The 58,979-nt window shown below is 46.2% G+C and overlaps 1 protein-coding gene across 1 annotated transcript; it reads left to right on the forward strand.

Moving 5' to 3' along the window:
• The first annotated feature begins 8,928 nt into the window (after positions 1-8,928).
• LOC311149314 (protein PRRC2C-like) lies at positions 8,929-53,939 on the forward strand. The gene is made up of 32 exons (XM_084186454.1): positions 8,929-9,262; positions 21,381-21,550; positions 21,703-21,877; positions 22,046-22,290; positions 32,886-33,229; positions 33,397-33,476; positions 33,629-33,756; positions 33,864-33,951; positions 34,121-34,274; positions 34,423-35,101; positions 35,257-35,432; positions 35,624-35,918; positions 36,103-36,310; positions 36,475-39,027; positions 41,220-41,377; positions 41,575-41,729; positions 41,900-42,290; positions 42,392-42,477; positions 42,612-42,806; positions 42,937-43,194; positions 45,424-45,612; positions 47,263-47,434; positions 47,587-47,787; positions 49,325-49,431; positions 49,561-49,727; positions 49,913-50,156; positions 50,321-50,428; positions 50,532-50,720; positions 50,888-50,991; positions 51,097-51,223; positions 51,325-51,603; positions 51,893-53,939. The coding sequence occupies exons 2-32, from the start codon at positions 21,436-21,438 to the stop codon at positions 52,148-52,150; spliced, it is 8,628 nt and encodes a 2,875-aa protein (XP_084042580.1). The 5' UTR covers positions 8,929-9,262; positions 21,381-21,435; the 3' UTR covers positions 52,151-53,939.
• The last annotated feature ends 5,040 nt before the right edge of the window (positions 53,940-58,979 follow it).

Here is a 58,979-nt window from a genome sequence, read left to right on the forward strand (position 1 = left end):
TTTATTAAGATATATTTTGAGCACAACAGCGTTTGGGTTTCATCCCGCTTTGATCTATGGTGCTTAAATATATTCAGTAGTTCTAAACCTGCGACTGCGTCCTTTCTACTCCTCTCTACACCAGTGACAGAATGACCGACCCAACAAAACAGGAAGCAGCAGGACATCCCGACCTCTCCGCTGTAGGAGCGAAGCTCCGCCACCACGACTCATGCCTGGAGCGCCTCGGGACTGCCATGGACAAGGTGCTCCAGGCTGTACACCAACTGCAGGCTACACCACCACCTTCCCATCTCCCCGCTGTCGTTCCAGCCACCCCACCACCATCTACATCACCCGGTCTGATCAGCAATGTCCACCTGCCCCTCCCGGAGCGGTTTAACGGCACCCCAGCTCACTGTAGGGGTTTCTCTTGCAGTGTGACCTCCACCTTGCCCGTCATGCCGGGCTGGTCTCCGAGAGGGACACGGTGGTCTTGGTGATCTCGGTGCTGACAGGCCGGGCTCTGGAGTGGGCGCACGCCGAGAAGGATAGTCCAGAAGTGCAGTCCTATGAGCGCTTCACCCAACTCTTCTGTGCCGTCTTCGACCACCCAACATAGGGCCGAGAGGGAGGTGAGCGTCTCCTCTGTCTACGCCGGGGGTCCAGGACAGCGTTGGCATACGCTCTGGATTTCCGGACGGTGGCTGCGTCCACTGGATGGAACGACCAGGCCCTGTTGACGGTTTTCCGCAGCGGGCTACAGGCGGACGTCCAGACCAAGCTGGCCTGTTGCGATGAGGACCTCACACGGGACCAGCTCATCGCCATGGCCATCCGCCTGGATAATCTCCTGTATGCCCGTTGTCGCCCATCCTGGGGGTTCGGGTCTATCCCAGGAACCTCCAGCGAGACTGAGCCCATGGAGGTGGGCACGACACACCTTCCCCCTGCGTAACGTCAACACCGCCGTCAACAGGGTCTCTGCTCCTAGTGTGGAGAGTCGGACCACCCCTGGAATACCTATCCCAGAAGGAGAACCAGGCGAGGAAGCGATAGGCCGAGGAGCGCTCCTGCACCTTCCCAGGTGTAGGCGTGGACGTGCCTTGCTCCTCTCTGTCCACCCAGCCCGTCCTCCTCCCTGTCACCTTCCCTGACTATCCTGGTCCCCCACTGAGTCCTGCCCTAGTGGATTCATGTGCTGCAGGCAATTTCCTAGACCGGTCAGTGGCCTTATCATTACGCATTCCTCTAGTCCCTTTACAACCCCCTATCCCAGTCCATGCCCTAGACAACCGTCCCCTAGGAACAGGACTGGCGCTCCAGACCACGATTCCCATTTCCCTCACAGTTAATCACAACCACCATGAACTCATCACTTTCCTCATCTTAGACTCTCCTGCACACCCCGTAGTTTTAGGTTTCCCCTGGCTACAGTTGCATAACCCCAGTATATCGTGGACAGAGAGGAGGTTGTTGGGTTGGTTTGCAGGAGTGTCAGGGGAGGTGTCTCTCTTTGTCAATCTGTGCCACCTCCGTGGAAAGTCCGGACCAGGCCACCCACGTCCCTATCCCTGAGGAATACCGGGACCTACAGGTGGCCTTTTCGAAGACTCGTGCCACGTGCCTGCCCCCTCATCACTCATGGGACTGCACTATCAACCTACTGCCTGGTTCTACCCTCCCGCGGGGCACGTCTACCCTCTCTCGCATGCAGAGACCGAAGCCATGGAGGCCTATGTCCAGGAGGCACTGGCCAAGGATTCATCCGTCCGTCCACAACTCTGGCCTCCTCCAGCTTCTTTTTGGGAAGAAGAAGGACGGCGGTCTCCGCCCCTGTATCGATTACCAAACACTGAATAAGGCTACTGTTCAGTTCACCTCCCGTGTCTGAAAGACCTTAATGGAACGACTAGGGGTCACGGTCAGCCTCACCTCCGGGTACCGTCCCCAATCTAATGAGCAGGTGGAAAGGGTAAATCAGGAACTGGGTAGGTACCTTTGTAGTTACTGTCAGGACCGGCCGGGGGAGTGGGCAGCGTTTCTGCCTTGGGAAGAATACACACAAAACTCCCTTTGTCACTCCTACACTAACCTCCCACCCTTTCAGTGTGTTCTAGGCTATCAGCTGGCCCTGGTACCCTGGCACCGGAGTCAGATCGAGGCTCCTGTGGTGGACGATTGGTTCCGGCGCGCCGAGGAGGTATGGAACACAGCGCACACCCGTCTCCAGCACGTCGCCCTCCGGCAGAAGGCACAGGCCGATCGTCACCGCAGTGTGGCCCCGGTCTTTCACCCCGGTGACAGGGTCTGGCTTTCTATGAAGGACCTCCCCTCCTCCTGCCCTGCCGGAAGCTGAGCCTGCGGTTTGTGGGGCCATTCAAAGTCCTGAGGAGAGTCAATGAGGTGACATACAGATTACAGCTCTCCGTCAATTACCGTATCTTGTCGTGGATAATTATCACTATACTTGTTAAAAATCAAAAGTTCTTCCAGAGTTTTTGTAGAATGAAAAAAACGTTTATTACACGAAGCAACGAAAAGCCGAGATGATCTGCAGAACATCTGTTTTCCCTGACTCAGAGCTCTAGTCATGCTTATACAACCTACACAGTTACTCCATTATATGTACATGATTAACATCCTTCGGTGTCACATGTTGTTTACTCACGAGGGCTACGTGCGCTTCTCTAAATGGGGCCTCTGTCACTTATCTCATTATATTGGTGGCGTGACTCAAAAAAATATATACATACGTACGTTAAAGAACAATCACACTCTGTATTGACTATATTCACTATCCAGGCATGCATCTGGAGTACAAAGTATTAATCATGTTCATTCTGTTTTACCCTTATCATTTCATAACACATTATAAAACATATCAATTAATACTTAAACATGGTTTACACATGCCATGTCCATAACCCATTCTTAACCACATACATTTAAGCCTTTCCCAACAGCCATCCTCCCTGGACCTTAAGCCACTATGGTTTTTCCTTGTGACTATGTGCATGTGACTATGTGTGTCAGGTCATAAGCACAAACAAGTGACAACACTAGTTCCATTGTTACTTCTATCTCCACACAGCTACAACGAGAAGTTGTATCTACATCACATGTCATTGACATACCCAGACCAGCTGCAGGGAGTTAGAGGGAATCATCCATTATCAGAAGCACAGCGTTTGCACTAAAGAAATGTCTCTGCTCTGTTTTAACCCTTTAATTGGTTCTTAATCCATAAGCATTTAAGGCATATAGGCGTTTCATTCTACAACATATGTACTAGAAAATCATCCATAATCTCACCTTCATTTCATGTATCTCTCCTCAGGCCAGTGGCAGCTGGTCCCTTGGCTAGTGCTGGACCCCACGACGCACCTCCCCATCCCTTGGACGTCGAGGGGGCCCCGGCATACTCCGTTCGCAGCCTGTTGGACTCACAGCGTCGTGGGGGGCTTCTCCAGTACCTGGTCGACTGGGAGGGTTAGGTCCCGAAGAGCGGTGCTGGGTTCCGGTGTTGGATATTCACTTTCTGCTTCACACTTATTAAATGTCCATTATTTTTAAATGAACCTGTAATGCGCCAAATATATAAAATACATCAGCCAATTCTTAAGGGAAAATACACATTTCTGTGAGGACAATACTTGAGCCTCTTTCTGCCCACAACTTCAATTCATTGCTTTTATAGCCTTGTTTTATCATGCAATACTTAATAACCCATGTTCAGTTATCAATTATGATCATGGCCACAGCTCTATCGCAATTGCCAATCCGCTATTATTAGAATGCATTAGATTTAGGTACAGTCCCTTCTGATTAGACTGAAGGTAATAAAACAGACACTTGTTGTTGTTGACAAGCATATATTCAATTCATATCCATATTCAATTCAGTGTTTTAAATTACAACCCCATTCTCAGTAGGTTCCTCCAGTAAACCATTATGCAACACCAAAAGTTACTACCTCGAAATCGCCCCGCTATTCATGTTGAATAAATTAGCCTTTCAATTTGAACCCTGACTGCTATATCTATCTAAGCAAAACATACCAATAGTTGAATTACAATCAGAAACCCATATTTTAGTCAGTAACACAGGCCCTATGCCTATTGAAATGACAAGTAAATCCCGCAAATAACCCAATTACAATGGTTTGTAGTCTTAACATCTGGCACATACAGTGCTATGAAAAAGTATTTGCCCCCTTTCTAATTTTCTCTACTATATTTGTGATACTGAATGTTATCAGATCTTCAACCAAAACCTAATATTAGATAAAGGGAACATAAGTGAACAAATAACACAACAATTACATATTGATTTCATTTATTTCATAAACAAAGTTAAACAAACCCAATTCCCCTGTGTGAAAAAGTATTTGCCCCCTTACACTCAATAACTGGTTGTGCCACCTTTAGCTGCAATGAATCCAACCAAATGCTTCCTGTAGTTGTTGATCAGTCTCTCACGTCGCTGTGTAGGAATTTTGGCCCACTCTTCCATGCAGAACTGCTTTAACTCAGTGACGTGTGGGTTTTCAAGCATGAACTGCTCGTTTCAAGTCCTGCCACAACATCTCAATTGGGATTAGGTCTGGACTTTGACTAGGCCATTCCAAAACTTCCAATTTGTTGCTTTTTAGCAATTTTCATGTAGACTTGATTGTGTGTTTTGGATCATTGTCTTGCATGACCCAGCTGCGCTTCAGCTTCAGCTCACAGACGGATGGTCTGACATTTTCCTGTAGAATTCTCTGATACAGAGCAGAATTCATGGTTCCTTCTATTAAGGCAAGTCGTCCAGGTCCTGAGGCAGCAAAGCATCCCCAAACCATCACACCACCACCACCATGCTTGACCTTTGGTATGATGTTCTTACTGTGGAATGCAGAGTTACGGCAAGCGGTACCAGAGCACCAAGTCTAGGTCCAAGAGGCTTCTAAACAGCTTCTACCCCCCAGCCATGACTCCTGAACATCTAATCAAATGGCTACCCAGACTATTTGCATTGCCCACCCCCCCTAACCGGTGCCCCCGCACATTGACTCGGTACCGGTACCCCCTGTATATAGCCTCGCTATTGTTATTTTTACTGCTGCTCTTTAATTATTTGTTACTTTTATTTTGTATTATTTTATATTGTATATTTGTGTGTTTTTTGGGGGTTATTCTTTCTTAAAACTGCATTGTTGGTTAAGGGCTTGTAAGTAAGCATTTCACTGTAAGGTCTACACCTGTTGTATTCGGCGTATGTGACAAATAACATTTGATTTGATAATGGATTATAAACACATACAATTTCTATTTTTTTCCCATATCTTCACAGAATCCATATATTACGTAGGAATCGTAGGTACTCACATTAATTAACCACTCCATGTGCATTTCCAACAACTCTCCATCGCCACACAGTTTCAGCTGTGCATCCAAACTCTCAGCGGAACCCCGGACACTGCCCGGCTGGTCATGGGAATAATGCTCCACACGTATCCTCAACGGCTCTCTAGCTCCCAGAAACTATAGACTTGCCGCTACTGTCCAAAATAACATCCCGCGCTCAATACCACCCTGTGATATTCTATGATGGGCAGTGATGGACGGAACCCCAAGATAACGCTACATATCCAAATGTATTATCCAAATTTAAATCAGCTTATTATAAACATTTCTATATCTTATTATCCAAACTTCAGATTAACACTTATTTCCACACTCACACAACTCTCATATCACATTCACGCAGTACTGTTCCCAAAACACATTTAATAAATTAGTTGTTTTCTACAATATTTTTAAAAATAACCTGCAGGAATATTTTCTCATTTCTATCTCAGGGTTAGTTCCTGGGAAAACGCAACTCATACATTTACATCTTATAATACTAACCCATGGTATTGCAATGCATCACAGCAATACCATGTAGGACTCCGAATAATTTCTTACTTCAGGATAGTACGATCACGACTTCCTATTTATTATGACAATACCATCAGGATCTCTTAACCTTAAAATGGCAGTAACTTTAGGACTCTGTATCTCTTATTTCTAAAATGGGGTTTGGTTTAAACAATTACAGGTGCACCGAACCAACTTGTACCATCTCATTGTAATGCATTCTCTTACATTTCTATAGCGTTTTTCTAGTCCTCGCAGGCCTTTCTCTTTTAGGCCTTAAGTAGTCCTCATAGGGTCTAGTTATACATCCGATACACACAGCTTTGGATGTTCACGTTAAATGATCTGAACTAGTTCACATAGGTTTGGATGCTAACATTAGTTTTCATCCGGTACACACAGGGGAATGAGACAGACAAGATGAAAAACCGGTTAGCGCTGATTTTAGATTTCAAACCCTGTCTATAAGAACAGGGTAACCCATACCATTATCAGAATATTGCCTAATTAGTGGTCCCACAACGGGGTGTTTTCTCCACACTGGGATATCGCCTACTGTGATTACTGTGGTATAGATTCTCTTATGTCTATCCAAATGTGCAAAACTACTGACAGAGTACCCATGTCTCCTATCTAACTATGTAACATGGTCCCAAAAATCCAATCTTACCTCATATTTTCTAACCTCCACTTCAGGTGAATTGCCAGGAATAACAAAACACACATTTGCTTAACACTTTTTTGGTTACTACATGATTCCATATGTGTTATTTCATAGTTTTGATGTCTTCACAATTATTCTACAATGTAGAAAATAGTACAAAATAAAGAAAAACTTTTGAATGAGTAGGTGTGTCCAACCTTTTGACTGGTAGGCCACACAAGCTCACAGAACGGGACCGCTGAGTACTGAAGCGCGTACAAATAGTCTGTCCTCGGTTGCAACACTCACTAGCGAGTTCCAAACTGCCTCTGGAAGCAACGTCAGCACAATAACTATTAGTCGGTAGCTTCATGAAATTGGTTTCCACGCCCAAGCAGAAGCATACAAGCCTAAAATCAACATGCGCAATGCCAAGTGTCAGCTGGAGTGGTGTAAAGCTTGCCGCCATTGGACTCACGATTCACCATCTGGCAGTCCGACGGACTAATCTGGGTCTGGTGGATGCCAGGAGAACGCTACCTGCCCGAATGCATAGTGGTAACTGTAACATTTGGTGGAGGAGGAATAATGGTCTGGGGCTGTTTTTCATGGTTTGGGCTAGGCCCCTTAGCTCCAGTGTAGGGAAATCTTAACGCTATAGCATACAATGACATTCTAGACGATTCTGTGTGTCCAACTTTGTGGCAACAGTTTGGGGAAGGCCTTTTCCAGTTTCAGCATGACAATGCCCCTGTGCACAAAGCGAGGTTCATACAGAAATGGTTTGTCGAGATCGGTGTGGAAGAACTTAACTGGCCTGCACAGAGCCCTGACCTCAACCCCATCGAACACTTTTGGGATGAAATGGAACGCTGACTGCAAGCCAGGCCTAATCGCCCAACATCAGTGCCCGACCTCACTAATGCTCTTGTGGCTGAATGGAAGCAAGTCCCCGCAGCAATGTTCCAACATCTAGTGGAAAGCCTTCCCAGAATAGTGGAGGCTGTTAAAGCAGCAAAGGGGGGACCAACTCCATATTAATGCCCATGTTTTTGGAATGAGATGTTCGATGAGCAGGTGTCCACATACTTTTGGTCATGTTGTGTAAATACAAATATTTTTGTGTGTCAATTTCGACTAGCCCACCCAACAAAAAAATTGTCCAGCCCATCTGCCATTTGCCAGATGGCCAATCCACCCCTGATTTATCACCTGTGGGGCTAATGATGTAGAGATGAGCTACAGTAGGGTACCAAGCCAAGCCATGCCATGCACTCCAAACATCTAAGATCAGTTTACTCTCCCGACACTGTCCTTAGCCTTAATTTTTAATGAGGAAAAATGACAAACCAACCTTACTGCAGTTGGCTTGTTCGATATTGCAGCCGACAGTGCAGGCAACTGACATACAAAGAACCCTGCATCATAAGAATCTACAGATCATTATTATTTGTACATCACTCAGTCAGTCACAATTTACCCATGATACATTACGGTTTTGATCTTCTCGAACACGGCAAATGTCTGCTCACCTGTGGCTTCATCCTACCACAGAGTTTTCAAACTAAAACCAGAGAGGAAGAGGAAGTGAAAGAGCAAGGCCCAACTCGACGGAATATCTGTCTCTCTCCAGCAGGTGGAGTTTTTTGTTGTTTCGCTCACCAAGCAAGGAGTTTCTTTTATGGAGGTCAATGAGTGTCGAATTTAGACCACACATTTTTTTATGGCTTATTTGCTACGTGAGATTTATTTGATCGAATAGAAGTTTCGTAATGCTAAAGTTGTTAGGAGTGTACTGATGTAAGTACGTGAGATCCCGGAAACTTTGAGAAAAAATACTTTATATCGGAGTTGTCTTGAGATGCCAATTAATATTCATGTATGAGGCTAGTAGCATAGGGTCTCTCACCATTGAATACAGGCGTTTGACGTCAACAACCCTCATCGAAAATTCAAAAAGAGATGATAATAATGAGATGTATCCACCAATCCAAAGAAAGGATAGGCGGAAGCTAGACAGCCCGCCGTTTTGCGGACGACTCCCATAGTTAGGACGGAGAGACATGTATCTTGTTGTCAGTCTATCCATAATCTTTTTCAAAACTGATGCTCCGCAGCCGCCGTCTTCTGTGAGTGATGATGTCAGACACCAGTGTAACTGGGGTTGTCACTAGTTACCACAGTCACAAAGTCAATATTGGCTATATCGTAAAAATGCATGAAAACAAAAATTAGCTTTTAAGTCTTAATTTAAGGTTAGGCATAATGTTAGCAGTGTGGTTAAGGTTAGGTTTAAAATCAGATTTTAAGAAGATAAATTGTAGAAATAGGCGGAGTTTAGCCAGAATGATGACTTTGTGGCTGTGGTAAGTAGTGGGCTGGCGGTCTGCCATCTTTGATTGTGCGACAGGCCGCGGCGCCTTCACTCACTTAACACTGTCTCATACTAGACAACGGGTGTGCAAGAAGACAGGAACACAAGCCGAGAGCATGTTAACGTCCGATTAACGGAGGACTTACCGGGAAAAAAGAACGGGCACCGTGTAGGCACAGCAACAAGCCTGTGCAAGTCGAGAGGAGCTTGTTGGATGCTAGCTTCCACGCTAGCTAGAATCGTTAGCCGAACTAGCAAGCTAGTTTTTGTAATCCGCCGGCCACACACACACTCGCACAAAACAGGCCGAACCCAGACGAGGCATACGAAAGACTAGAAGAAAGGGACCGGCGGTGACGGGTAGGTCGCCATGTCAATGATGTTCTGGCTAAATAGTTCGTGGTGAAAAGCAGGTTTGCGAAACCGAATGTGGAGGTGATAGCAAATTGAGTTCAAAACCGAAACTCAACGTTCTGACTCTTTTCAAGGTAGATAGTTAACCCACCATGCTGCAGTGTGTCTTTTAAATCTGAACGATTGAAGCCCGTTAACAATCCAAATATACTGTAACTAGTGAGGAATCATGTTTGATATCGTGAATTTGTGTTCGATTAGGTTTGGTGTTTTGGTCTAAAAGAGGCCCCCGCGTCGGGCCGATGTGACCCACCCTGCCTCAGCCTAAAATGGTCCATGAAGCCAGGCATCGCACGGCCTGCGGGTGAACTAGTTACCATTTCACCGAGATTGTACTATAATCTCCAAGCCTTAAACAATTGCTGATATTACATATCTGTGTTTGAGGTTTGAAGACGTTGCATAGACATTTCTTTAACTATTGTGTTTTGGACATGACGGTGTCCATGCCCCCCCCCCCCCCCCCCCCCCCCCCCCGCCGCCCTCCTCCAGTTTAGAAATGATGCTCGGACAAGTCCATTAGTAAGTTATATGAACCACAATGTATGTCGATAACCTCAGGTACCATTGATCCCAATGACTGACAATTTAGATGTATTTATTGAGCGCTCTGGTATGTGACTGGTATGCAAATGACCAGGCAGAGATTTCACCTGGCCTTGGGTGTGTGAGGAAGTGAGTGCATCTGTGAATGTGCAGACTGGTGTGTCAGAGGAGATGGTCAAAATAAGTGATTCATCCTCCCTATCTGACCAAGGTTTTTTTGTGTGTGTCTTTCCGAATCCCCAGTCGGTCAGATGAGGCCATTTCATAGGAAAGTAAATTGTTTCAAGCAATAGTCTCTCATTGGAAACCCTAAAAAGTGTGTAAAGTTGTGAATAGTACACCTGTAAGTCAAACTTTGATGTTCATAGTTCAAAAGTAGTTTGAAGTCCAGCTTAGTTCATATTTAATGCCATCTGTTCTGTAATTGATGTTATATGAAGATGACTGCAGGCCTTATTCTCTATTACTGGGAAAGATAGGCACCATCTAATTCCATCTCCCTATGGACTAGGAGATATTGATGTTCCCTCCTTCCAAGAGGCTGCAGCTCAATACTTTTGATGGGCTGTATCTCAATAATAATCCAAAGTGTCTTCCTTGCTACATCTCCTCTCCCTCCTGTCTACTGATCTGAAAACAGGATGGATAAAAGCAAAATGGCGGGAAGCCATTTGTGGGACTGTTTTACTAGCCCAGTTATTTAATATCAGTGTAGGTGTGTAGTGGTTGTCTGTAGCGTGGCTATCTGGTAGGGATGTAATGGCGTATCGGTGGTCCCCTATTCAAATGTTTAAGATACAAGTGCATGGGTCCGTGGACCCCCAAACCGATCCAAATGTAGCATGCATCGGTCAGAAAATCGATTCAAACGTAACGAATCACTGGTTCACTTTTTTTTTTTTTGTGGCTCATTGCGTTCTTTACCTTTAGAAAATATATAATGTTTTGTGACAACTTTCAGTGTCAAACTACATGTAACTGTGTTGACATTCATTGATCTACAAGTCATTTTGCATGCCAAACAACCCCAGGCGATATCAGTAGCCTAGTCAAACTGCGCACTGTGCCCAGCTTCACACGTTGACCAACGCAAGGTAGGCGGCCTGTTCCTGATCTTGCACATCTGCGAGGCACCTTCAGCATTCAAATGCTAAAATGTCTTGAGTGATATTAGGCTTTATTAGTTGAGTGACAACCTGTCATTTGCCTAGGTTATTGTTATAATGTGCTGTTAAATTGTTTTACCGGAATAAAAGTAAGCTACCGGAGACACAACTCTCATCTGGCTGTACTGTATCTGCTGAACGGGGATTACTATAGATTTTATTTTGATTGTTCAGGTTGACCATCAGCAATAGTTTTGGTAGTTTTGCTTTAAACTAGGTATGTGACAAATGGACAACACTTCTTAATGTTTAATCTGCCATTTTTTAATCGGTTTTCTGTTAAAACGATAAGAGAAATTAATAAAATTCCATGTGAATTCACAAGGCAGATGGTCTACATCGCGCTTCCTGTGGAGGGAGAGTAATTTATGCTGCTGGTGCTCTTGCTTTTCACGAGAATGACGCGTGTTGCTTGTTGTCGTCGTCTAATGACAAGTCATCAAACCGGCACTAGGCTACAGTCATAAAACTAGAGCCTCTGTGTGGCAAGTTATTAGGAGATATCTAGGTTAATCAATGGAAGATGGAATAATAATGACAGAAATAAAAGTTAAATGAGAAGGACAGGCTACAACACCAAGAGCCAACAGGTAGGCTGCTACTTAATACAATTAATCGAGTTGTTATTTACTGTAGGACTCGAAAGGGGAGAAAGCGCGCAGTTCACGTTATGTAATCGCAATTAGCATAGCTTTCGCTAGCTTAACTAGCTTCTTTCGGTTTGATGCAGTCAAGACCGGTACTATGTAATCAGATGAGATAATAAATAACTAGCAGTAAGTTAGTCTACTAGTGCGATTCAACTTGGTTGCTATCTCTCTCCCCCTCCCTGCTCCCCGTCACTCACATTTGAGCTACTGCTCTGCTTGGAGCATCTCGTGCTCCCTTCGTGCATTACAGCTCCCGTTAATAAAGTAGCAATTTTCTTCTCCTACTAACGTTACAGCATTGTTGCGTTAGGTATTTGTTAAATTTTTATTTTCCCTTTATGATGATGATGATTGGGATAATGTCGATAAATGTATAACAAGGACAGCAATCACTTTTGCGAGGCGCACTGCGTGGCCGAAGCGAGAGAAGAGATAATTCCGTTAACTTCCAAACAGGTGAAATCCAAAGTTGTGCTATATATTCGTTGGCTATGTCATAGCTAATTTGTAAACAATACATATTGATACATTAGTAGCATAAACACGTAACCTGAATAATGACATGTTAATTAGTGGGTGATGGTGATTTCAGAACCAAAATGGGGGGACAAAAAACAGGCTGCATTCCCCCCTAATCTGATAGTGGAAGTTGGGTGGTAGATGCCTAGTCTCCCTTATGGCTCAGCTCAGGTGCCTACATAGTATATACACCATAGACATACAGTACCAGTCAAAAGTTTGGACACACCTACTCATTCAAGGGTTTTCTTTATGTTTAAATTTTTTTACATTGCAGAATAATAGTGAAGACATCAAAACTATGAAATAACACATGGAATTGTGTAGTAACCAAAAAAGTGTTAAACAAATCAAAATATATTTGAGATTCTTCAAATAGCCACCCTTTGCCTTGATGACAGCTTCGCACACTCTTGGCATTCTCTCAACCAGCTTCACCTGGAATGCTTTTCCAACAGTCTTGAAGGAGTTCCCACATATGCTGAGCACTGTTTTTTCCTTCACTCTGTGGTCCGACTCATCCCAAACCATCTCAATATGGTTGAGGTTGGGGGATTGTGGAGGCCAGGTCATCTGATGCAGCACTCCATCACTCTCCTTCTTGGTCAAATAGCCCTTACACAGCCGGGAGGTGTGTTGGGTCATTGTCCTGTTGAAAAACAAATGATAGTCCCACTAAGCCCAAACCAGTTGGGATGGCGTGTCGCTGCAGAATGCTGTGGTAGCCATGCTGGTTAAGTGTGCCTTGAAATCTAAATAAATCACAGACAGTGTCACCAGCAAAGCACCATAACACCTCATCCTCCATGCTTTACGGTGGGAACTATACATGCAGAGATCATCCGTTCACCCACACCACGTCTCACAAAGACACAGCGGTTTGAACCAAAAATCTCCAATTTGGACTCCAGACCAAAAGACACATTTCCACCGGTCTAATGTCCATCACTCGTGTTTCTTGGCCCAAGCAGGTCTCTTCTTCTTATTGGTGTCCTTTAGTAGTGGTTTCTTTGCAGAAATTCGACCATGAAGGCCTGATTCACACAGTACCCTATGAACAGTTGATGTTGAGATGTCTGTACTTGAACTCTGTGACACATTTATTTGGGCTGCAGTTTATGAGGCTGATAACTCTAATGAACTCTGCAGCAGAGGTAACTCTGGGTCTTCTATTCCTGTGGCGGTCCTCATGAGAGCCAGTTTCATCATAGCGTTTGATGGTTTTTGAGACTGCACTTGAAGAATCTTTCAAAATTCTTGACATTTTCAGTTTTGACTGACCTTCATGTCTTAAAGTAATGATGGACTGTCGTTACAAAGAGTTACCTCTTTGCTTATTTGAGCTGTTCTTGCCATAATATGGACTTGGTCTTTTACCAAATAGGGCTATCTTCTGTATACCCCCCCTACCTTGTCACAACACAACTGATTGGCTCAAACGCATTAAGAAGGAAATCAATTGGGTGTCTATTTGAAGAATCTCAAATATAAAATATATTTAGATTTGTTTAACACTGTTTTGGTTACTGCAAGATTCCATATGGGTTATTTCATAGTTTTGATGTCTTCACTATTATTCTACAGTGTAAAAATTTTTTTAAATAAAGAAAAACCCTTGAATGAGTAGGTGTGTCCAAACTTTTGACTGGTAGTGTACATCATTTACACACACACACACACACACAGAAGTCAGCTCAGACAGATCCAGCTACAAGAGGCCCAGCTCAGCAGCAGATTTTAAATTGGAGTGGAAAATTAATGTGTTTATCAACAAATGTTAGTGTATCGCATCGATTTGGTCTCTAATTAAACCGATTTGTTTCAAACTAAAACGTATCGTTCCTGTATCGGAGCCCATGTATCTAGATGCATATCGAATCGTCTCGAAAGGGAAAGGTGCACATCTCTACTATCTGACTACTGTTGTATCACTGTGAGGCAGTGAGAGGTGACTCAGCTGATATCCACCTCCTCAGCTGGCACAATGCACTGCACACAGTCTTGGGTCCATCTGTAGCTTCATGCCATAGGGCCCATCTCAATAGTCTAAGAAGGTTTCCTTGTTTCCTTTCCATAATTTACAGCAATCTTAAAGTACTTGAAAGCAAATAACAAAGGAACAAATCAGGACACTTATCTGCTTACTGCCTAGAGGTGACATCACATTCCTTCCTTCTGCTCCTCATCTTTCCTCTCCTCTCTCAGCTCTCCCTGGAGGCAAAGGGACAGGGTTACAGTTATAAGGGCTATACACTGAGTGTATGAAACATTAGGAATACCTTCTCGTTCCATGACAGACTGACCAGGTGAATCCAGGTGAAAGCTATGATCCTTTATTGATGTCACATGTTAAATCCACTTCAGTCAGTGTAGATGAAGGGGAGGAGACAGGTTAAAGAAGGATTTTTAAACCTTGAGACAATTGAGACATGGATTGTGTGTGTGCGCCATTGAGGGTGAATGGGCAAGACAAAAGATTTAAGTGCCTTTGAACAAGGTATGGTAGTAGGTGCCAGGCGCACCAGTTTGCGTGTGTAAAGAACTACAACGCTGCTGGGTTTCTTATGCGCAACAGTTTCTCATGTGTATCAAGAATGGTCCACCACCCGAAGGACATCTAACCAACTTGACACAACTGTGGGAAGCATTGGAATCAACATGGGCCAGCATCCCTGTGGAACTGCCCTGATTAATTGAGGCTGGTCTGAGGGCAAAAGGGGGTGCAACTCAATATTAGGAAGCTGTTCCTAATGTTTTGTACACTCAGTGTATGTGTTGTCAATTTGGATCAAAACGTCTTAATCTGAATATAAGGCAAGGTAAGGCTGGAGACTGGGTTGCAGAGAGAAACGACTGGATATGATTTGAACTGAAGCTGGGTTGAGGGTGTGTGGCTGTATTGAGCAGGTGGGCAATGAATTCTGGGGGCATGGCTGGGTTATGTGGGACTTGACAGAATAAGGCAGTGTTTTTATTCATTTAATTTTTTTCTTAGGGGGTAGATCAGCTTTAATATTGCAGATAGCTTCCGTCAATGTAATTGTCTGCATCATTTCCAATGCCCTATGTATTTTTTGGTAAATATAGATACAGTAACAGTCAAATTTTTGATTCTTTAAAGTAGCCACCCTTTGCCTTGACAGCTTTGCACACTCTTGGCATTCTCTCAACCAGCTTCACCTAGAAGGCATTTCCAACAGTCTTGAAGGTGTTCCCACATATGCTGAGCAATATGTCCAACTCATCCCAAACCATCTCAATAGGGTTGAGGTCGGGTGATTGTGGAGGCCAGGTCATCTGATGCAGCACTCCATCACTCTCCTTCTTGGTCAAATAGCCCTTACACAGCCTGGAGGTGTGTTGGGTGATTGTCCTGTTTAAAAACAAATGATAGTCCCACTAAGCGCAAACCAGATGGGATGGCATATCGCTGCAGAATGCTGTAGTAGCCATGCTGGTTAAGTGTGCCTTGAATTCTAAATACATCACAGACATTGTCACCAGCATAGCACCATTACATCTCCTCCTCCATGTTTCATGGTGGGAACCACACATGCGGAGATCATCCGTTCACCTACTCTGCGGCTCACAAAGACACGGCGGTTGGAACCAGAAATCTCAAATTTGGACTCATCCGACCAGTGGACAGATTTCCGCCAGTCTAATGCCCATTGCTCGTGTTTCTTGGCCCAAGCAAGTCTCTTCTTCTTATTGGTGTCCTGTAGTAGTGGTTTCTTTGCAGCAATTCGACCATGAATGCCTGATTCACGCAGTCTCCTCTGAACAGTTGATGTTGAGATGTGTCTGTTACTTGAACTCTGTGAAGCATTTATTTGGGCTGCAATTTGTGAGGCTGGTAACTCTAATGAACTTATCCTCTGCAGCAGAGGTAACTCTGGGTTTTCCTTTCCTGTGGCGGTCCTCATGAGAGCCAGTTTCATCATAGCGTTTGATGGTTTTTGCGATTGCACTTGAAGAAATGTTCAAAGTGCTTGAAATGTTCCGGATTGACTGACCTTCATGTCTTAAACTAAGATGGACTGTCATTTCTCTTTGCTTATTTGAGCTGTTCTTGCCATAATATGGACTTGGTCTTTTATCAAATAGTGCTATCTTCTGTATACCAACCCTACCTTGTCACAACACAACTGATTGGCTCAAATGCATTAAGAAGGAAATAAATTCCACAAATTCACTTTTAACAAGGCACACCTGTTAATTGAAATGCATTCCAGGTGACTGCCTCATGAAGCTGGTTGAGAGAATGCCAAGAGTGTGCAAAGCTGTCAAGGCAAAGGGTGGCAACTTTGAAAAATAAAAAATATATTTTGATTTGTTTTAACACTTTTTTGGTTAATACATGATTCCATATGTTATCAATAAAGAAAAAACCTGGAATGAGTAGGTGTCAACTTTTGACTGGTACTGTGTGTGTGTGTATCATATATATATATATATATATATATATATATATATATATATATATATATATATACACACACACACACACAGTGCCTTCGGGAAGTATTCAGACCCCTTGACTTTTTATAATAATATAATAATAATAATATGCCATTTAGCAGACGCTTTTATCCAAAGCGACTTACAGTCATGCGTGCATACATTTTTTTTTGTGTATGGGTGGTCCCGGGGATCGAACCCACTACCTTGGCGTTACAAGCGCCGTGCTCTACCATTTTGTTACGTTGCAGCCTTATTCTAAAATGGATTAAATAAATAAATCCTCAGCAATCTACACACAATACCCCATAATGACAAAGTGAAAACAGGTTTTTAGACATTTTTGAAAATTAATACCAAGACACTTCCTAGAGCTGGCCGCCAGTCCAAACTGAGCAATCGGGGGAGAAGGGCCTTGGTCAGGGAAGTGAACAAGAACCGGTTAGTCACTCTGACAGAGCTCCAGAGTTCTTCTGTGGAGATGGGAGAACCTTCCAGAAGGACAACCATCTCTGCAGCACTCCACCAATCAGGACTTTATTGTAGAGCGGCCAGACGGAAGCCACTCCTCAGTAAAAGGCAAATGACAGCACGCTTGGAGTTTGCCAAAAGGCACCTAAATACTCAGACCATGAGAAACAAGATTCTCTAGTCTGATGAAACCAAATTTGAACTCTTTGGCCAGAATTCCAAGCGTTACGTCTGTAGGAAACCTGGCACGATCCCTATGGTGAAGCATGGTTGTGGCAGCATCATGCTCTGGGGATGTTTTTCAGCAGCAGGGACTGGGAGACTAGTCTGGATCGAGGGAAAGATGAACAGCGCAAAGTACAGAGAAATCCTTGATGAAAACCTGCTCCAGAGGGCACAGGACCTCAGACTGGGGTGAAGGTTCATCTTCCAACAGGACAACGACCCTAAGCACACAGCCAAAACAACGCAGAAGTGGCTTTGGGACAAGTCTCTGAATGTCCTTGAGTGGCCAGCCAGAGCCCGGACTTGAACCCGATCAAACGTCTCTGGAGAGACCTGAAAATAGCTGTGCCGCAACGCTCCCCATCAAACCTGACAGAGCTTGAGAGGATCGGCAGAGAAGAATGGGAGAAACCCCCCAAATACAGGTGTGCCAAGCTTGTAGCGTCATACCCAAGAAGACTTGAGTCTGTAATCGCTGCCAAAGGTGCTTCAACAAAGTACTGAGTAAAGGGTCTGAATACTTATGTAAATGTTATATTTACTTTTTTTATTTTAAAGAAATTAGCAAACATTTCTTAACCTGTTTTTGCTTTGTCATTATGGGGTATTGTGTATGGATTGAGGGGAGTAAAACAAATAAAATAATCAATTTTAGAATAAGGCTCTAACATAACGTGGAAAAAGTCAAGGGGTCTGAATACTTTCCAAATGCACTGTAAATGTGTCAAGTGCAGATCTGGTTGCTCCTCATTACACACCACAGACCAACAAATATTCTTTACATCAACAACATAGGAATTACTACTAAACTTATTGTATAACCTCTTATACACTATATTAGGCCCAGCCTTTGGAACTCTGGTTTTCCTAGATATGGTTACTATATTGTGATCACTACATCCAATGTATTTGGATACTGCTTTAAAGCAAATGTCTGCAGCATTACTAAAGATGTGATCAATACATGTTGATGACTTCATTCCTGTGCTGTTTAACTACCCTGGTAGGTTGACTGATAACCTGAACAAGGTTGCATGCACTAGTTACAGTTTGAAGCTTTTTCTTGAGTGGGCAGCTTGATGAAAGCCAGCCAATATTTAAAATTCACCCAGAAAATATACCTCTGTTGATATCACATAAATGATCAAGCATTTCACACGTTATCCAGATACTGACTGTTAGTATTTGGTGGTCTATAGCAGCTTCCAACAAGAATGGGCTTTAGGTGAGGCAGATGAACCTGTAGCCATATTACTTCAACAGTATTTAACATGAGATCCTCTCTAAGCTTCACAGGAATTTGGTTCTGAATATAAACGGCAACACCTCTACCATTGGCATTTCTGTCTTTTCTGTAGATGTTATAACCATGTATCGCTAGCACTGTATCATCAAAGGTATTATCTAAGTGAGTTTCATAGATTGTCAGAATATGAATGTCGTCTGTTATTAGCAAATTATTGATTTCATGAACCTTGTTTCTTAAGCTACATATGTTAACATGGGCTATTTTTAGCACTTTTCTGGATGCTTGATTGTTTTCATTGCTTTATTGGGAAGCTTAGCAGAAGTAGACATGCTAATGTTATTTATGTTAGTGCAGGGTGAGCTGCACACAGTGGACTTCTGGGCAGTTAGAGGGACATAAATTAGGTTACTTACATGGTCTTCCAACACACCTGGGATAATAGGCCTATATGAGCCTATTATCCCATAGGGCGGCGCACAATTGGCCCAGCGTCGTCCGGGTTTGGCCGGTGTAGGCCGTCATTGTAAATAAGAATTTGTTCTTAACTGACTTGCCTAGTTAAATAAAGGTAAAATAAAAGAAAATATCATTATGACAACTCAGCGACAAAAGAGTAGGCATTAACTGAGCTGGGCTTGGGTAATTGATAAGTCATTGTCTCAACTCAGCCTTATAATGCTGTGAAAGGATTCAGGAACCCAAATGATTTGGGTGGATCCCATCCACCTTTATAAAACAAGCTTTGTTTCCAGGAGATATCAAAATAGTCAAATGTTACACCCACAGAGCTGCTATAGTCACATAGCCAGTTATGGAGGGCTAAAAGTCTGCTTAAATGTTCAATGCCATGATTTAGGGAGGACATATATATTATGGGGCGTTTGTTGGTGTCAAGCAGAGACCCAATCAGTTCTTTAAAATCTATCTTCAGCTTTTCTGAGCTGCCCTTCATAATGTCATTGAATCCCACATGAACTATTATAGACACAATTTCCTGATGCAGGTTTAAAATGTTTGGGAGCAGCTTATTGATGCTCTTGGATAGCACAATGTTTTTGCTCCAGGGACTGAGACATTTCTCACCATTGGACTGGCCAATACAACAACCGGAGAAGGAGGTTGAGAAATCGGCCCATTCCTACCCCTCACACAATTTGTGGAACCTTTCACTGCAGGCAGTCGAACTCGACGACGAAGCCGCTGCTGGAGTCAGCCACCCTAGGGTCACGCACTACTCATAAAGCAAATTTAGAACTTTTATTATTAAAAACATAAAATACTGTCATACCGTCCAATTGTTTTCAAATACCATGATATATTTTGGCCGTATCTTCCAGCCCTACCACTGATGTGTGAGGATAAAAGGGTAGGGAAAATGGAGAACTGTTTGCCAAATACATTTTCCAAAATTGTTTGTGTTAGTCAAGCACATTAACAACTATTACTTAATAGTTAGCTCCTTAGCTAAGGCGTCCCTACAGCTAAGGTAATTGGCTACTGCGTTTAGACAACTTAGCAAGAACACTTTCTTGCCCGAACATGCTTTGATCGCCGCAATGGTGGTAGGGTCGAACGCACAGACAAGCAAGGAAACATGTGCAGTGTTGCGGTAGTTCAGTGCACGTCGCTGCGTGGATGGAAACAGACATAGAGAGGGCTGTTCCGCTAATGCCGTCCTTCACAGAAAGTTATGTTAGACTGTTAAAGATTAGTAGGCCTATGTTAATTAATCAGTTCTTGATCTGTCCTCTTGATATATCTGTATGTCAACAGTAGGCTGCTAATGATGTGATAATAGTGAGTTCACTAATGACAAGGCATGTTGAATGAATGGTAGCCTAGTAGTCAGACCTAACTTGATGTATTAGGTTCGGGATGGAGATCTGAAACAAGCTCATATAGGCCTAGTTCAGTTGTTTCGTTTTCCAAATAGTAAGCTAGACGACTACATTGCGTTCAATATATATTATTTATTTTTTTGGCTGCTTTCTGTGACCTTGATTGACTCTGTCCCTCTCTGGGGTCCCTCCCCCTGTGGCTCTGGCACACAGTGGCTGAGGGGCTAGCCCGGCCTGCCTTGTGGAGGAAGTAGCTCTGCTTTTTATCTCTCACTCTTCCCCTCTCCCAGCCCCTCTGCATTCTCAGCTGGCAGACGTCTGCTATCTTAGGGTGGCTAGGAAGTTGTGTGCGTGCACAAGTGTGTTTATGCGAGTTTGCTTTTGCTCCTATACAGTGAGTTTGCTCAATGCCTAGAGGAGATGTCCATTCGATTGACTATTTCTTTGTTTTGTTTTTTTGTTTACTGCAATCAACAAAGTTTTCAGATTTTGGACACACGATATCTGCCACAACAAGTGGTTCCTGAATTACCATTTGGGCATTGACTTATATCAGATAGTGCCACGCCCATCATTATGTAGGAGTGCATACTTCAAGATTTAAACAAATATATTTGTATGTTTAGCTCACATGATATCATTTAAAAGTATGCATTAAGGTGTCTGAATAGATAAACATGTCAACGAATGTAGACCTTAATGCATTTCTATAGCTTCAAATCTTCTTTACAATGGATGAGGAGTGCCAAGATGTCTGTGCGGTGGCTTCAATACAGCGCCCCCCCTTCAGTAATCCAGGGTTTATACACATCATTGGTTAACCCTGTTGTTTTATGGGCGGTCGGCATGGCAACACGACATACCCCATCAATCTACAATGAGTAATAATGAGACCAGACTCATCAAAATGTTTAAAGTTTGATTTATATTTTATTGCAGGAGGCTGGTTCTGGAGGTGAGACCGGAGGACCAGACTCAATGAGTTTCCAGCGAAATGTCAGAGAAGTCAGGGCAGAGCACCAAGGCAAAGGATGGCAAGACCAAGTATGCAACCCTTAGCCTCTTCAACACATACAAGGGCAAGTCTCTGGAGACTCAGAAAACTGCAGGTATGCACAAGCTAAACACACTCACTTACATACACGTCTGCCTCTACTTGTCTAGTGGCTAGGGGTCGATTTGTGATTTGCTATAATAAACGTGACGCGTAAACTCTGCTTCTTGCTTAATGTTCTATGCCCTCTCCTCTCCCCCGGTCCAGTTGCTGCCAGACATGGGCTCCAGAGTTTGGGTAAGGTTGCTGTCAGTCGACGCATGCCCCCCCCTGCCAACCTGCCCAGCTTGAAGGCAGAGAACAAGGGCAACGACCCCAACGTTAACATCGTCCCCAAGGACGGCAGCGGCTGGGCCTCCAGACCTGAGGGAGGAGACGAGAGGTGAGATACCAGGGCTGCCCCTGAATGAAATCTCTACACACACACACACACACTGTTACCTGGCCTGTCCTCATGTTGCTTCTCAGCCCTAATAATAATAAACTACTTCTCTCTTCTCTTTCTCTCGCGCCTCCTTTCCCCTCTCCTCCTCTTTGTTGTGTGTATCAGGCAGTCTGAGACACCCCCGCCCCAGCCTAAGCCAGCTGCCCCCCAACCCCCAGATGTCTCGTCCTCTATAGGGGGCAGCAGATCCTGGGCCAACAGCAAGCCACCACAGCTAGAAGGAGGAGCCCCTCGTGTGAGCAGCCAGTTCCACCAGGAGTTCCCCAGTTTGCAGGCGGCTGGGGAGGCAGAGAAAGGGGAGGGGCAAGAGGAGGAGCCTTATGGACCTGGACCCAGCCTCAGACCTCAGAGTATGAACACAAACACTCACTCACATAATCTCACACGCACATTCCCCAGTTTCAGTCTTCAGAACGTGAGCATTACTCCTTTCTACCCGCTACTCATGGACCAAACTACCTGACCCAAAGGTTGTTACTCTACAACAGAAATGACTCTCTTGTGTTGTCTCTCCTCCAGGGTGGGAAATTAACACCCACCACCTGCCAAATGTGGGTAGATTTTGGCATTGGCGGGTAAGCATGTCTATTTCACAAGCCATGTTGGCTGGTGGTCACACAGGATTTGGGAACAGTCTTTATCAATTTAATTTACTTAAAAGGCTACTTAACCCTTTACACTCCTGGAAATTGGCCTATATTGTTGGGGCTAAATTGAAATGTTTCTTACAGAAGAAATATGAAAAACATATGCATAACAATGGTAGCAATTGAAAGGGAACAGTTTGGAGATTATGGGAAAATGATCAGACCAAAGGTGAGTACACAACAGTTCACCTGACAGAAGTCTGAATCCAAACAGTACACTGTTGATTTGATGTGCATTTGACCTTTTACTATACTTGTCGCCTCATTTGTTGAAAACACGAAATCTGAAAATACTCTGGAGACTTTCAGTAACATAATAAGAATATTTCCTGGAATATGTGGTAGGTGTAACATAAGACAAATAAATTACAAGGGTTTGATTGATAGGACTAATTGGTATCTGTAAGTGGACAAACATCGGTGTGCACAGTTCCTAAGTCATTTCAATGCACTTTTATGACTCAAAGAAGAGTCTTCAACTACACTGAGTGTACAAAACATTAAGAACACCTTCCTAATATTGAGTAGTACCCCCTTTTGCCCTCAGAACAGCCTCAATTCGTCAGGGCATGGACTCCACAAGGTGTCAAAAGCGTTCCACAGGGTTGCCGGCCCATGTTGACTTCAATGCTTCCCATAGTTGTCAAGTTAGCTGAACATCCTTTGGATGGTGGACCATTCTTTATACACAGGGAAACTGTTGAGCGTGAAAAACCCAGCAGCATTGCGGTTCTTAACACAAACCGGTGCACCTGGCACCTACTACCATACCCGGTTCAAAGGCACTTAAATATTTTGTTTTACCCATTCACCCTCTGAATGGCACACAAACACACAATCCATGTGTCAATTGTCTCAAGGTTTAAAAATCCTTCTTTAAACTGTCTCCTCCCCTTCATCTACACCTATTTGAAGTGGATTTAACAAGTGACATCAATAAGGGATCATAGCTTTCACCTGGATTCACCTGGTCAGTCTGTCATGGAAAGAGCAGGTGTTCCTAATGTTTTGTACACTCAGTGTATAAGGTGCTTATTATTATTTTTTAGCTCCTAGCTGTGCCATTGAGGAACTAGCACGAGCACACTTGTTGTTTTGCTTGGAACACAACCCAGCATCCCCACCATCATACAATTACTGTTTACGTAATCCCAAAAATTGTCAATTTTAATCGCAATCTGGGTCAGGTGTGCATCATTTGAAAACCTGTTATTTTGCCAACATGACTAGCAAAATTATAAAATACGATATTACAGTGTTAGGCTTTCACAGTGCAATTCAGGGAAACTGATAATTTTGGTGCGCATAGGAAGGAGTCATGAGTGCATTCAGGTGCGTGTGCCGCTGTGAATGTTTTTCACAATAGACAAGCACTGGCTCATTCTGTTCAGAACAACCCAGGTTATGACGACATGTCATCTTTTAACTGTACATCAAACATAGTGATCATAAACGTTGACACTGTATATGATGTGTGTTTTATGATACAGAAATGTGAAGTGCACATTTGGACTCACGGGTGTTTGCTTGTATGACATTAACATTTTACATTTACATTTTAGTCATTTAGCAGACGCTCTTATCCAGAGCGACTTACAGTTAGTGCATACATTATTCCCCCCATGGGAATCGAACCCACAACCCTGGCGTTGCAAACGCCATGCTCTACCAACTGAGCTACATCCCTGCCGGCCATTCCCTCCCCTACCCTGGACAACGCTGGGCCAATTGTGCGCAGCCCCATGGGTCTCCCGGTCGCGGCCGGCTACGACAGAGCCTGGATTCGAACCAGGATCTCTAGTGGCACAGCTAGCACTGCGATGCGATGCAATGCCTTAGACCACTGCGCCACTCGGGAGGCTAAGGCGTATTTATTATAATCCTCAACATCTCATCTTTCAAAATGCATACAGTGCATTCGGAAAGTATTCAGACCCCATGACTCAACATTTTGTTAGGTTACAGCCTTATTCTAAAATTGATTAAATTGTTTTTTTCCCCCTCATCAGTCTACACACAATACCCCATAATGACAAAGGAGAAACTGTTTTTTAGAAATATATATTATGAAAAAAGATAAACTGATAATACATTTACATAAGTATTCAGACCCTTTACTCAGTACTTTGTTGAAGCACCTTTGGCAGCGATTACAGCCTCGAGTCTACTTGGGTATGATGCTACAAGCTTGGCACACCTGTATTTGGGGAGTTTCTCTTATTCTTCTGTGCAGATCCTCCCAAGCGCTGTCAGGTTGGATGGGGAGCGTTGCTGCACAGCTATTTTCAGGTCTCTCCAGAGATGTTCAATCGGGTTCAAGTCCGGGCTCTGGCTGGGCCACTCAAGGACATTCAGAGACTTGTCCCGAAAGCACTCCTGCGTTGTCTTGGCTGTGCTTAGGTTCTTTGTCCTGTTGGAAGGTGTCGTGTTGAGCATGGAACATTCCAAAAACCTTTAATTCATGAACTTTTAGTTAGTTATTTTGTTATCATTAAAACACTTAAATACTTTTAATGTTCTCCTAAATGTATTTGTGTGCTCTTAAATTTCAATTTAGGAGCACATGTACATGTCTGCGTAGAGCCCTGAACTATAATAATAATAATAAGCCGCATCACTCAGCATTTTGTGGCAGGGCAGGCACTTTGTTGATTCTTGATGTTTAGTTGTAGAACTGTTTATCTGTTTTTACTAATGTATCATACATAGGTTAACCCCCTAGAGTAACCCCCATAAACATCTGTCAGTTTAAGCTAGAGATCAGGTTTTTTTGCATTGGATGTGTCTCAATCCATCGCATCCGCCGACGTTGCACTTCTGCATCTGCGGTGTAAGGTGACAGAGCTAGAGCGGTGTTTGTCAGACCATGAGACATCCCGAAAATCGGTGTTCTCACAAAATCGTCTGTAGCGTCCGAACGGTTTGGCCTACAAACTTATTACCCCTCTGTGGAAAGGTGAGACTCTCACAAACACTCTAGCAGGCCTCACAAGACTCGTCAGAAGGTCCCGCGGTATCAGTTGAAAAAATGAATGGAAGTATATATGGAGACTCAAGTGCCAGAAATACATGTATGAATAAATAAATATATATACAGTGGGGAGAACAAGTATTTGATACACTGCTGATTTTGCAGGTTTTCCTACTTACAAAGCATGTAGAAGTCTGTAATTATTATCATATGTACACTTCAACTGTGAGACGGAATCTAAAACAAAAATCCAGAAAATCACATTGTATGATTTTTAAGTAATTAATTTGCATTTTATTGCATGACATAAGTATTTGATACATCAGAAAAGCAGAACTTAATATTTGGTACAGAAAACTTTGTTTGCAATTACAGAGATCATACGTTTCCTGTAGGTCTTGACCAGGTTTGCACACACTGCAGCAGGGATTTTGGCCAACTCCTCCATACAGACCTCCTCCAGATCCTTCAGGTTTCGGGGCTGTCGCTGGGCAATACGGACCTTCAGCTCCCTCCAAAGATTTTCTATTGGGTTCAGGTCTGGAGACTGGCTAGGCCACTCCAGGACCTTGAGATGCTTCTTACGGAGCCACTCCTTAGTTGCCCTGGCTGTGTGTTTCAGGTCGTTGTCATGCTGGAAGACCCAGCCACGACCCATCTTCAATGCTCTTACTGAGGGAAGGAGGTTGTTGGCCAAGATCTCGCGATACATGGCCCCATCCATCCTCCCCTCAATACGGTGCAGTCGTCCTGTCCCCTCAGCATCCCCAAAGAAGGATGTTTCCACCTCCATGCTTCACGGTTAGAATGGTGTTCTTGGGGTTGTACTCATCCTTCTTCTTCCTCCAAACACGGCGAGTGGAGTTTAGACCAAAAAGCTCTATTTTTGTCTCATCAGACCACATTACCTTCTCCCATTCCTCCTCTGGATCATCCAGATGGTCATTGGCAAACTTCAGACGGGCCTGGACATGCGCTGGCTTGAGCAGGGGGACCTTGCGTGCGCTGCAGGATTTTAATCCATGACGGCGTATTGTGTTACTAATGCTTTTCTTTGATACTGTGGTCCCAGCTCTCTTCAGGTCATTGACCAGGTCCTGCAGTGTAGTTCTGGGCTGATCCCTCACCTTCCTCATGATCATTGATGCCCCACGAGGTGAGATCTTGCATGGAGCCCCAGGCCGAGGGAGATTGACAGTTATTTTGTGTTTCTTCCATTTGCGAATAATCCCGCCAACTGTTGTCACCTTCTCACCAAGCTGCTTCACTATGGTCTTGTAGCCCATTCCAGCCTTGTGTAGGTCTACAATCTTGTCCCTGACATCCTTGACGAGCTCTTTGGTCTTGGCCATGGTGGAGAGTTTGGAATCTGATTGATTGCTTCTGTGGACAGATTTATTTTATACAGGTAACAAGCTGAGATTAGGAGCACTCCCTTTAAGAGTGTGCTCCTAATCTCAGCTTGTTACCTGTATAAACGACACCTGGGAGCCAGAAATCTTTCTGATTGAAAGGGGGTCAAATACTTATTTCCCTCGTTTAAAATGCAAATCGATTTATAACATTTTTGACATGCGTTTTTCTGGATTTTTTTGTTATTCTGTCTCTCACTGTTCAAATAAACCTACCATTGAAATTATAGACTGATCATTTCTTTGTCAGTGGGCAAACGTACAAAATCAGCAGGGGATCAAATACTTTTTTCCCTCACTGTAAGTATTTGATCACCTGCCAACCAGTAAGAATTCCGGCTCTCACGGACCTGTTATTTTTTTTAAAAGAAGCCCTCCTGTTCTCCACTCATTACCTGTATTAACTGCACCTGTTTGAACTCGTTACCTGTATAAAAGACACCTGTCCACACACTCAATCAAACAGACTCCAACCTCTCCACAATGGCCAAGACCAGAGAGCTGTGTAAGGACATCAGGGATAAAATTGTAGACCTGCACAAGGCTGGGATGGGCTACAGGACAATAGGCAAGCAGCTTGGTGAGAAGGCAACAACTGTTGGCGCAATTATTAGAAAATGGAAGAAGTTCAAGATGACGGTCAATCACCCTCGGTCTGGGGCTCCATGCAAGATCTCACCTCGTGGGGCATCAATGATCATGAGGAAGGTGAGGGATCAGCCCAGAACTACACGGCAGGACCTGGTCAATGACCTGAAGAGAGCTGGGACCACAGTCTCAAAGAAAACCATTAGTAACACACTACGCCGTCATGGATTAAAATCCTGCAGCGCACGCAAGGTCCCCCTGCTCAAGCCAGCGCATGTCCAGGCCCGTCTGAAGTTTGCCAATGACCATCTGGATGATCCAGAGGAGGAATGGGAGAAGGTCATGTGGTCTGATGAGACAAATAGAGGTTTTTGGTCTAAACTCCACTCGCCGTGTTTGGAGGAAGAAGAAGGATGAGCTTGTAAAGTGGTTATCCCACTGGCTATAAGGTTAATGCACCAATTTGTAAGTCGCTCTGGATAAGAGCGTCTGCTAAATGACGTAAATGTACAACCCCAAGAACACCATCCCAACCATGAAGCATGGAGTTGGAAACATCATTCTTTGGGGATGCTTTTCTGCAAAGGGGACAGGACGACTGCACCGTATTGAGAGGAGGATGGATGGGGCCATGTATCGCGAGATCTTGGCCAACAACCTCCTTCCCTCAGTAAGAGCATTGAAGATGGGTCGTGGCTGGGTCTTCCAGCATGACAACGACCTGAAACACACAGCCAGGGCAACTGTGGAGTGGCTCCGTAAGAAGCATCTCAAGGTCCTGGAGTGGCCTAGCCAGTCTCCAGACCTGAACCCAATAGAAAATCTTAGGAGGGAGCTGAAAGTCCGTATTGCCCAGCGACAGCCCCGAAACCTGAAGGATCTGGAGAAGGTCTGTATGGAGGAGTGGGCCAAAATCCCTGCTGCAGTGTGTGCAAACCTGGTCAAGACCTACAGGAAACGTATGATCTCTGTAATTGCAAACAAAGTTTTCTGTACCAAATATTAAGTTCTGCTTTGCTGATGTATCAAATACTTATGTCATGTAATAAAATGCAAATTAATTACTTAAAAATCATACAATGTGATTTTCTGGATTGTTGTTTTAGATTCCGTCTCTCACAGTTGAAGTGTACCTATGATAAAAATTACAGACCTCTACATGCTTTGTAAGTAGGAATACCTGCAAAATCGGCATTGTATCAAATACTTGTTCTCCCCACTGTACAGCTGATTTTGTACGTTTGCCCACTGACAAAGAAATGATCAGTCTATAATTTTAATGGTAGGTTTATTTGAACAGTAAGAGACAGAATAACAACAAAAACATTCAGAAAAACGCATGTCAAAAATGTTATAAATCAATTTGCATTTTAATGAGGGAAATAAGTATTTGACCCCCTCTCAATCAGAAAGATTTCTGGCTCCCAGGTGTCTTTTATACAGGTAACGAGCTGAGATTAGGAGCACACGCTTAAAGGGAGTGCTCCAAATCTCAGTTTGTTACCTGTATAAAAGACACCTGTCCACAGAAGCAATCAAACAATCAGATTCCAAACTCTCCACCATGGCCAAGACCAAAGAGCTCTCCAAGGATGTCAGGGACAAGATTGTAGACCTACACAAGGCTGGAATGGGCTACAAGACCATCGCCAAGCAGCTTGGTGAGAAGGTGACAACAGTTGGTGCGATTATTCGCAAATGGAAGAAACACAAAGTAACTGTCAATCTCCCTCGGCCTGGGGCTCCATGCAAGATTTCACCTCGTGGAGTTGCAATGATCATGAGAACGGTGAGGAATCAGCCCAGAACTACACGGGAGGATCTTGTCAATGATCTCAAGGCAGCTGGGACCATAGTCACCAAGAAAACAATTGGTAACACACTACGCCGTGAAGGACTGAAATCCTGCAGTGCCCGTAAGGTCCCCCTGCTCAAGAAAGCACATATACAGGCCCATCTGAAGTTTGCCAATAAACATCTGAATGATTCAGAGGAGAACTGGGTGAAAGTGTTGTGGTCAGATGAGACCAAAATCGAGTTCTTTGGCATCAACTCAACTCGCCGGAGGAGGAGGAATGCAGCTTATGACCCCAAGAACACCATCCCCACCGTCAAACATGGAGGTGGAAACATTATGCTTTGGGGGTTTTTATCTGCTAAGGGGACAGGACAACTTCACTGCATCAAAGGGACGATGGACGGGCCATGTACCGTCAAATCTTGGGTGAGAACCTCCTTCCCTCAGCCAGGGCATTGAAAATGGGTCGTGGATGGGTATTCCAGCATGACAATGACCCAAAACACACGGCCAAGGCAACAAAGGAGTGGCTCAAGAAGAAGCACGTTAAGGTCTTGGAGTGGCCTAGCCAGTCTCCAGACCTTAATCCCATAGAAATTCTGTGGAGGGAGCTGAAGGTTCGAGTTGGCAAACGTCAGCCTCGATACCTTAATGACTTGGAGAAGATCTGCAAAGAGGAGTGGGACAAAATCCCTCCTGAGATGTGTGCAAACCTGGTGGCCAACTACAAGAAATGTCTGACCTCTGTGATTGCCAACAAGGGTTTTGCCACCAAGTACTAAGTCATGTTTTGCAGAGGGGTCAAATACTTATTTCCCTCATTAAAATGCAAATAAATGTATATCATTTTTGACATGTGTTTTTCTGGATTTTTTTGTTGTGATTCTGTCTCTCACTGTTCAAATAAACCTACCATTAAAATTATAGACTGATCATGTCTTTGTCAGTGGGCAAACGTACAAAATCAGCAGGGGACCAAATACTTTTTTCCCTCACTGTATGTGTATATATACACATATATATATTTATGTGTGTGTATATATAGATATGTATGTGTTTATATATAGATAGATAGATATGTGTGTATGTTTCCTGATATTTCTCAGTGCCTTCAGAAATTATTCAGACCCCTTGACTTTTTCCACATTTTGTTATGTTACATCCTTCTTCTAAAATTGATTAAATTAATATAAATCCTCAGCAATCTACACACTACCCCACAACGACAAAGTCAAATCAGGTTTTTAGAAATGTAGCAAATTTATGAAAAATACTAAACAGAAATACCTTATTTACATAAGTATTCAGACCCTTTGCTATGAGACTCGAAATTGTGCTCAGGTGCATCCTGTTTCCATTGATCATCCTTGATGTTTCTACAACTTGATTGGAGTCCACCTGAGGTAAATTAAATTGATTGGACATGATTTGGAAAGGCACACACATTTACATTTACATTTTAGTCATTTAGCAGACGCTCTTATCCAGAGCGACTTACACACCTGTCTATATAAGGTCCCACAGTTGACAGTGCATGTCAGAGCAAAAACCAAGCCATGAGGTCGAAGGAATTGTCCGTAGAACTCCAAGACAGGATTGTGTCGAGGCACAGATCTGGGGAAGGGTACCAAAAAATGAAGGTCCCCAAGAACAAAGTGGCCTCCATCATTCTTAAATGGAAGAAGTTTGGATCCACCAAGACTCTTCCTAGAGCTGGCCGCCCGGCCAAACTGAGCAATCGGGGGAGGGCCTTGGTCAGGGAGGTGACCAAGAACCCGATGAGCACTCTAACAGAGCTCTGGAGTTCCTCTGTGGAGATGGGAGAACCTTCCAGAAGGACAACCATCTCTGCAGACCTTTATGGTAGAGTGGCCAGACGGAAGCCACTCCTCAGTAAAACTCACATGACAGCCTGCTTGGAGTTTGCCAAAATGCACCTGAAGACTCTCAGACCATGAGAAACAAGGTTCTCTGGTCTGATGAAACCAAGATTGAACTCTTTGGCCTGAATGCCAAGCGTCACGTCAGGAAACCTGGCACCATCCCTAAGGTGAAGCATGGTGGTGGCAGGGACCGGGAGACCAGTCAGACTAGTCAGGATCGAGGGAAAGATGAACGGCGCAACACACAGAGATCCTTGATGAAAACCTGCTCCAGATCGCTCAGGACCTCAAACTGGGGCGAAGGTTCACCTTCCAACAGGACAACGACCCTAAGCACAGCGAAGACAACGCAGGAGTGGCTTCGGGACAAGTTTCAATGTCCTTGAGTGGCCCAGCCAGAGCCCGGATTTGAATCTGATCAAACATCTCTGGAGAGACCTGAAAATAGCTGTGCAGCAACGCTCCCCATCCAACCTGGCAGAGCTTGAGAGGATCTGCAGAGGAAGAATGGGAGAAACTCCCTAAATACAGGTGTGCCAAGCTTGTAGCGTCATACCCAAGAAGACTCGAGGTTGTAATCGCTGCCAAAGGTGCTTCAACAAAGTACTGAGTAAAGGGTCTGAATACTTATGTAAATGTGATTTCATTTTTTAATTTATTCATTTGCAAAAATGTCTAACTACCTGTTTTTGCTTTGTCATTATGGGGTATTGTGTGTAAATTGATGAGGGGGGAAAAACGATTCAATAAATTTTAGAATAAGGCTGTAACCTAACAAAATGTGGAGAAAGTCTTGGTCTGAATACTTTTAGAAGGCACTGTAGGTGTAGATGCATGACGCGTTTGGAATTCCATGATCAGAACTCGATCAGAATACCAAAGCTTCAAGTGTAGACACGGTCTCAGATATAGGACAGACACTTAAGAACAAACTTCCTTTTTATTTTTTTGGGGGGGACTATCTGTTCCATGTAGTGAATCTGTTATTTTAGTCATTTTAGCAGACGCTCTTATCCAGAGCGACTTACAGTTAGTGAGTGCATACATTATTTGTTTATTTTTCATACTGGCCCCACTGGGAATCGACAACCCTGGCGTTGCAAACGCCATGCTCTACCAACTGAGCTACATCCCTGCCGGCCATTCCCTCCCCTACCCTGGACGACGCTGGGCCAATTGTGCGCCGCTCCATGGGTCTCCCTGTCGCGGCCGGCTACGATTCGAACCAGGATCGCTAGTGGCACAGCTAGCACTGCGATGCAGTGCCTTAGACCACTGCGCCACTATTATTCAATGCGTTTGTATGGGCTAATAGCAGTAAGACCAATTTTTTGTTCTTTCATCAAAACAGTTTTATAGGTATTCTTAAAATGAAAAATGAAATAGGTTAATGAGCCTTAAAACAATTCCATATAGCTTAGTAGAACCCTCCCCCGGCTTAGACGGGGCTTAGACTGTTATGGGTTAAAATGCTTGGGTCACAAACATTTGATTGAATTGAGCAATACATTACTTCTTACTAGTAATACATTTCTTGTTTTAGAAACATTATAAAGCGTCTTCATCTGTTTTTCGTAATAGCTGGTAGATTTGTTTAAATCTGGTGGACCAAAAAGTTAATTTTCCACCCTGCTCTCCTCTCCTAGATGTTGGTAGTTGGCGAGAGGGTGGGGGCAGGAATCTGACCACAGGATCCAGCCCTTCTGAGATGGACAGCCGTGGGCCAGAGGAGGGAGGGTCGGCTCTCAGCACCCCCTCACCCCCTGAGGAGGCGGAGGAGGGGGGCAGGGTGCCCCCTAATGAGAAGGGAGAGGTCAGGGAGAGGCTGCCCCTGTCTGTCCAGCCTGCACCCCTCTCCTCCCAGCCCCAGCTACAATCCTCCTCCTCCTCCTACGTGCCCGCCCAGCCTAAACTCAATGGGGGCCAGCAGGCCTCTGCCGGGGTGCTTCCCCAGTTCCATCCCCAGTTCAGGGGCATGATGCCACCCTACGTAAGTGATTGACTGAATGATTTATTGATTTTACTTCGGGTATAAAAATACATGGAATTACTTACCTGATATGGGATGTTTCCTTGACAATAGTTGCTAGTTTGCTACAAATGTCTATGACCTTGCAGAGTAGGATTCTCCTGGTAATGGCTGTTTTCCTGTTCTAGATGTTCCATGCATACCCCAGAATGCCCTTTGCTCCAGTGCCAGGGAACATCAGATACCCTGTTCCACAGGATGGAGCCAGGTGAGTACACACACACTCATAAACACACACACACACACTCTCCTACATCCCTACACACTCATCATTATTACCACATCATAACCTTGAGTTCCTAGACCTCTCATCATCCATTCCCCAGTGAACTGACCCTCTTGTGTGTGTTGTGTCCCCAGGAGGGTCCGTCCCCAGCAGGGGCCCTCCCAGGCCTGGCTCAAGGATCCAGACAGACCCTCCATCATCAGCGCCACAGAGCTCAAAGAGCTCGACAACCTGGACACTGATGCTGACGAGGGCTGGGCTGGTAATACTCATCTGTATTTATACATTTTTTACATCACGTTTTATTAGCATTTCATTGAAAGTCCATGTAATGGTAACTCTCCTCATCTCTCTCTGTCTGTTATCCAGGAGCTCAGATGGAGGTAGACTACACAGAGAAGCTCAACTTCAGTGACGATGAGGAGAACCAAGCCGCCAAGGAGAAAGGAGAAAACTGGTGAGTCTCACTGAGGAAGGTGCTTCCTTTTCTGCCTCACTACCTGGGTGTGACAGACGGGGTTTGTCCTGGGGTATCTGTACTCCTCGAGACTGTTAGCGTGCTGAGCTTAAGCCTAGGCATTACCATGTAGCGCTAACAAAAGACTAACCATCGCACTCTCTCTCAGGGAGTGGATCGGTAAAGTGGAGCGGATGAGGCCACCGCGCCCCTCAGACGGCCAGGAGGGCAGCAAAGGCTCATGGGTAGATAGAAGGGACCCCAGGGCACCCTCCCCAGGCAGTATGGGACAGTACAAGACCGGCCCACCACAGGACTACCAGGTGAGGCTGAGGATGGTTGGTTGACTCAGTATGGGGTATGTTTGACTTGATGGAGGAGTCCTGGACTAATGCGCCATCAAGAGCTTTACTATAAAAGTTCCCTTTGGATGTTTGAGAACTTATTTCATCTTTCTCTCTATCTCTCCAGGGTCAGCCAGGTGTGCGCTCGGTAGGCAGCGGAGCCCCTCGTGTGGCCAAACCCCCCACCACAGCTCCCCCTGGCGAGGAGGAGTCAGAGGCCTGGCGCCAGAAACGCAAGAAGCAGGACCTGTCGGAAGCAGTAGAAAGAGCCAGGCGGAGGAGAGAAGAGGAGGAGAGGAGGATGGAAGAGCCGAGACTCGCCGCCTGCGCAGAGAAACTCAAGCGCCTTAATGAGAAACTCCGCCCTGCACCAGAGGCCACGCCCGTCCCTGCTGCAGAGACAACCAATGAAGAGACGGGAGCTGTGCATGAAGACACACCCCCTTTGTCTGTTCCTCCCCCTGTCTCCAACCCTGCACCTTCACAGCCTCTCCCTCTGCCACAGACCCCGACCATACCAGCCCCTCTCCAAGACAGAGAGAGGATGGAAAGAGAGAGGGAAAGGATGGAGAGCGAGAACGAGAGGGTGGAAAGAGAGATGGAGAGAGTAGAGCCTAGTGCGGAGGAGAGTCAGTTTGTGCCTCGCCAGCACAGCCCTCCAGTCCAGAGACCAGTGTCCATAACCCCAGAGCCTCAGCTCGGAGAGGGCCCCCTGGTTGAGGTGGGCCCCCTGGTGGATGAGAGCCAGACTGAGAGACTGATTCCCATGCCTATCCGAGAATACTTCAGCGCCGATGAGAGTAGAGGTGAGCCCTCTGGCAGAGCCCTGTGTTTGCACCAACATAAATTAACCAGTTACTTTACCTCCCACAGTTTCACTCCCAGCAAAGCCAATCTTTCTGTTTATTTCAATGACGAGGTTTAGGTTTACAGTGTGACTGACTACTGTCTTGCTCTCTAGTGGAGGAGCATGTGCCCCTGTCTCTGCCCTGTATGGACCCTCCCATTGGAGAGGATGCCCCGGTGGCCCCCCCAGACCTGGAGGGAGAGGCGGGGGCTGCCATGCGCCCCTCTCTCACCTCGGGATACTCCAAACAGTTCCAGAAGTCTCTGCCCCCACGCTTCCTCAGGCAGCAGGTATTGGACTGGTGTTGCTCTGTGTTTTTATACACAATGTCACATCCAAAGTTCCTCTTGGGAAAAGTCAAGTTACCAAATAAGTTAAATTCCATCTCTGGACTATGGAATCCTGAACTTTTAATGTTGTCCATGTCATTTTGAAGAGGAATGCCCTGAATCCAACTCTTAACCTCTCTTTCTCCTTGCAGGAGCAGATGAAGCAGCAGCAGTGGCAGCAGCAACAGCAGCAGGGTGGTGGAGGAGGCGGTGGTGGTGGTGGTGGTGGTGGTGGGGCTGTGTCCCCATCAGGAGGAGGTGGAAGTGTAGCTACCCCCCAGCAGCAGCACCGCTCCCTGTACCAGCCCATCGGACCCCCTCACCATCAGCAGCATCTGGCTAACATGGGCTTTGACCCCCGCTGGCTCATGATGCAGTCATACATGGACCCCCGCATGATGTCTGGAAGACCATCGCTCGACATGCCAAACATGCACCCTGGACCTGGTATGGAGATATTGACGTACTGATACGTGTGTGTGTTTTCAGTTTAGTTTAGCTTTTCTTCTGTGGGTGTTGATGCCCTGTGAGTGTTTTGGTGTAAATAGACATACATTTTTATAGCGTATACTGTATATAAACTGTAAAAGGTAATCATTTTGACCGGCTGTCCCCTTCTCCTTGTCTCCAGGGCGGATGGCTCCTAAGCAGATAGTTCGTAGAGAGCCAGGGGACAGGTCCAGCTCCAGTTCTGACTCCTTTGACCACCTGACCAGGCCTATACGGGACCACAGTCTCCCCTCTGAACCACGCACGGTGTGGGGGTCTGACCCCTACGCCCAAACTGAACCCCTGCCCTCCGCCACACCCCCTAAAGGACGGGAGGACAAGGACACCAGGTGAGGGGACAACACAATAATCAGGCTGAATCTCAATACACACCTGCTTTCCTCACCTCCACAGTGCATATTGAGAGGCAGCCACTTCTGTCATCAAATGTGGTCCAATTGTCCACCATGTTTGCTGCGTTTTTTATTAAAACATCTCTCTCGCTCTTCCCCAGGTTGGACTCTGGGTTGGAGCTGGACCGGGGTTCCCCAGCCATGTACCCCAGCAAGGAAATCAGTCCTCTTGAGCCCCGCAGCAAGACTGACTTCTTCAGAAACCCCACAGAGCCCCTGTCAGGGTTCGGCCCAGGCCCAGAGGAGGCTACAGGATCCCTGCAGACAGAGAGAGGGCCTGGTGGGTCCCCCTTTGAGCCAGAGGAGCCTGGCTTGCCCACTGGAGTGGAGGTTGAGGCTCTGGGACAGGCCATGCTACAGAGGCCCATCTCCCAGGGCTCCAGCCACTCCCTCAAACTGGATGAGGCCATGTTCGACAGCCTCACCCTGGGCACAAAGACACTTGAGCTCCAGGATGCAGGGGAGAGGCCAGGCCCAGACGAACTGAAGGCAAGGAAAGAGCCTTTCTCCCAGGCTTCTGTGGCCAACAACAGGCCCACTCCTCCATCCGACATCCTCCACAAGCCAGAGAAGCTGCCCCTGCCAGCCCCTAGCAAGCAGAAGAATGAGCTGCGCTTGGGAGGGAGGTCAGTGGCCAGCCGGAGGGACGGGCCAGGGGGAGAGAGGCCTGTACGCAGGTCTGGACCCATTAAGAAACCTGTACTCCGAGACATGAAGGAAGAGAGAGAGCAGCGGGAGGAGAGAGAGCGACACAGAGAGAGAGGGGAAAGAGGGGAGAGACCCAAGAAGGAGGAGCGAGGAGGAGTGAAAGCTGCCTCTGCGGCTGCTGCTGTGTCTGGGGGCCCCAGGGACAGGCCCCAGGGAGAAAGAGAGAAGGACAGGGAGAGGGATGGGAAGAGGGAGGCCCCTGAGACCGAGGAGGGGTCTGTGAATGGCCCCCAGAGATCCAGAGACACACAGGCCCTGTCAGGAGCACCGACACCAGCCTCCCAGGACAACAAGACAGACAAACCAACGACCAATGACAAACACCCTGAACCTAAACTATCCTGTAGGAAGGAGTCCAACCTGCCTCCACGGGCCTACCGCCGTGAGGAGAGAGAGAGGGAACGGGAGAGAGAGCGAGAGAGGGAAAGAGATCGGGAGAGAGAGATGGAGAGGGACAGAGAGAGAGACTGGCCGGCTGATGGTTTTAGAGCCAGAGGCAGAGGGGAGTACTACTCTCGAGGACGGAGTTTCCGGGGGACTTACAGTGGTCGAAATAGAGGTGGCCGGGGTCGTAGTCGAGGGGAGTACCCTTACCGGGAGCCGCGCTCACGCTCAGACCTCCCCGCCATTGGTGGCGGCATTGCCTTCCGCTGCTGCCGTGAAGAGAGCGAGACGCGCAGCGAGAGCTCTGACTTCGAAGTAATGCCCAAACGCAGGAGGCGTCGTGGCTCCAATACCGACTCGGAGAGTGAAGGAGGACGGGAGTCCGCTAGCGACACGGGGGCTTCAGACCGTGAGCCCAGCGCCAAACCACCCCGCCCGCTCCGCAGGGAACTACCAGGAGAGCACCGCTCCGGACCACACAAACCTGGCTTTGGACCCCCTCACCTGGGGGAGAAAGGAGGGCTCAGGGGAGGAGATGAGGAGGGTAGGCCCAAGCCAGGCTTCCTGCCCAAAGGAGAGCCGTCACGGCGGGGGAGAGGGGGCCTGTACAGCAGGCGAGGGGGAGCCAGGGAGAGAGGGGGTACTAGGTCAGCTCCTCTCAGACGACCAGGAACCAGAGAGTTGTCCTCCCTGTGGCCCTCTAAACCTATGGAGACCTTCCGCCCTGAGGACACAGAACCTTCATCACGCTACGACAACCGGGACACCCACTCTGACCGACGGCCTGTACGAGGGGACAGAGACCGTCCTTTCGAGGTGAAGAAGTTTGGGGAGGGGGGACCCCAGAGTAGCAGAGACAGAGAGAGGCCCCGTCGCCCTCGCCCAGCCCGACCCCCCAGACAGGACAAACCCCCCCGCTTCCGGAGGCTGAAGGAGAGAGAGGCTGCAGTATTAGCTGGAGGAGAGACTGGACCTGGACCTACCTCCACTGTCTCCCTCCCAGCCTTAGTGCGTGCCTCTGGGCCTGGCCCTGTCTCCCTGTCCCCTACCCTCTCCAGAGCTCCAGGGACCCCAGTCACCATGCCTGTAGAGGGGGGATCCACAGCCGCTGACCTGCCCCTGACCTCTGATCCAGCCCTGCCTGACGCCACCCCTACCACGACCTCTGCCGTGGGCACCAAGTCACCTGACCTTTCCAATCAGAACTCTTCTGACCAGGCCAACGAGGAGTGGGAAACGGCGTCAGAGAGCAGTGATTTTAACGAACGGAGAGAAAGAGAGGAGAGGAGGGGAGCGCTGGAGGCTGCTAACGCAGCTGCCCAGCCCTCGGCCCCAGCCCCCCTACCCCCTCAAGGCTCAGCACCCCCCAGTAGGACCCCCACTGAGGGAGGGGTGACGCCCAAACGCGAGGTAGCGGGCCCTGCCTGGGCCAGGAGGAGTTTCTCCAGTCAGCGTCCTGTGGAGAGGCAGAACCGCAGGGGGAACAGCGGACCCAAACCAGGCCGCGGCTACACAGGGGGGAAGGGAGAGAGGAGAGGAGGGGGCAAGGCTGGACGCAGAGGGTGAGTCATCCACCAATCACACACAGTGATTTGGTTTGACCTTATGCCTTGACTGTTTGCATGTTAGATCTACTCACAGTTAACATAATGAACAATATCGTATTATACAACCCATATTATAAAACCTAACTCCAATGCCATGCTCCACTGTGTGTGTGTGAGGGAGCGAGAGATTGTGAAAGCGAGAGAGCTGTGGAAACACAATCTTCCTGAAGGACAAATGTTTAATCTCCTTTCGTATCCTGTTTTAATTGCTGGCTGTGTGTTTTGGTTTGAAGTTATATATACATATACAGTGGGGGAAAAAAGTATTTAGTCAGCCACCAATTGTGCAAGTTCTCCCACTTAAAAAGACGAGAGAGGCCTGTAATTTTCATCATAGGTACACGTCAACTATGACAGACAAATTGAGAAAAAAAATCCAGAAAATCACATTGTAGGATTTTTAATGAATTTATTTGCAAATTATGGTGGAAAATAAGTATTTGGTCACCTACAAACAAGCAAGATTTCTGGCTCTCACAGACCTGTAACTTCTTCTTTAAGAGGCTCTTCTGTCCTCCACTCGTTACCTTTATTAATGGCACCTGTTTGAACTTGTTATCAGTATAAATGACACCTGTCCACAACCTCAAACAGTCACACTCCAAACTCCACTATGGCCAAGACCAAAGAGCTGTCAAAGGACACCAGAAACAAAATTGTAGACCTGCACCAGGCTGGGAAGACTGAATCTGCAATAGGTAAGCAGCTTGGTTTGAAGAAATCAACTGTGGGAGCAATTATTAGGAAATGGAAGACATACAAGACCACTGATAATCTCCCTCGATCTGGGGCTCCACGCAAGATCTCACCCCGTGGGGTCAAAATGATCACAAGAACGGTGAGCAAAAATCCCAGAACCACACGGGGGGACCTAGTGAATGACCTGCAGAGAGCTGGGACCAAAGTAACAAAGCTTACCATCAGTAACACACTACGCCGCCAGGGACTCAAATCCTGCAGTGCGAGACGTGTCCCCCTGCTTCAGCCAGTACATGTCCAGGCCCGTCTGAAGTTTGCTAGAGTGCATTTGGATGATCCAGAAGAGGATTGGGAGAATGTCATATGGTCAGATGAAACCAAAATATAACTTTTTGGTAAAAACTCAACTCGTCGTGTTTGGAGGACAAAGAATGCTGAGTTGCATCCAAAGAACACCATACCTACTGTGAAGCATGGGGGTGGAAACATCATGCTTTGGGGCTGTTTTTCTGCAAAGGGACCAGGACGACTGATCCGTGTAAAGGAAAGAATGAATGGGGCCATGTATCGTGAGATTTTGAGTGAAAACCTCCTTCCATCAGCAAGGGCATTGAAGATGAAACGTGGCTGGGTCTTTCAGCATGACAATGATCCCAAACATACCGCCCGGGCAACGAAGGAGTGGCTTCGTAAGAAGCATTTCATGGTCCTGGAGTGGCCTAGCCAGTCTCCAGATCTCAACCCCATAGAAAATCTTTGGAGGGAGTTGAAAGTCTGTGTTGCCCAGCGACAGCCCCAAAACATCACTGCACTAGAGGAGATCTGCATGGAGGAATGGGCCAAAATACCAGCAACAGTGTGTGAAAACCTTGTGAAGACTTACAGAAAATGTTTGACCTGTGTCATTGCCAACAAAGGGTATATAACAAAGTATTGAGAAACTTTTGTTATTGACCAAATACTTATTTTCCACCATAATTTGCAAATAAATTCATAAAAAATCCTACAATGTGATTTTCTGGATTTTTTTTTTTCATTTTGTCTGTCATAGTTGACGTGTACCTATGATGAAATTACAGGCCTCTCTCATCTTTTTAAGTGGGAGAACTTGCACAATTGGTGGCTGACTAAATACTTTTTTCCCCCACTGTATAAAGCGAGTCAGGGTGTATTTTGTTGTCTGCCTCTGGAGGAGAATACACTGGGTACTCATCATCGCTCCCTTTCTGGTTGCATCCCAATAGTCTAAAGTGGTTTTCTTTCCTCGTCTCGTCTCCTCTCCTTCACCTGCACTGATGTGAAAGCAATGTCCTCCATTACATTACTATATCCTGGACTGAAACCACTGAAGATCCCACAGTCTTTAGACCACCTTTTTTATGAAGCTGCTGCTTCTCTGTACAGTGGCCTTGTGTGTCTCTTATATTTATTTCTCTCCTCTCCTCCAGAGCTGCCCCTAACCCAGACTCAGCCCCAGGTGGGGGAGCAGTGCGCCCCGGGGGTAAAGATCCATCTGGACGCAGGAAGGATGAGGCCAAACAGACCAAACAGAAACCCAAGGAGAAGGAGAATGCTTTGTTGCAGTTTGACCTCAACAACTACGCCAGTGAGTCACATACACACCTGCTCATACCCATTGAGGCTATCTAGTGTCCATCTTGAAATTTATATTTTTCCCAAAATGCCACGAGTACTGTAATGTCATATTGGCCCAATACAGAATTATACAGATTCTATTGTTCTAGAACTTATACCATGTCTGTGGAACTGATGTGATGTCACTTCCTGTGTGCTGTCCTATAGGTGTGGTGATCATAGATGACCATCCAGAGGTGACGACCTTAGAGGACCCCCAGTCTAACACTGCAGACGACGGCTTCACTGAGGTGGTCTCACGCAAACAACAGAAACGACTACAGGACGAGGAGAGGAGAAAGAAAGAAGAACAGACTACACAGGTGAGAGGGAGGAGGGATGCGGGAGAGAGGGAGTGTGCACTTCACCACTGGAAGGCAATTACTCCTGTATTGACTAGGGACACATTGACACAAGACTCATATTCAAATTGAGGACCATAACATCTGACATCCCTAACCTGTATGTTGTTGCATTGTGTGTCCGTTTATAGCACTATGGGAAGAAAGGACCAGGGGAGAAGGGGAGAGGAGGAGGAGGCAAGCTGCCTCCCAGATTTGCCAAAAAACAGCAGCAGCAACAACAAGCATCGCAACAACAACAGCAAGCCTCACAGCCACAGCCCCCACCTCCCCCCCAAAAACCCCAGCCCCATCTCTCTGCCCCCCAGCTCCCTCCCCCCTCCCAGCCTGCTGCCTCTCCCCAGACTCTGGAGGGCTCTTTGGCCCACCTACCCTCTGCCCCGACCCCCACCACTGTGGACTTCACCTCTAAGATCTCCCTGCCCCCTGTGGCCCCAGCCACGCAGCCCCACAGCACTCTGGGTACGGAACTCTGGGAGAACAAGGTGGCCGGATCCACCATCCTCCCCGACGTCAAGAAACGTGAGTCACACAACCGCAGGACACAGTCATATTTCACCAGAGATTTACATTTTATTAGTGAAAACGTTTAAACTTGTCATAATATGTTGTGTGTGTTTCAGTTGGACCTATCAGCCCTCCTCAGCCTCCTTCAGTCAGTGCCTGGAACAAACCTCTCACCTCCTTCACTGGGGCCCTCATTCCTGAGGTACAAACCTCCCTCTTTCTCTGCCTAGTAGCCATCTTGCACAGTGTTTCACAACCTGTTTTGTACAACAGACTGACCAGCTATGGGTCTGTTCTGTTTCATTGTGGCTCTAAAAAAAGTATTGTGTGTTGAAGGGACTAAATCCTGGCTCAGAAGGCAGTGTGGATCTGGGGATGGACAGTATCCAGTTTGGAGCCCCGTCCTCATCTGGCAGTACAGACAGCGATGGTGTACCAGCCATGCTAGAGACTGGATCTGACGACAAACTACCTGCTCCGAAAGAACAGAGACAGAAACAGCCCCGTGCCGGGCCCATCAAAACACAGAAGGTAGGGTACAACACTGACTGACTGACTGACTGAAATACTCCGAAAATCGATAGTGATTGATACGCTATGATTCTTCATAGTTTTTTTTTTTACTCTAACTTTCTCGCTCTCTTTCCCTCTCCCTCCCCAGCTCCCTGACATGGAGCCAGTAGAGCCTAAGGAGTACAAGCCTGGCCCTATCGGTAAAGAACGCTCCCTCCGTAACCGCAAGGCTAAGGACGTCTGCGGGGGGGAGGGAGAGGGTCTGGATGGGGGGATAGTACCAGGAGGGTCCAGCAGAGCAGTAGACTCAAGCCCCACCAACACAGACACCTCTGTTCCTGAGCTGGGGGGCGACATTGAGGGGATGATCACCATACCCTCTGCAGAGTACGCCAGCAGTTCCAAGGTGAGAGGGGATGAGGTTGGTTGAAATGGTATACCCGATATGGCCACCAGTCTATCCACCTCAGAACCCTGCTTTAAATAGGAATGTACAGGTAACTGCCAAAATAAAGGAAACCCCAACATTAAGTGTCTTAAAAGGGCGTTGGGCCAGAATAGCTTCAATGCACCTTGGCATAGATTCTACAAGTGTCTGGAACTCTATTGGAGGGATTCAACGCCAATCTTCCACGAGAAATTCCATCATTTGGTGTTTTGTTGATGGTGGTGGAAAACGCTGTCTCAGGCACCGCTCCAGAATCTCCCATAAGTGTTCAATTGGGTTGGGCTCTGGTGACTGAGGCATATGGTTTACTTCGTTTTCATGTTTATCATACCATTGTGACCACTCGTACCCTTTGGATGGGGGTGTTGTCATCCTATGGAGGCATAATCACAGTAGCCAAAATAATGGCCTGCCAAGCATTTGTACAGTGTTCAGACCCCTTGACTTTTTCCACATTTTGTTACGTTACAGCCTTATTCTAAACTGGATTAAATAAGAAATTGTCCTCATCAATCTACACACAATACCCCATAATGACAAAGTGAAAACAGGTTTTTATAATTTTTCTGCACATTTAGAAAAAACAAAAAACAGATACCTTATTTACATAAGTATTCAGACCCTATGCTATGAATCTCGAAATTGAGCTCAGGTGCACCCTGTTTCCATTGGTCATTCTTGATGTCTCTACAACTTGATTGGAGTCCACCTGTGGTAAATTCAATTGATTGGACATGATTTGGAAAGGCACACACCTGTCTATATAAGGTCCCACAGTTGACAGTGCAAGTCAGAGCAAAAACCAAGCCATGAGGTCGAAGAAATTGTCCGTAGAGCTCCGAGACAGGATTGTGTAGAGGCACAGATCTGGGGGAAGGATACCACAAAAATTCTGCAGCATTGTAGGTCCCCAAGAACACAGTGGCCTAAATCATTCTTAAATGGAAGAAGTTTGGAACCACCAAGACTCTTCCTAGAGCTGGCCACCCGGTCAAACTGAGCAATCGTGGGAGAAGGGCCTTGGTCAGAGAGGTGACCAAGAACCCGATGGTACCTCTGACAGAGCTCCAGAGTTCCTCTGTGAAGATGGGAGAACCTTCCAGAAGGACAACATCTGCAGCACTGCACCAATCAGGCCTTTATGGTAGAGTGGCCAGACGGAAGCCACAGTAAAAGGCACATGACAGCCTGCTTGTAGTTTGCCTAAAGACACCTACAGACTCTCAGACCATGAGAAACAAGGTTCTCTGGTCTGATGAAACCAAGATTGAACTCTTTGGCCTGAATGCCAAGTGTCACATCTGGAGGAAACCTGGCACCATCCCAACGGTGAAGCATAGTGGTGGCAGCATCATGCTGTGGTGATGTTTTTCAGCGGCAGGGACTGGGAGACTAGTCAGGATCAAGGGAAAGATGAACGGAGCAAAGTACAGAGTTCCTTGATGAAAACCTGCTCCAGAGCGCTCAGGACCTCAGACTGGGGTGAAGGGTCACCTTCCAACAGGACAACGACCCTAAGCACACAGCCAAGACAACGCAGGAGTGGCTTTGGGACAAGTGTCTGAATGTCCTTGAGTGGCCCAGCCTGAGCCCGGACTTGAACCCGATCTAGCATCTTTGGAGGGACCTGAAAATAGCTGTGCAGCGACGCTCCCCATCTAACCAGACAGAGCTTGAGAGGATCTGCAGAGAAGAATGGGAGAAACTCCCCAAATACAGGTGCGCTAAGCTTGTAGCATCATACCCAAGGAGACTCGAGGCTGTAATCGCTGCCAAAGGTGCTTCAACAAAGTACTGAGTAAAGGGTCTGAAGACTTATGTAAATGTAATATTTCAGTTCTTAATTTTTCATACATTTGCAAAAATTTCTAAAAACCAATTTTTGCTTTGTCGTTATGGAGTATTGTGTGTAGATTGATGACAAAAATATAACGATGTTATCAATTTTAGAACAAGGCTGTAACTTAACAATGTGGAAAAAGTCAAGGGGTCTGAATACTTTCTGAAAGGACTGTATACATGATGGGATGTTGATTGCTTAACTCAGGAACCACACCTGTGTTGAAGCACCTGCTTTCAATATACTTTGTATCCCTAATTTAATCAAGTGTTTCCATTATTTTGACAGTTACCTGTGTTCCATTCATTACGATTATATTGACATCATTTTGTTTCACCCCCCATCAGGAGTCAGTGACTGACTACACCACCCCCTCGTCCTCTCTGGCTGACAGCGTTCCTACTGGAGGGAGTAAGATGGAGGAGAGGCTGGTAGCCAATGTGCCCCTGCCCCACTCTCTCCCTCGTAGAGAGGCCCTACAGCAGAGCTCCAGCCTCAGTACTGTCTCTCCTGCTAGTGTTGACCTCACACTGAAGGTAATGTTACAAAATCCATAACTAGCCTACGGATATTGTTGCACTCACTTTGTCTAGGGGTCCTAGGCCTAGTTACTAGGGATGTGACAAATGCAAAAAAAAATCTTAACGTTTAAACTGCTATTTTTTTATTGTTTAAAGAAAATCATAAAATGACATGATTCACAATTCAGATATGCTCCTGCATATGACCGCTATGGGGCAATGCAGCTCAGTCTACTGCTGTCCTGGCAACCTACCAGACAGCGCTCACCTTACTGCTGTCCCCCACCCACTCAGCAACGACGGTATTAATGCCGTTTTAGGTTCTCTGTGTGCCTCTCCTCCATGTCCTCAGTTGTCATTACATGGGACTTCATGTCCCACTTTTCATTCATGTGATGGCTCGTTGCAGTGATGCATGACAGCGTGTTCATATAAGTCCAACAATCTGTACATAATCAAAATATTTCTGCTAAGACGCAATTTTCAGATCAGTGACAAGTTACAACAGCGTTTCCCAAACTAGGGGTCTCGACGTGATTTGAAAATAGGGTCGTGAGAGAAAAATAAAATAAATGCCGCTTGGTTCATAGAACCGCGCTTATAATAATAATAATAAGTGCGTAAACTCCGATATCTTCTACATGAGCTTGTGTTGTGTATTTGCTTGGTCTCCTATTGGGACTAGTGGTGTTTATATGCTCTGTCTCATAAATGTGGTTGTGACAAACAGAGCAATGCTCACAAGCAGAACTCGTTAGAACAGAGTGGACAGGACCCATCACCAAATCAGACTAGGGGAAAAAGAACATCATACACAATTATTGCCTGAACTTCCCAATACCGTTCTGTTGCAGTTTCACTCACTTCAAACCATATTCGCTTCAGATTGAAGTACGGTCAGACTGATTTTGTAATAGACTGTCATAGCCGCAAATAAGAAAGTTAACATTGGCTGTTGATTGACATCACTTTTTTTTACATGGTGGGGTCGTGATAAAAAAAGTGTGTGTATATGTATATATATATATATATAAATAAATAAATGGGGTCACGGGGCAAAAAGGTTTGCGAATCCCTGACTTACCACGTGCATTAGTATCAAACAGAGTAAGCAGTGGCGCGCGAATGAGCACACGGCCACCACTTTCTCCCCATCATCTCCCTACAGCGCAGTGGCGCATATTCAGATGGCAGGGGTTAAAGTTCTCCGTCACTGCGACGGAGTTCCGTCATGGATGACACATGAGGTTTGAGTAAATTGGGATTTTTTTTTTATTTTGTGTATTAAAAAAACATTCCAGGCCACACTATGAACTTCTAAAACTAGATAGAAAGTATGTAGAAATTATAATGGACCTATATATTTCCAAATAACTGCCCTTTTTCTAGCCCTCAAATTTTTGACAAATCGGTCATAAAATCTGTGCGGCCCTCCATTGAATTTCAAAATCCTGATGTGGCCCGCTGATCTGAGATCGACTTATGTTTCAGTCATGGAAAACAGAGGAAACATTGAGGTACACACACACACCACACACACACAGCTACTGTATACACACCACTACTGTAGACCTCACACTGAAGGTAACACACATGCAGTACACCCTATGCATTTGACTGTCCAACTTCTAATTCATTTATTTGACCTTTCTTCTCTCTGTTTAGATGGAGTCAGCTCGTAAAGCGTGGGAGAACTCCCCCAGCCTGGTAGAGAAGAGCTCTCCTGTCACCTCTTCTCCCATCACCTCCTGCACCTCCTCCTCCTACTCCTCCTTCTCCTCTGCCTCCATGCCTCAGATACCAGTGGCCTCTGTTACACCAAGCACCTCTCTGACAGGTACTGTATTTCTTTGTACGTCCGATTAATACTTGTTTTACAATGCTTTTACACTAATATTTGTTACCCGTCTAATATATGGATTGTTGGGCAACATCACCCACATAAACTGCAACATAAACTGGGTGTAGTGACATATTCCCCCTCCCTAGGTGCTGGGACCTACACCACGTCCTCTCTGAGCACTAAGACCACCACGGCCTCTGACCCCCCCAACATCTGCATGGTGAAACCCCAGCAGCTGCAGACAGGATCCATGGCTGGGACCAGCTTCTCCCAGCTGGGCTGTGTGGCCCCCTTGCTACCCCAGCAGCAACAGACTCCACAGGTCTACGTCTCCCAGTCTGCAGCAGGTGAGACCTCCAACGCATCTGACGCTTGTATGCACTTAGAGGTTTTTCCCTAACTACGTTACCTCACCAGGAAAAAAAGTGTCCCTAGTTAGTTACTTAGACTAGCAGATACTACTAAACTTGAATGAAAACAGTTCTGTTCAATGGGTATGGAGGCTTATAAGCTTTTATGATGAGACAGCTATTTAGTGTTGTGCTCCTCTCTCTTGTCTCGTATCAGTGACTGCTGAGTGAGCCTCCCATTGGCATGCTAGCTATAGAGCTGAGTACAGTTGGCCCCATAGGGAGGTCAGCTATTAGCCTCTATCAGAGAGAGCTGAGCCCACAGGAACAGCCATCACGGCTCATAGAGGACACGCATTTAGAGAGGGAAAGGTCAATGCATTGACAATCCTTATGTGATCTGAGATGGAGACAGCTGTGATATTACTGAAGGTGATGCTAGTGATTAAAGTGTTCTCAGGACACACAATAGACATGCGTTTGTCAGGATTGTGGTGAGTTTGTGAATTTAGGAGTTTTGATCCCTTTTTCTCTCTTTCTGTCTCCCTGATTCTATTATCTGTCTCTCTCTCTCTGTCTGTCTCTCTGACTGTCTGTCTCTCTTTCTGTCTCTCTCTCTGTCTCTGCCTCTCTCGGTCTGTCTGTCTGCCTCTCTCTCTCGGTCTGTCTGTCTGTCTGCCTCTCTCTCTCGGTCTGTCTGTCTGTCTGCCTCTCTCTCTCGGTCTGTCTGTCTGCCTCTCTCTCGGTCTGTCTGTCTGCCTCTCTCTTGGTCTGTCTGTCTGTCTGCCTCTCTCTCGGTCTGTCTGTCTGTCTGCCTCTCTCTCTCGGTCTGTCTGTCGGTCTGTCTGCCTGCCTCTCTCGGTCTGTCTGTCTGCCTGCCTGCCTGCCTCTCTCGGTCTGCCTGCCTGCCTCTCTCGGTCTGCCTGCCTGCCTCTCTCGGTCTGCCTGCCTGCCTCTCTCGGTCTGCCTGCCTGCCTCTCTCGGTCTGCCTGCCTCTCTCTCTCGGTCTGTCTGTCTGCCTCTCTCTCTCGGTCTGTCTGTCTGTCTGCCTCTCTCTCGGTCTGTCTGTATGCCTCTCTCTCGGTCTGTCTGCCTGTCTGTCTGCCTGCCTCTCTCTCTGTCTGTCTGCCTGCCTCTCTCTCTCTCGGTCTGTCTGTCTGTCTGTCTGTCTGTCTGCCTGCCTCTCTCGGTCTGTCTGTCTGTCTGCCTGCCTCTCTCGGTCTGTCGGTCTGCCTGCCTGCCTCTCTCGGTCTGTCGGTCTGCCTGCCTCTCTCGGTCTGTCGGTCTGCCTGCCTGCCTCTCTCGGTCTGCCTGCCTGCCTCTCTCGGTCTGCCTGCCTGCCTCTCTCGGTCTGCCTGCCTGCCTCTCTCGGTCTGCCTGCCTGCCTCTCTCGGTCTGCCTGCCTGCCTCTCTCGGTCTGCCTGCCTGCCTGCCTGCCTCTCTCTCTCTCTCTCTCTCTCTCTCTCTCTCTCTCTCTCTCTCTCTCTCTCGCTCTCTCTCTCGCTCTCTCTCTGTCTGTCTGTGGGTTATGCAGCCCAGATTCCAGCATTCTACATGGACACCAGTCACCTGTTCAGCAACCCCCGCCTGGCACCTCCCTCTCTGGCACAGCAGCAGGGCTACCAGCCTAGACTCTCACAGGTACACACTACAAGGATCTCTTTAACTAGTCTTAAAGCTTAAACTGTCCTTATGTAGCCTTATTCTCCCCTTATAAAACCTTATTCTTCCCTTGTGAAGCCTTATAAGGCCTTATTTTCTCCCCTCCAGCAGGCAGCGGTGCAGCAGATTCCAATCCCCATCTATGCTCCCCTGCAGGGCCAGCACCAACACACACACCAACACACACACTCTCACCAGGCCCAGCTAGGCCTCAGCACTGGACCTCCCGTCTCCCAGCCACAGGACCTCTTCAGCTCCTCAATTCAGCCTTACAGGTAACACACACACTATGATAGTAACACACACACACACACATACACTGATATGTGGCAGGATATGTTGCTGTTTGTGTATTTATCAAACAATGCTGTTTGGGTGAAGTGTAGTCACACTGACCGGTAAGAGGTGTGTGTGTGTTTGATCACACACTATTTGAACTCTCTCCTCCTCTGTCCTGCAGGTCTCAGCAGGCCTTTATGCAGAGCAGCCTGTCCCAGCCCAGCCCCATGATGTTATCAGGGCCGTCTCTCCACAGCTACCCAGGGGTTGGGGGCCCTGATCTGGGCAAGCCTCAGTCCAGCCTGGCCTACCAGCAGCCCTCCAACACACACATCCCCATCCTGTTTGAACCGCAGCTCAACCAGCCCTCTGGCATGGGAGGATCCCAGCTGATAGACACACACCTACTGCAGGTATGGGATAAGGTACGCACAATGTAGTAACAACGTTCTTATAATGTATTCACAACTGTTGAGTGGGAGAACTCATGTTATCTTGGTAAATGCTCAAGCTTCTATGTGGTTATACAAGAGCTTTGTAAGGAATATAGTCTTAACACCCCCCCCCCCCCCCCCCTCTCCCTCTCCAGCGTCAGGGGATGAGTCAGCATTCTAACCTGTACTCGGGGCAGGTGCAGCAACATGGACAGAGCAGTTACTATAGTAACACACAGTCTCCTAGCTCTGCCATGCAGCAGGTATACACATTATTTACACGCTTTCAAACAGATGAATGTCAAAACAGACAATCATGACATTGAAACTAACTCACCTCTCTCTCTCTCGCCCTGTCCTCTCTAGGTGCAAGTCCCTCTGCCGGGCTCCCAGCTAGGTCTTCCTAACTATGGTTCTGGGGGCGGCCAACCCCTCCTGGCGCTGCCACCCACCCCTCCCCAGGCTCAGCCCCCCAGCCGCCAGCCCCCTGTATCCCAGCCCTACAGGGGACCCTTCGGACCTACACACAGCATGATGCAGCCCCCCTCCAGCAAGGTACGCACCAGGGAACGAATATAAAGCTCTGCGTATGTGAGAGAGAGACACTTGTTTGTATGTCTCGAAGCCTTATGATATTGTAGCTGTGTGTGTGAGCGTTGTGTTGGTGAGATGCTAGCAGCACATGATCTAATGCGTCTCTGCCCTGTCTGTTTCATGTCCAGATGTGTGAGATGGACCTGAAGCTGTTTGGCAGTGGGATGGACATGAAGCCTGGAACTCCTCCTCACAGCGCTAGGAGCACTACCCCTACATCTAGTCCTTACAGGTAACTCTCACACACACACTCACCTCTAGTCCTTACTGGTAACACGCACACCTTCTACCTGTTTATTAGTGTGCCAAGAGCTGATGTATTGTTGTGTCTGGTCAGGGCCAGCTCTACGTCTCCCAGCAGCCAGTCCAGTAAGATGAACAGCATGCTGTACCAGAAACAGTTCCAGCCCAGCTCTGCTGCCATGAGGATCACACAGCACTTCCCTGGACAGTTCAACCCACAGGTAATACACACACACACACTGAAGAGGGATAGGCCAGAGCCTAACACTAACCCTTTTTATAAAAAAAAATAAAACCTTTCTCCTTCTCTCCCTCCTTTCAGATTCTGTCTCAGCCCAACATGGTCTCTCCTCTGGTGCGCCCTCCCCCCCACACCCAACATGCTAACTCATTTGGTGGAGGGATGCAGCGTTCGCCTATGGGCCCACCCCCCATGTCTCCCTCCCTGGGAGGGGGTCTGATGCCTCACCCCCGGCCGCTACCGCAGCAGCAGCAGTTCCCCCAGCAGCACCTCTCCCACCCCCCCAGAGGACCTCCTCCCCCTCTCGCACCTCGAGGCCCACCAGGTCCCAGAGGCAGCCAGGCAGAGCAGGACCTCAAGGTATAGTATAGTACTGAAGGTAAGGGTACTGTAGTGTACATGTCTTTGGTGAGCTCTGTACATGTGTGGTGATCTCTGTACAGGAGTGTTTCTCAACTTTGGCCCTTGAGTACCCCCAATGTTACAAATTTTTGCTCTAGTCCTGCTTGCTGATTAGTTGACTGGTTGAACTAGAATGTGCCTGGTGGTGAAAAATCTGATGTATCCTAAATGAACCCAGCAGTACGACGTGATTAATTGATTGATTTGATAGCTGTATTAACTGGATGATCTCCTGTCGGTTCCGCAGGCGAAGCAGCGAGCCGAGGTTCTCCAGTCAACTCATAAATTCTTCTCAGAGCAGCAGCTCAAGGCTCCATCAGTCTCCAAACCCTCTCGTCTCGACCAGGGAGGCGACAAACTCCCCCTCGACATCCTGCCCCCCAACCACCAGACCGTAGGAGTCGTGGAGCGCCCTGAGCCCGACAAACCCTCCCTGTCGGTGGGCAAGCCCATCCGGACCGGTCCAATCAAGCCCCAGGCCATCAAACCAGAGGAGGGGAAGTAGAGCCTTACACATTCTCCACAGAAGGAGAGGAGGAGAAATAATTCAGCTGCTCCACTCATTTACACAATCACTCGCTCTCACACATCACCCTTGCTGTTGTTGGAGAGGGGGAGGGAGAGAAAGGGAGGAGATGTGGGGGTGTATAAGTCTGAATGAGAGGGCTACTGTGTGTGCTCCAACCTCCCACCCTCCTCCCACCTCTCTCCCCATCTCCTTCTCTCCTGTCCTCCGCTATTGGGGGTCTGTGTGTGATTTCGGCGTAAGACAGCGATGAAAGCTGTACATGAAATGTCTACCACGATGGTAGAGAAAGAGGGAGAGAAAAAAGAAAAGATATGAGATTCGCTGCTGATTTTGAAATTTTTATAGCTCTATGATTTATGTTCCTTTCCTTTTCTCAGTTGAATCACATGAAGACAGGGCTGTTCTTTTTGTTAACAAAAGAATGTATCAATCTTTTGTTTTTGTAGTTGAACAATCAATCTTATTTAAAGCGATGTCTTTTAGTGAAGCACAGACACGTTCTATTCCTCTGTCTGTCCTCCCATCACTACTAACACAGAGCTATGTGAGTGTGTCTCTGCATGATCACCACACACTCCCTCTAATGCTCAACGGTTTCACCAATATTACTTAAAGAAAAACTATGAAGTAAGTAATTCAGTTTTTTGTTTGTTTTCCTAGAGAAAAAAGGTAAGATACAGCAGTTGATTGCTTGATCGATTGATTTATTGATAAGTCTGCCTTCCCTCCTGCTTTCTGCTCTCATTTCTTTGCCTGACATGGTGGTGTGTGTGTTTGTGTTTTGCGTGTTGCACACATGGGGAGGCTATTGCCCGGTTCTCTCCTGTATCTTTAGCCAAAGGTTGAGCAGCGCAAATATATCACAGAGCCTTTGGAAATCCCTGTTGCTATGGCAGCAGAGTGGAAGGGGAGTTATTATGGGTTGTCGGTAAACGGTTACTACAGACACCCTGAATCCAGTCTAGGGATAAGTCTCACACACTCCCCTCTTCCTTCCTCCCCCTGCATCCCTCAAGAGGAGAATAGAGTACACCTATAATACACCCCTCCACCACCGCTCACACACCCATCCTCACGGTGTCTCTCGCACACACACTTTACTGTAGGGCACCCAACCCTGCTGCTACTGACTGACAGAGAGAGTGAATGAGTTCTGGTGCCCTTAGCCCGGACACACACACAGCAGGAGAGGGCTAGAGAGTGTGGGGGGGTTACTTTTTAAAACTGTAGAAACAGAAAATAGTTCAGTGTGGCATTCTGTGAACCCTCACCAAGAGGAAAAGAGACTGACAGAGAGGGGGAGAAAGAATACAAAATGAGAAAAAAGCCTCGAGTTGAACTGTAGACTGTAGTTCTACTGTGTTCTGGGGCAGTAGGACAGGTGTTAGTGTTGAGAGGAGAGATCGGCCCTGTCTTTTCCCGTTTCTCCAGCTAACCCCCGCTCACTCAGTCTCACTCAAGCCTACACCGCTCACTCATCTCGGGTTTACCATGGTGACAAGGGTCCTTCAGAAATGTACAGTAGTATGCTCCCCTAGTGGTTAGGGGGATAGGGAGCCAGTTGCCCCAGTCCACCCCCCTCTAACCAGAACAGGGGATGAGAATTGTGTAGGAGGGAGTGGTGGAGGGTGTGATCATGATGATAATTAGTTTTGTTTTTTTGTTTTACTTGTACAGGGGGTACATCGCTGTATTAAAATATGTACGGTCTTATTTACATTCTTGGTTTGGTTAAAGAAACTAATAAAATAATATGCTGTTAAAAAGTAAACCTGTGACTGTGGTAGTTTATTCTTCAGTCTGTTAACTCATGATTCAGTTCAAATAACCAACATGTAGTTACAGATAGCACCACTAGATGTCAGTATCTAGATGGAATATCAAGACTAATACCGTAGGAGGCAAAATACAACATTTACCCACAGGTGGGCGCAAGATGTCTCACAGGATGTATAAATCTGAAGCATCTGTTTAGAACTTACACTCACCACCAAATATAGTGAGGAGAGGAAGTCCAGTGGCGGGAAGTGGGAGAAGAATGAAGCTAGATAAAACTTGCCGACATTCAGCAAATTGCAATTCGTAACATCATACGAATTGTAAATCGTGGCCATCCACAAATTAATACATACCATACGAAATGTAACATATCATACAAAATGGAGTGTCTTGGTTTTATGTACCGAATAATACGAAATGCTCTGAGACCAGGTTGGTCAAGAACTTAATCCTCTTTCTCAGGCAGGTTGGAAACAAAACTCCTCACACACACTTTGCACACACGTCCAGGGAGGGTGGAAACCGAGAGGCCAGGATTTAGTAGGAATGTGGATGATCAACTGTTTTGTCCATTAAGTCCTACTACTGCCTCATGTTGAAGTGATTCTCCAACAGTATGGACCTTGGACCGCTTCATTCAGGAGTCCCTTTCACTAAAACATGTGGGTTGAACCAAAACTTTTATTCATCACAATCTTTTGGATCTGTCAACTTAAACTATTTTACACAAAGGGCTCTGGACAGAAGTAGTGCACTAGGGAATAGGGTTTCATTTGAGAAAGTGCCATTGTAAGAGTCAGGTGTAAACGGCAGCAGGCAGGGTGAGGTATGTTTGGAAGCCAACCCCGGAGAGAGGGGAAGTATTCAGGAGGCTAGGACAGACTGTCCCGTCTACACCACATCTAACCCTCTCTGCCCCCCGATGGGCTAACGATGAAGAGAACTCATGAAGACGGGTGGTATCGCTCTCATTCCTCTACCTCCCTCCCTACAATTAAACACAACAGCGTTCCTCTTTTCCTGATCCAGTGGAAATACCTCTGTCTGTCCTGTCTCCCATCCACCCACGTCACGTGTATGTTTGGAGAGAGGTACTGGTAAACATGTTATTGATGTCTGCTTTTGAAAGCTGAGGCATGAGAAATCATGCCTCTCCTTCCTGATAAGGAACCAGCCATCAGACACACCAGTCTGGGCACTTACACATACCAGGAATTACTGACTGGAGGGACTTTCACACTACATCCAATTCCCTGCTGGTAAACAGCCACTACAAAGATGAAGAGGGATGATGATAATAACACTGTTATAACACCATGCATTGATTCAGCTGTTAGTCAACAATTGTTCAGAAAATGCTCCATTCAAGTTAGTTACACAACATCTATCCAGGTACTGCTATGTGGAGAGAACATTCTAGGAATTGGAGAACAATGGCTTTCATGGAACTCTGTAAACATTACGAGCCTCAGCCCTTAGAAATCTCTGTGAGGAGGCTAGAAATGTAGTGGATCCTGTTAAAAACATTGTAATCACTGGACTTACATTAGGCAGGACACAGACACATCCAGTCTACAGTGCCTTCGTAAAGTATTCAGTCCCCTTGGCCTTTTTCCACATTTTGTTACGTTACAGCCTTATTCTAAAATTTATTTATTTTTTCCCCCTCATCATTCTACACAATACCCCATAATGAGAATGCAAAAATCTGAAATATCACATTTACATAAGTATTCAGACGCTTTACTCAGTACTTTGTTGAAGCACCTTTGGCAGCGATTACAGCATTGAGTCTTCTTGGGTATGATGCTACAAGCTTGGCACACCTGTATTTGGGCAGTTTCTCCCATTCTTCTCTGCAGATCCTCTCAAGCTCTGTCAGGTTGGATGGGGAGCGTTGCTGCACAGCTATTTTAAGGTCTCTCCAGAGATGTTCGATCGGGTTCAAGAGCGTGCTCTGGCTGGGCCACTCAAGGACTTTGAGACTTGTCCCGAAGCCACTCCTGCGTTGTCTTGGCTGTGTGCTTAAGGTCGTTGTTCTGTTGGAAGGTGAACCTTCGCCCCAGTCTGAGGTCCTGAGCAGGTTTTCATCAAGGATCTCTCTGTACTTTGCTCTGTTCATCTTTGCCTCGATCCTGACTAGTCTCCCAGTCCCTGCCGCTGAAAAACATCCCCACTGCATGATGCTGCCACCACCATGCTTCACCGTAGGGATGGTGCCAGGTTTCCTCCAGACTTGACGCTTGGCATTCAGTACAAAGAGTTCAATCTTGGTTTCATCAGACTGGAGAATCTTGTTTCTCATGGTCTGAGTCTTTAGGTGCCTTTTGGCAAACTCCAAGCGGGCTGTCATGTGCCTTTACTGAGGAGTGGCTTCCGTCTGGTCACTCTACCATAAAGGCTTGATTGGTGGAGTGCTGCAGAGATGGTTGTCTTTCTGGAAGGTTCTCCCATCTCCACAGAGGAACTCTAGAGCTCTGTCAGAGTGACCATCAGGTTATTGGTCACCTCCCTGACCAAGGCCCTTACACATACCAGGAATTACTGACTGGAGGGACTTTAACACTACATCCAATTCCCTGCTGGTAAACAGCCACTACAAAGATGAAGAGGGATGATGAAAATAACACTGTTATAACACCATGCATTGATTCAGCTGTTAGTCAACAATTGTTCAGAAAATGCTCCATTCAAGTTAGTTACGCAACATCTATCCAGGTACTGCTATGTGGAGAGAACATTCTAGGAATTGGAGAACAATGGCTTTCATGTAACTCTGTGAACATTACAGCCTCAGCCCACATAAATCTCTGTGAGGAGGCTAGAAAAGGTAGAGAATCCTGTTAAACACATCGTAATCCCTGGCCTTTTATTAGGCAGGACACAGACACATCCAGTCTACATAAACATCTGTGTGTGTGTGTGCGTGCGTGCATGCATGCATGCTTGAGTGTGTGTGAGTGAGTGTGCACGTGTCACATCTGTCTGTTTACATAAATACCTGAAATTAAAGTAACTGTCCAGTGTTTCCAGATTTCTATGAAATATGACCTATAATGAATTACAATATGAGTGAAATAGTTTTCTTCCCAAAAATTGTAATTAAGTATGTTAAAAAGCAGCTTTTCTGTGTTGGAATGGTGTGGGCGTATACAGGTCATAAAAAATATGAATGCGAGTAGACCGCTGATTTGTCAGCTCATCCTCCTCAAGGAGTATGACATCATACTCTATGAGGAAATAGTAAGCATTTTTAAAATGCAGACTATGAACTTTTAAAAGTGAGATTTTCACTGGACAATTACTTTAAAGGTTGTTTAGTGTGTGTTTATCATAGACTGTAAAGATATATACAGTACATTGTTTTGTTTGGCGTGTGTTTTGGCATAGAGTAGAATATATGACATCTTCTCTTCCCATTGAGGGGACTGGTAAACACACCACCGGATAAATCAATTACCAGACATAGATCCATGATGAAAACGTGATGAAAAAAGTCAAATGGAAAGTTTTGTTTCCCTCAACACCTTACATTATACTGTCAGTGATTATAATTTACAGACTTTTTTTCAGATTTAGAATCTGGAGTGTGTTTTGGTACATAGCAGTGTTCAGTGAGGACATAATTTCATATTGACTACCATTACCCTACTCAGAGCAGCTAGGCTGTGAGACGACCTGTGAGTGCGCTAGCATCGGTCATAGCCTCACACACTGGGGCCATAACAGGGCTGGTGGGAGATAGGGGGGTAGGGATATAACACCACTTGGCTGGGGGAAGGGGCTTGGTATATAACAGGGCTGATGGGGAGATAGGAGGGCTAGTGATATAATGCGCTTCAGAGAGAGATGGCTTTGACCTTTGCTGACCTCCAGCTCAGGAGGAAATGTCCCAGTTATCTTGTAAAGACCATTACATTTTACATTTTACATTTTAGTCATTTAGCAGACGCTCTTATCCAGAGCGACTTACAGTTAGTGAATACACATATATTTTTTTTCATACTGGTCCTCTGTGGGAATTGAACCCACAACCATGCTCTATCAACTGAGCTACATCCCTGCCGACCATTCCCTCCCCTACCCTGGACAACGCTAGGCCAATTGTGCGCTGCCCATGAGTCTCCCGGTCGCGGCCGGCTGCGACAGAGCCTGGATTCGAACCAGGATCACTAGTGGCACAGCTAGCACTGCGATGCAGTGCCTTAGACCACTGCGCCACTCAGGAGAGCACTGACAGGTGCTCCTTGGATATGAAGAAGGATCTCTCTGATCTCTCCCTCACTTTCTCTCTCTCTCAATATCTGAAATCAAATCAATATGTATTTGTCACATGCGCCGAATACAACAGGTGTAGACCTTACCGTGAAATGCTTACTTACATGCCCTTAACCAACAATGCAGTTTTAAGTAAAATATTTACTAAATAAACTAAAGTAAAAAATAAAAGAGCAACAATAAAATAACAGTAAAGAGGCTATATACAGGGGGTACCGAGTCAATGTGCGGGGGTACAGGTTAGTCGAGGTAATTGAGGTAATATGTACAGTCGTGGTCAAAAGTTTTGAGAATGACACAAATATTAATTTTCACAAAGTATGCTGCCTCAGCTTTTATGACGGCAATTTGCATATACTCCAGAATGTTATGAAGAGTGATCAGATGAATTTCTATTAATTGCAATGTCCCTCTTTGCCATGAAAATGAACTTAATCCCAAAAAAACATTTCCACTGCATTTCAGCCCTGCCACAAAAGGACCAGCTGACATCATGTCAGTGATTATCTCGTTAACACAGGTGAGAGTGTTGACAAGGACAAGGCTGGAGATCACTCTGTCATGCTGATTGAGTTAGAATAACAGACTGGAAGCTTTAAAAGGAGGGTGGTGCTTGAAATCATTGTTCTTCCTCTGTTAACCATGGTTACCTGCAAGGAAACACGTGCCATCACCATTGCTTTGCACAAAAAGGGCTTCACAGGCAAGGATATTGCTGCTAGTAAGATTGCACCTAAATCAACCATTT

Source organism: Coregonus lavaretus (genome assembly GCF_964263955.1).
Source record: "Coregonus lavaretus genome assembly, chromosome: 21".
NCBI lineage: Eukaryota > Metazoa > Chordata > Actinopteri > Salmoniformes > Salmonidae > Coregonus > Coregonus lavaretus.

Excerpts from the sequence above, each read along its gene's own strand:
- LOC311149314 (XM_084186454.1), top strand. The coding sequence starts at position 21,436 with ATGTCAGAGAAGTCAGGGCAGAGCACCAAGGCAAAGGATGGCAAGACC. Across the intron at positions 41,730-41,899 it reads AAGAAGAACAGACTACACAG|CACTATGGGAAGAAAGGACC; the intron begins GTGAGAGGGAGG and ends GTCCGTTTATAG. Across the intron at positions 50,157-50,320 it reads TACTGCAGGTATGGGATAAG|CGTCAGGGGATGAGTCAGCA; the intron begins GTACGCACAATG and ends CTCCCTCTCCAG.